Raw genomic sequence first — 56412 nt, forward strand, 5'->3', positions numbered from 1 at the left:
TAGACAGCAGAGATTTCTTTTCCGCAAAAAAAGCCCCGATCGCGAAAATGACGATCGGGGCTTTTTTGCGGAAAAGCGCATCTAGATTGGCACAGACGCTTTTCCGCAAAAAGTGCTTTTCCGGAAAAGCATCCTGCCAATCTAGACGCGCTTTTTCCAAAAATGCTTTTAACGGAAAACTTTTCCGTTATAAGCATTTCCGGAAAATCATGCCAGTGTCGACGTAGCCATACTGTATAGAAATCCATATAGCACAAGCTCATGAAATGTGCCTCTCCTTCATGTGGACGAAGATATACACAGCTTAACCCCCCCCCTTATCCCTCCCCCGTTATGAATTGCACACATTGGGTTTTGATATAAAGAAGTACATTTATTAACTACAAAAGGGAAATGTTAAGTAATTTTAAGGGATAGCAAACAGGAGAAAGCAGATTACTGAGCAAATAAAACACACAAACTAAGCTTCACACACCAAGAAATGGGATAACCATTTATCCTAAATGTTGTTTTAGACAGTGTGACCTTACTCCAGTGGGTCCCATGCTTACTGGTGGGTCCCAGAGGCTCACTGTGACCCTCAGCTTCAGAGGGATAGCCGTATTAGTCTGTAATTGAAGAAACTTTAAAAACAATGAATAGTCCTGCAGCACCTTAGAGATTAACAAAAATGTAGATGTGTAGTCTTTCCCTCTCTAGAGTCATTTCCATCACAGGGTAACAAGGGGCTTAGTTGGAGAATTCAGTCTCTGTTGCCCCCTCAGGTTTAATAAGACCAATCTGGCCTCCTTTCTTAACACTGGCTCCCCTCTCCGGAGGTATCACAGTATTGGATCAGGGTAGGGATGTAATCGTGTAGTCGATTAACCGATAAGCAGAAGCTTATAGGTTAATACTACAGACTACTTGCATTCCCCCGCCCCTCCGCATTGCCAATAAAATTTTTAGTAGACTGCCCAGCAGCCCGGTACAGTCCTGGCTTGCGATGGCGCTGGGACTTACCCCGCTGCGGCTCTGCATTTAAAGTGTATTAAGAGCTGGGCAGCCTGACTCAGTTCCGGCTCGCACCGGCTCCGGGAGCTCAGACGCCCCCTGAAAAAGGGTTGCTGCCACCCCGTGCTGCTGCTTCTTTATCAGAGGCAGCAGCAGCACAGGGCAAAAGGCAGCCGGTCTGCGAGGGGAGCTGGTTTTTAAACTGGCTCCTCTCACAGACCAGCTCCCTCCTGGCACCCTGTGCTGCTGCCTCTGATACAGAGGCAGCAGCACGGAGTAGCAGGGGCCTCCTTGGGAGTGTGGCCAGATCACACAGGCTGCCGGCCCCGCCCCCAGGGACAACAGAATTGTCGACTAACCAATAAGAATTCATGAGGTTACAAGGCTATTCAATTAACCGATATCCCTGGATCAGGGATGGTTGGGGGAGGGGATTCAGGCCCGCCTTCTACTCCAGGTTCCAAATCAAGGATCCTGGTGGTGGCAGCTACTGGCAGCTTCAGTTCCGCCACTGCTGGCAGCTAGGTTTTTTGGTTTCCACTGGGCCACGGCCACTTCCCCTGGGCTGCCCTCTCCCTCAATGCTGCCTTCACTCTTACCTCAGGGCTCCCTGCCCTGTGGCTGTTTGGCGTTTGATGCGCCAAAGCCCCAGGGAATTCGGGGAGGAGAGGAGTTAGCAGCCCCATGTTAGTGGGGAAGCCCTGCCTCTCATCTCCACAGCAGGGGGATCCTGGCTGAGAAAGGAGATGCGGGGGAACCTCAGCCAGGCAGAGGGAGAGTCTGGAGGAGTTTCTCTCTCCCCTCCCCGGCCGGTGGCCCATCAGCTCAGCAGTCAGGGAAGAAGGGCTGATGGAGGCTTCTTCTCCTCGGCCTGGTGTTTGCTGTTCGGCTGCTGCTGAATCCTCACCTCAGCCACGGACACCAGGAGCCAAAAGCCCCAGCTGGGGGTGGGAATGAAGGGGTGGGCTTGTCGCCCTAGTCACAGCCCTGAGAGAGTTTCCCTGCTGTGGGGAGGAGTCCAACATGGTGTGAGCTCCCCTTGGAACATTTTCCACACTGAAAACATCACAGAGATCACCTCCCTGTGTGGATTTGCAGATGCCTGATACTCTGGGAGTATTAAATGATACTCCCCACCTCTATTCTATGTCTCTCTGTTGCAATGTTCCTTCCAATCTTTTCTAGCCACGTGCGGACTAACTTTATGTGCACCAAGGCATTTGTGTGTGTGCACCATAAGTGGAAAGAAAAAACCTAGCCATGGGCCCTCTGCGAATCAGCTGGGCAGCTTTTGCATCTCTTGTGCATGTGTGTGGCCACTCACAACTTATAGACACTTTGTTGTGTGAATCACGGATGTGTGAAGTCAGATTGAATCTTTTCGTAGACAGACTATTCCTAGTGTCTCTCACCCTTGCGGATGTTTTGCAGCATGGAAAGCTCAGATCTCTTACTGAAGCTTCTTTCACTCTAGGCATTTAAAAGGCCTCTTCCCCATGTGGATTTTCCCATGTTTTGTAAGGTGTGAGCGCTGACTGAATTTTTTCCCACACTCAAGACATCCATAGGGCCTTTCTCCTGCATGGGTTCGCTGATGTTTAGCAAGACTGGAGCTCTCACTAAAGCTTTTCCCACACTCATGGCATTTATAAGGTCTCTCTCCTGTGTGGGTTCTCTGATGACGAGTAAGATATGTTCTGTCAAAGAAACTTTTCCCACAGTCAAGGCACTGGTAGGGTTTGTAGCCTGTGTGGATCTTCTCGTGGTTAATAAGGTGTGAGTGCTGAACGAAATCTTTCCCGCACTGAAGGCATTTATAGGGTCTTTCTCCTGTGTGGATTCGCTCATGTTTAGTAAGGGCTGAATTTTGTATAAAACATTTCCCACAGTCGAGACACTGATATGGTCTCTCGGCTGTGTGGATTCTCCCATGTTGAGTAAAGGCTTTTCTTTCCATAAAACTTTTCCCACACTCATGGCATTTAAAGGGTCTCTCTCCTGCATGCATTCTCTGGTGCACCATAAGTCGTGACTTTTGTATGAAGCTTGTCCCACAGTTTAAACATTTATAGGTCTTCTCTCCTGTGGGGGTTATCCAGTTTGTAATAAGGTTTGCACTGAAACGGAATATTTTCCCACAGTCCAGGCATTTGAGGGATTTCTCTTCCTTATGACTTGTCTGCTGGACTGCGCTTTCCTGGAGATTCCGGCATCCTCCGGCACACTGAATTGATCCATCCAGATTTCTCCTACTATAGTTTGCCAGCTGCCTCTCTGACCTGTGTCCATCTCCCCCGGCATTTTGCTGTTCCAAGCACTGGGAAAAATTCCCTTCAGCTCCTCTCAAAAACATCTCCCGAGGGTCCACTTTCCCAGAACCTTTCTGCTGCTGATTCTCCTCCACTGTTGTGTCACCTGCTGGGAGAGAGAACCAGGCAGGAGTCATTCTTTGTGCTGGGGAGAAAGGACTGAAAAGAGACACAACTCAGGCTACATCTATACTGCTTCCTTCTTGCGCAAAAGCCTATGCAAATGGAGTGCAGATTAGCATATTGCCATACTTCATTTGCATAATTAATTAAGGTCCGTTTTTTCACGACAGGCTTTTGTGCAAAAAGAAGTTGGGGGAGGGGGAGGAATAGTTCAGTGGTTTGAGCACTCACCCGCTAAACCCAAAGTTGTGAGTTCAAACCTTGAAGGGGCCATTTAGGGAGCTGGGCCAAATCTGTCAAGGATAGCACTTGGTCCTGCCATGAGGGCAGAAGACTGGACTCAATGCCCTCCCAAGGTTCCTTCCACCTCCATGAGATAGGTATATCTCCACTGCATCAGACAGCTCCTTTTTGTGCAAGAGCCGTTCTTCCTCATTTTTTCAGGAAGAATGGCTCTCGCATAAGAGGAAGTTTTTGTGCAAAAAAGAACTGTCTACACAACTCCTTTCTGCGTAAAAGCCTCTTGCGCAAAAACAGACCCTAATTAATTATGCAAATGATGCATGGCAATATGCTAAACTGCACTTCATTTGCATAGGCTTTTGTGCAAGAAAGAAACAGTATAGACATAGCCAAAGAGAGAAAATACCGCACAGTAAGGCTGTGTCTAGACTGGCCAGTTTTTCCGGAAAATCAGCCACTTTTCCGGAAAAACTTGCCAGCTGTCTACACCGGCTGCTTGAATTTCCGCAAAAGCACTGGTGATCTCATGTAAGATTGTCAGTGTTCTTGCAGAAATACTATGCTGCTCCTGTTCAGGCAAAAGTCCTTTTGCGCAAAACTTTTGCACAAACGGGCCAGTGTAGACAGCTCAGATTTGTTTTCCGCAAAAAAGCCCCGATCGCGAAAATGGCGATTTGGGCTTTTTTGCGGAAAAGCGCGTCTAGATTGGCACGGACACTTTTCTGCAAAAAGTGCTTTTGTGGAAAAGCGTCCATGCCAATCTAGACGCTCTGTTCCGAAAATGCTTTTAACGGAAAACTTTTCCGTTAAAAGCATTTCCGGAAAATCATGCCAGTCTAGACATAGCCTAACTGTTGGAGCTGGAGAACTTGGATTCTGCCCCCACATCCCACCCAAACACTCCCAGGGAAGTGAAGACAGGGAGGAAATTCCCAACCACTAACAGGCTGGGTGGGAAGCTGGGACTGATCTTTTCCTTTCTCATATGAAGCTTGCTGGCTGAAGCCCTGATGTGGGCGAGATGGGGCAGAACGGAGGCGTGTTGCTCACAGCACATTTTGGGAGTCCTAGCTTTTTCCTTCAGTCGCCAAATGGTCCTTTCTGTTTCTTTGCCCCCCTCACCTGCCTGGGTGCCCCTTGGACTCTCCCTTTTCCGGGCAACCTGGAGATTCAGCACCCACGGCTCCTCCCCTCGCTCCAGCCGGGTGATCAACTCAGGTTTGGGAACGGGGAATCCTGTGAAGAGGGTGAAATCAGGCAAGGTGAAGGTACACGGAGTCTGGGTAGAGTATGTGTCACAAGGAATATTTCGGCTACGTCTACACTGGCCCCTTTTCCGGAAGGGGCATGTAAATTTCACCAGTCGTAGTAGGGAAATGCGCGGGGGATTTAAATATCCCCCGCGGCATTTAAATAAAAATGTCCGCCGCTTTTTTCCGGCTTTTAAAAAAGCCGGAAAAGAGCGTCTACACTGGCCCCGATCCTCTGGAAAAAGCGCCCTTTTCCGGAGGCTCTTATTCCTACTTTGAAGTAGGAATAAGAGCCTCCGGAAAAGGGCACTTTTTCCGGAGGATCGGGGCCAGTGTAGACGCTCTTTTCCGGCTTTTTTAAAAGCCGGAAAAAAGCGGCGGACATTTTTATTTAAATGCCGCGGGGGATATTTAAATCCCCCGCGCATTTCCCTACTACGACTGGTGAAATTTACATGCCCCTTCCGGAAAAGGGGCCAGTGTAGACGTAGCCTTCCTGAGTTTAGCCTGAGCCTGGGAAGCAGCAGACGGGGGAGCAGTTGTTCTCCAACCTCACTAGGAAGGCTCAGGGTAGATGGCTCTGGAGACTTGCTGACACACACACACAGCCAGGCTATGGCTACACTGCAGTCTTCTTGCACAAGAACACCTGTTCTTGCACAAAAACTAGCCGAGCATCTACACTGCACACACGTTCTTGCGGAAGTAAATTGACAGTAAAGCATCAGAACAGAAGGTTTCTTGCACAAGAGTTATTCCTCTCCCCACAAGGAATAAGCCCTCCTGTGCAAGAGCTCTTGCGCAAGATGGCAGTGTGGACAGGCAACCAGGGTTTCTTGTGCACGAAACCCCTATGGCTAAAATGGCCATCAGAGCTTTCTTGCACAAGAGAGTGTTCACACCGCCATGGATGCCCTTGTGCAAAAGCACATGGCAGTGTGGACGCACTCTTGTGCAAGACCTTTTGCACAAGAACTCTTGTGCAAAACAGTTCTTGCGTAAGAAGCCTGCAGTGTAGACGTAGCCCAAGTGTTAAACTCCTGCTTATTTTCCAGGCTGTAGAACCCAGAACCCAGGGATGAAGCTGTTCCCGGAAGGAAGGTGAACAGTGTGAAGGAGAAATTATACAGGCAGGGCCGTACCCTGCCTGTGGCCCCGAGGGCAGGAGAGAACGGGGATGAATTAGCATGTCCCTGAGGTTTCTGACTCCCCTGGAGATTAAAGTCTGTCTCACACAGGAGCTGTCGGCTAGGTATCCCAGCCCTGCTAATCCACCTGAGCAGGGAAGAACCTGACTGGGACTCACAGACCCCACAACTCCTAATAGCTGAAGATGCAGGACTCCCTTACCTAGTGAGGCCACAGTCTCGTAGTTCTCCAGCATGACCTCCCTGTAGAGGGCTCTCTGAGCGGGGTCCAGCAGCACCCCCTGCCCCGCAGTGAAATACACAGCTACCTCCTCGAAGGTCACCGGCATCTGAAACAACAGGGCCCCCCCACACTCAGCGCCTGCCACCTCAGCCACAACCCCACTAGTCACAACGGAGGAGGTTTCAGGAGCAGAATCCCACCCCGCCCTGCCCAAAGAAGCCAGAAGGCTGTAGGGGGAGGGAAAAGGGGAGAGCACTTTGTCCCACAACAGACAAGAGCAGGGCAAGGTCTCCTCATTCCCCACACGCCTGCCTGCCACAGGCTGACGTGGGAAGCACAGCTCTGGGCCAGGGACAGAGGGGAGAGGTAGCTATGCTGGAAGGCAGGGATAGGGTCCAGAGTGACCTAGACAGACTAGAGGATTGGGCCAAAAGAAATCTCATGAGGTTCAACAAGGACCTGTACAGAGTCTACACTTGGGACTGAAGAATCCCAAACATTGTTACAGGCTGGGGACTGACTGGCTGGGTAGCAGTTCAGCAGAAAAGGACCTGGGGATAACGGGATGAGAAGCTGGATAGGAGTCAACAGGGCACCCTTGTGGCCAAGCAGGCTAATGGCATATTAAATAGTAATAGAGATGTAGCCGTGTTAGTCTGGTCTTGCTGAAACAAAAGACAGGACTATGCAGCGCTTTAAAGACTAACAAGATGGTTTATTAGGTGATGAGTGGGGTCTGGCCCACGAAAGCTCATCACCTAATAAACCATCTTGTTAGTCTTTAAAGTGCTGCATAGTCCTGTCTTTTGTAATGGCATATTAGGGTGCATTAGGAGGGGCATTGCCAGCAGATCTAGAGAAAGATTATTCCCCTTTAGTCAGCACTGGTGAGGCCTCATCTGGAGTGTTGCGTCCAGTTCTGGGCCCCCCACGACAGAAAGGATGTGGACTCACTGGAGAGGGTCCAGCGGAGGGCAACCCAAATGATGAGGGGGCTGGAGCACATGGCCTACGAGGAGAGGCTGAGGGATTTGGGCTTATTTAGTCTGCAGAAGAGAAGAGTGAGGGGGTATTTGATAGCAGCCCTCAAGTTCCTGATGGGAGGTTCCAAAGAGGATGGAGAGAGGCTGTTCTCAGTGGTGACAGATGGCAGAACAAGGAGCAATGGTCTCAAGTTTCAGTGGGGGAGGTCTAGGTTGTATATTAGGAAAAACTATTTCCCTAGGAGGGTGGTGAAGCACTGGGATCCCTAGGGCTACGTCCATCCCTAGGGCTACGTCTACACTGGCATGATTTTCCGAAAATGCTTTTAACAGAAAACTTTTCCATTAAAAGCATTTTCGGAAAAGCGTGTCTAGATTGGCAGGATGCTTTTCCGCAAAAGCACTAGATTGGCAGGATGCTTTTCCACAAAAAAGCCCCGATGGCCATTTTCACAATCGAGGATTTTTTTGTGGAAAACACTACTGTGCTGTCTACACTGGCCCTTTCGTGCAAAAGTCTTTCGGAAAAAGACTTTTGCCCGAACGGGAGCAGCATAATATTTCCGCAAAAGCACTGACGATCTTACATGACAGCTGGCAAGTTTTTCCGGAAAAGCGGCTGATTTTCCGGAAAAACTGGCCAGTCTAGACACAGAATAGAAGTTTTTAAGTTCTTGCTTGACAAAGCCCTGGCTGGGATGATTGAGTGGGGGTTGGTCCTGCTTTGGGCAGGGGGCTGGACTCGATGACTCCTGAGGTCTCTTCTATGATCCAGACGGCCTCCCTTCGTATTTCACAGCAGCCTCTGCCCCGTGGGGTCAGGATCTGGGCCTGGGAGTCCGGGAAGTTTTCCCACCCTGCCTGAGGGGTGGGAGCGGGGGTTGTTCCTGGTTCAGAAATAGGAGAATGTCCCCACCTCTGCCGATGGGCCTGTCCCAACTGGGTTGTCCCACCCTGTCCCCTCCCTGCCTCCTCTTGTGTGTTTCCGGCTCTGCCCCCTCCATAGCCAATCCCCTCAGCAGCTCCCTGGAAATCCCCTACCTGAGCGGGCTCCATCACAGCCGTTTCTCTGCCTGGTCTCCTAGAAGCAGGGCCAGTCTGGAGCGACTCATGGAGGTGATTTCTCAGCCTGTCAGGGAGGGGGAACAGAAGTGGGGGTCTCCCCGGTCAATCGTCTGCATGAGAGAGGCCCCTTCCTATCCATCCCCACCCCGCAGGGGCAGCTCCTGCCTCCAACTGCCCCACCTGAGATGGTTCCCACGCCCCCACATTCAGTTCTGCACCGAAGCCAGTCTCCCGGCTCGCTCCCAACCCCCGGCCCTTTTTGGCCGGGCCTGGTGACCGGCTCATTGTGAGGCATCTCCGAGCAGAGCCGAAGACAGTGATGGCCACTGGACGGAATCCAGCCTCGGCGCCGCCCCTCGCGGCCGGGCGGTGACTCCTGCGCAGACATCAGAGCAGCCCCTGGTCCCGCCTGGCAGCCCAGGAGCCAGGCCCCAAACTCTGAGATGCATTCAGCACCAGTGGGAAATGGGGAGCAAGGAGCGGGGGCAGTGGGGCTCTGAGAGGACACTTGCAGCGCTTTGGGGAAAGTCTCCTGGCTGGTGCCTTACCCCCTGGAGTGACCACCTTTTGAAAGGACCCATGCAGGAGCCTCACCCGCTGACCTGCCCCCTGCTCCTCCTCTCCCCCTGAAGCCCTGCCCAGGCTGCAGTAAGAGCTGCCCAAGGAAGCCTGGTCACTGCAGGGGGTCCCAGACCCTGCACCTGCCCTAGGAAGCGGGCTGGAGAGGAGCCACAGGCCCCTGCGTGCGCGGTGTTCTCATCCTGCTCTTACTACGGCCCAGATCGCGCTCCTGGCCTGGTGGTGAGACCACCGTGCAAAAAGGGCTAAGGCCTCCTCAGCCCTGCCCACCGGGACAGGCTGGCGCAGCCCCTGAGCCTTAGGCAGGTGCAGGGCCCAGCCACAGGGAGCCGGGGACAAGCGCTGTCCTGGCGTCACCGGGCCCGGGACATGGACTCTGCATTTCAGGATGGTCAGGAGGGATCCGCCCATCCCCCACTGCTGCTGGGACCATCGCTAGGGGAACAAATACCCGCAGGTGGCGGGGCAGGGCAGCGCCTAACCCCCTGGGGTGGGAGAACTGCCTTGTGTCTCCCCAGCCCCCTGCTCCCTCCCTGCCCCGGTCTCCCTTCCCCTGCCAGCTCTGGCTCTCACAATCGCCCCCGTCCTCCCCCGACCATTCCCCTTCTCCCTCCCCGGGACCCCCGCATCTTCCCTCCAGTCCAGCCTCATTCCCTCAGCCCCATCCTCCCCCTGCATCGCCCCATCTTCCTTCTTCCCCCTGCATCGCCCCCCCTCCCCTGGATCACCCCACCCACCCCTTTCCCCCTGCATCGCCCCACCCTCCCCTGGATCGCCCCACCCACCCCTTTCCCCCTGCATCGCCCCACCCTCCCCTTGCATCGCCCCATCCTTCGTGGCTTCCCCACATCGCCCCATCCTCCCCCTCCCCCTGCATCGCCCCATCCTTCCCGGCTTCCCCACATCGCCCCATCCTCTCCCTCCCCTTACATCGCCCCATCTTCCTTCTTCCCCCTGCATCGCCCCCCCCGCCCTGGATCACCCCACCCATCCCTTTCCCCCTGCATCGCCCCACCCTCCCCTTGCATCGCCCCATCCTTCCCAGCTTCCCCACATCGCCCCATCCTCCCCCTCCCCTTGCATCGCCCCATCCTTCCCGGCTTCCCCACATCGCCCCATCCTCTCCCTCCCCCTGCATCGCCCCATCTTCCTTCTTCCCCCTGCATCGCCCCCCCTGTCCCGGATCGCCCCACCCACCCCTTTCCCCCTGCATCGCCCCCCCTCCCCTGCATCGCCCCATCCTTCCCGGCTTCCCCACATCGCCCCATCCTCTCCCTCCCTCTGCATCGCCCCATCCTTCCCGGCTTCCCCACATCGCCCCATCCTCCCCCTCCCTCTGCATCGCCCCATCCTTCCCGGATTCCCCACATCGCCCCATCCTCTCCCTCCCCTTGCATCGCCCCATCTTCCTTCTTCCCCCTGCATCGCCCCCCCTGCCCCGGATCACCCCACCCACCCCTTTCCCCCTGCATCGCCCCACCCTCCCCTTGCATCGCCCCATCTTCCTTCTTCCCCACATCGCCCCCCCTGCCCCGGATCGCCCCACCCACCCCTTTCCCCCTGCATCACCCCCCCTCCCCTTGCATCGCCCCATCCTTCCCGGCTTCCCCACATCGCCCCATCCTCTCCCTCCCCCTGCATCGCCCCATCTTCCTTCTTCCCCCTGCATCGCCCCCCCCCCCCCCGCCCCGGATCATCCCACCCATCCCTTTCCCCCTGCATCGCCCCACCCTCCCTTTCCATCGCCCCACCCTTCCCGGCTTCCCCACATCGCCCCACCCTCCCCCTCCCCCTGCATCGCCCCATCCTTCCCCCTCTGCCCCACATCTTCCCCTCCTCTCCCCAGTGCAATCCCCGGCCCCATCCCCTCCCCTCCCCCCGCTCCTGGCCTCACAGCTCCCTGCTCCCCTCCATCCAGACCCGCCCCCGCACACGCTGGGAGCAGCCCGGGGGCACCGGGGCGCCGCTCCCGGGGGGTCTCTCTTACCTGCCCCCCAAGCGCTGCCCGCCCTGGGGCAGGGGCTGGGCCGGGCTGGGGGCGCTGCCCGGGGAGAGGCTCCTGGGGAGGGAGCAGCGGGACTGGCCCGGCCGGAGATTCCCCCTCCCGGCTGCAGCCCGGGCTCCGGGGCCCCGCAGCAGCCCCCGCCGGGGCTCGGGGATCCGGCCCGGAGCCTGGCCCCAGAGTCCCCGCGAGCAGCGATCGCTCCCCCCGCGCCTGCTGCTGCTGCTGCTGGGTCCTAGCGAGACACCCGCCGCGCTGCGGATTAAACCCCCCTCCCCCCAGCCCCCAGCATCCTCCAGCACATGGAGGGGCCAGAGCCGGAGCAGCCGGGGACCAATTCCCTGGGGACAGGGACTGCACGAGACACCTCCTCCCGACAAAGGCTTTGTCCTGTTTCCAGAGCTTCATTTGTGCCACCAGGCCGTCTGGGGGGGGGGGGGGGGGGTGACCCGCGGACACCACCGCTGGGCCTGGCTGCTCAGAGCCCCAGGCCCTCTCTTATGGTTGTGAAAAATTGCTGGAGCCCCAGGCAGTGCTGGGGACAGACCCAGACCTCACCTTGGGCCCCCAGAAGAGAAGGGGGGGGGGGCTCTGGAGGAAGGGGCAGGGATGGGGCCAGGCTCCCCCCAGACAGCCCCTCAGCACCACTGGGGACTGTGGTGGTTACTGAAATCAGAGCTTCCCAACTGCGGACGGGCAAATCCAGTCCCAAACTTTTGGCGGAACCCGTAGCATTATATTTGCATATTCATTATGCAGATAATATGGAAATATGGAAACAAAATGTTACCTGTCTGCCAACCCAGTCACCCGCTGACCCCGTCTGGTCACGGCACACCCCACTACTAGATCCAACCCCAGAACCTTCTGGCCCTCTCCAGCCAGCCCTGGTACTCTGCGGCTACGTCTACACTGGCCCCTTTTCCGGAAGGGGCATGTAAATTTCAGCAGTCGTCGTAGGGAAATCCGCGGGGGATTTAAATATCCCCCGCAGCATTTAAATAAAAATGTCCGCCGCTTTTTTCCAGCTTTTAAAAAAGTAGGCACTTTTTCCGGAGGATCGGGGCCAGTCTAGACGCTCTTTTCCGGCTTTTTTAAAAGCCGGAAAAAAGCGGCGGACATTTTTATTTAAATGCCGCGGGGGATATTTAAATCCCCCGCGGATTTCCCTACGACGACTGCTGAAATTTACATGCCCCTTCCGGAAAAGGGGCCAGTGTAGACGTAGCCTGGGACTCTGAGTAGCACGGACCAGGGACAGAGACTTTTGGGGTGTCGGACTTTTTGGACTTGGGCGATTCTTGGCTGGGGGGGGGCTTGGCTCATGTTTGGGGTTATGAACTCTGTTGTGGTGTTTTCCCCAAGTTAATGCCATATGACTTCTCTCTCTGTTTCATTAAGGCTGTGTCTACACTGGCCACTTATTCCAGAAAATCAGCCGCTTTTCCGGAATAACTTGCCAGCTGTCTACACTGGCCCCTTGAATTTCCGGAAAAGCACTGATGATCTGCTGTAAGGCTGTGTCTACATCCGGAATAAGAGCCTCCGGAAAAGGGCACTTTTTCCGGAGGATCGGGGCCAGTCTCGACGCTCTTTTCCGGCTTTTTTAAAAGCCGGAAAAAAGCGGCGGACATTTTTATTTAAATGCCGCGGGGGATATTTAAATCCCCCGCGGATTTCCCTACGACGACTAGTGAAATTTACATGCCCCTTCCGGAAAAGGGGCCAGTGTAGACGTAGCCCCAATGTTCACCCGCAGGGTTTCACCTCCCAACCTGGGTAGAAATGGGAGTGGCAGGGCTAGACAGGGGGCACTTTATACGAAACTACACCACGCTCCACCAGCTGTCTCGTTCCACGCTTCTGGATGGTCCGCTGGGCACCTGCCGCTGCTCCATGCCACACCTCTGGTAATCACTCCTTGCCTGCCGCCGCTCCACGCCACGGATGGCTGTTTCTCATCCGCCACCGCTCCACGGCTGGTCGCTGCTCCTTGCTTGCCGCTGCTCCATGCCACACCACTGATGACTGCTCCTCATCTGCCACCACTTTACTGGCTGCGATATAGATCTGGTGCTCAGCCAAATCAGTGATTTTAACTCATTAATTTTAATTCTTTAAGCCACCAGTTGGATTGGCAAATTAATCCAACTTTCACTAAGTTAGCAAAAGAAAAGACTCCTCAGGGAGTCTGCTTTAGGTCTGCCTTTAAAACAAAGGAGGAAAGGTGCAGGCTAGGCTATTCTTATAGCTCATACCTGGCAGGTGTGCAGTAGACTGACTCACACCCTTTAACCCTTTCCCCTAGTTCTGTTCACTCAACTCTGGAAGGGGGGAGGCTTGTTCTTCCGAGACCTCTTCCCATGATGGTGGTGTCTCTCCTGCAAGCACTGGTGGCATGTTTGACAGTTCCCACATTTAGGGGTAGCATGATTAGTCACCCCCACAACAGTCCCAAATTATATACAATTCTCCACATTCCATTCCAACACTGACCCTCCATCAGCCCTGGCTGAATGGGATTTACATAGCCACACCTCGGATTCCCTCCTGAGCTGTATTTACATGTCAATAGTTAACAGTTAATTACCTTGCAGAGCTAAACAACTGGGGCTCGTCTACACTGGCCCCTTTTCCGGAAGGGGCATGTAAATTTCAGCAGTCGTCGTAGGGAAATCCGCGGGGGATTTAAATATCCCCCGCGGCATTTAAATAAAAATGTCCGCCGCTTTTTTCCGGCTTTTAAAAAAGCCGGAAAAGAGCGTCTACACTGGCCCTGATCCTCCGGAAAAAGTGCCCTTTTCCGGAGGCTCTTATTCCTACTTCAAAGTAGGAATAAGAGCCTCTGGAAAAGGGCGCTTTTTCCGGAGTATCGGGGCCAGTGTAGACGCTCTTTTCCGGCTTTTTTAAAAGCCGGAAAAAAGCGGCGGACATTTTTATTTAAATGCCGCGGGGATATTTAAATCCCCCGCGGATTTCCCTACGACGACTGGTGAAATTTACATGCCCCTTCCGGAAAAGGGGCCAGTGTAGACGTAGCCCTGTAGTGGGCACACCCACCCCTCCTTTTAGCTGGCTGACAACAAGCAGCAGTTCAGCCCCTGCTTACACCAGGAAAAGCTATTTCACTGGGAGGGTGGGGTGTAAACTAGTTCATCCCTCGGAGTCCACTAACTGCTGATCTGACCACAGAAGGCTAAGCCTGGGTAGCCGCCATCTAGGCCGATGGCCCTTTTTATTACGCGAGATCGCGTTTACACCCGAGCCGGATCGGCCTGCCGGCGGAGTAGGGGGGTTCGGGCCCGCCCCCTCTCCGAACCCCGGCCCAGGGCCCTAAAGGCAGGGACCCGCGGTCCCTCCCTAGCGGATGGGGGAATGCCCCAAAACACACCCGCTCACGGGCTCCACGACCCTGCCCTGGGCCGCTTCCTACTCCACCAGGCCTCCCGGCCCACTTCTCTTGACCTCTCCTGCCTCACCTCTCCCTCCGTTTCTCCTCCCCTTGCTCCATCCACCGTCCTCCCCCGTGCCGTGCCAGCCCCGAGTTTAAATCTCCCGCCGGCTCCTTTCCCCGTCTCCTGCGTCACTTCCTGGGCGACTCCCCCTGGCCACCCTTCCCCCGCGACGTCATCCCCCTGCGCCTCCCCGGCCCCTCCTTCTAGGGCCCTGCTGGGCGGCGCCTGCTGCCTCCCGACGCTCCCCGCGCCGGCTGCCGGCGCGTTCCGGGAGTCCACCGCGGCGGGCTGGGCCGTGTTCTCCGCCCCCCTGTGTGGCTGTTCGGCGCCTCCCGGCGCGTTCTCCGTGCGGGGCGCGAGTGCTCCGTCACCCCGCCCGGCGCCTCCCGGCAGGCTCCCAGTGCGGGGCCCGCGTGCCCCGTCACACCACTCCCCCCTCAGCTCCTTGCTTATACTCGCCCCCTCCCCTGCGGCTCCCTCCGACCTTCTCGATAGGCAGTCCGCGTTCTGATGGGCACTCCCCGGTCGATGCACGATTTTGAACTTGTATGGCTGCAGACTCAGGTACCACCGAAGTATTCTTGGGTTGGTGTCCTTCATGGTATTGAGCCATTTCAGAGGAGCGTGGTCCGTTACCAGGGTAAAGCAGGCCCCTGCAAGAAAATATCGTAGAGCATCTACCGCCCACTTAATAGCTAGTGCCTCTTTCTCGATAGTGGCGTATCCCTTCTCTCTGTCGAACAGTTTCCGGCTTAGATACAGTATCGGGTGCTCGGCCCCCCCTATCTCCTGCGTTAACACGGCCCCTAACCCCGTTTCCGACGCGTCAGTTTGGAGGGTAAAGGGTTTTGCAAAGTCAGGCTGGGCGAGCACCGGCGCCTGAGTCAGTCTCTCTTTTAGGGCCTGAAAAGCCCTCTGACATTGCTCTGTCCATTGGACTCTCTGAGGCTTCCCCTTGCGGGTCACGTCCGTTAGCGGGGTGGCTAACGATGCGAAGTGTGCCACGAATCGGCGATAATACCCCGCCAACCCCAGAAACTGTCTTACTTGTCTTTTTGTGGTGGGGATAGGGTAGTCCCGTACTGCTTGAATTTTATCTACCAGGGGTCTCACCGTCCCCCGACCCACCGTGTACCCCAGATACGTCACCTCCTTCTTCCCAAACTGGCATTTCTTGGGATTGGCCGTGAGGCCAGCTTGTCTCAGGGCCTCCAGGACTGCTGCCACGTGTCCTAGATGTTGCTCCCACGTCTCGCTGAATACTATGATGTCATCAATATACGCGGCCGCGTAGGGCTGGTGTTCTCTCAAGACCCGGTTCATGAGGCGTTGGAAGGTCGCGGCTGCCCCATGCAGGCCGAACGGCATGGTCCGGAACTGGTAAAGGCCGAAGGGGGTCGAGAAGGCCGTCTTTTCTCGGGCCGCTGGCGACAGCGGGATCTGCCAGTAGCCTTTCGTTAAGTCGATCGTGGAGAGATACCGGGCCTTCCCCAACTGGTCCAGCAGCTCATCGATGCGAGGCATCGGGTATGCATCGAACTGGGAGATCGCATTCACCTTCCGGAAGTCAATACAAAACCGGAGGGCCCCCTCTGCCTTGGGGACCAGCACAATCGAGCTCCGCCACCCGCTGTGCGACTCCTCGATCACCCCCCAGTCCAGCATGTCCCCCAGTTCCTTTTTTACGACGTCCCACATCTTACGAGGGAGGGGTCTCACCTGGTCCAATACTCGCTTCCCTGGTTCGGTGACGATCTCATGCTGGGCCAGATGCGTCCGTCCCGGTCTGTTCGTCAGCACCTCCCGATGTCTCTCTAGTAAGTCCCGGAGCTCCTGTCGTTGTTGTTCCGTGAGTTCGGCCCCAAGCGTGGCTTCCTTGACCGTCACCTCCGGGTCTCCCCATGGTCCGAATTCCACATCCTTCATCTGTGTCTCTACCAGGAAAGCTTCCCGGGGCACCCACCGCTTCAACAGGTTAATGTGGTAGATCTGGGTAGCCCGCCGCGGCCCATCCAGCTGGATCTCATAGTCCACCTCCCCAACCTTCCTTAACACCCTGAAGGGCCCCTGCCAGCGTGCCAGTAACTTGGACTCTCTGTCTGGTAAGAGGAGCAACACCTGGTCCCCTGGCGCGAACTCTCGGACCTGGGCTCTTTGGTTATATTGCTGGCACTGCCCTTCCTGGGCTTTCTGTAAGTTCTCCCGTGCCCAGCCGGCCAGGGAGCCTAGTCTCTGCTGGAGCTGTGTTACGTAGTGGACCACCCCCAGGGCCGGGGTAACCTGAGCTTCCCATCCTTCCCTCACTAAGTCGAGGACCCCCCGGGGCTTCCGCCCATAAAGCAGTTCAAAAGGCGAGTAACCCACCGAGGCCTGTGGCACCTCCCGGATGGCGAACATCAGAGCAGGGAGCAGCTTATCCCACCCCCGGGGTTCCTCCTGTACAAATTTCCTAAGCATACCTTTCAATGTCCTATTGAACCTCTCCACAAGGCCATCAGTTTGGGGGTGGTAGACAGAGGTGCGGATCTTGCGGATTCGTAGAAACTTACACAACTCGGTCATCACCCTCGCCGTCAGGTTAGTGCCTTGGTCTGTCAGTAGCTCTTTCGGCAGGCCTACCCTTGAAAACACCTTGACCAGTTCCTCCGCTATCACGTTAGCGGTGGCCTTCCGCAGCGGGATAGCCTCGGGGTAGCGGGTCGCGTAATCCACGATTACCAAGATGTAGACATGCCCTCTCCCCGACTTATCCAAGGGCCCCACCAAATCCATGGCTATCCGTTCGAATGGGACGCCCACGATGGGTAGGGGAACCAGCGGGGCGGGGGCCACTTTCTTGCTAGAGGTCCTTTGGCATTGGGGACAAGACATGCAGAAATTCTTGACCTCTTGGTATACCCCGGGCCAGTAAAACCGCTGCAGGATTCGCTGCTGGGTCTTCTCGCTGCCCAGGTGTCCCGCCCAAGGGTGATTGTGCGCTAGCTCCAGTACCTTCCATCGGTATGGGCGTGGCACTAGTAATTGGGGGTTTTCCTGTCCGTCCGCCCCCACCGCCACTCGGTAGAGTCGCTCTCCCCGTACCTCAAACCGCGGTCCCAGCTGCTGCCGTCCTTCTCCCTCTGGCACTTCCTCTGCTTCCGCCCGCACCTGGGTCCACGCTGTCTGGAGCGTCGGGTCCTCCCTCTGGTGTGTCAGGAAGTCCCCCTCTTCCACTTCCAGGCGTAGCGGGGGGTTCGGCCCCCCGGCCGCAGATTCTCCTGAGGTGGGGACCTCTTCCCCTTGGGCTGCCAGAACGGGTTTCTCTTGTCCCGGCCCCGGGCCCTCGTGACCCGTCCCCCATTCCTTTAGCAGGGCGGCCAGCCCGGGCCAGTTTCTCCCTAGCAGCGCTGGGTAGGGGAGTTTGGGGGATATAGCTGCCTGGCAGCGCGCCCGGATCTGCCCATCATCGATCCATACGTGGGCGGTAAGGTACGGATGTACGTCCCCGTGCACGCACCTCATCCAGATCTGGGGCCCCCGGGCCTGGGAACCGGGGACTAGGTCCTCCCGCACCATGGTTTGACCGCATCCCGAGTCTACCACCGCCCTTACCCGCTTCCCGTTCAGGCTTATCCACCTGGTTACCTGGGCTCTTGACGAAGTGGTCCCGGCCGCCCCGTCCCGCCGTCTCTGCCCGAAGGTGCAATCCATCAAGGGGCAATCTTTTTTGAAGTGCCCCTCCTCACCACACTGGAAGCAGGCTCCCCTCGGGCTAGGGTCTGCCCTGGGGCTGGGTGTCCCGGGATCCCCGCTCGCTCCGGGTTGGTTCTCGCTCCTCCTCGGCGGGTTCCAGACTGGGGCCAGTTTTCGCTCTGCCCCCGGGCCCCACGATGGTCTGCGGGCCGGTGGGTCTGCCCGGTGTGAGGTGTCCGCTCCTCCGCTACTGGCCGGGCTGCGTCGCGGCCCCGAGGGAGTGGGGGGGGGGTGCCTTCCCCCCGTTTCCTCCGCTGCCGAAAAGCGCTCCATGAGCGTGACCGCTTCTTCCAGCGACTCCGGCCAGTGCCGGCGAACCCATTTTTGCCCCTCGGCGGGCAGGATCCGGAGGTACTGTTCCAACACCACCTGTTCCGCTACCTGCAGCCCGGACTTGTTGGCGGGTTCCAGCCATCGCATGCCCGCTTCCCTAACCCGCTGCCCCAGCGCCCGCGGTCGCTCCTTCGGGTCATAGCGGGTATCTCGGAATCGCTGTCGATACGTCTCCGGGGATATGCCTAGCTGGTCCAACACGGCCTCCTTAACCTTGTAGTAACACAAAGCGTCCTTGTCGGCCATACTTCTATAGGCCAACTGGGCCGGACCTGTTAGGAAGGGGGCTAGCAAGGTGGCCCAGTGTTCCTGCGGCCACTTCGCGGCGGTAGCCACCCGCTCAAAGGTGACCAAAAATGCTTCTGGATCATCTTCGGGTCCCAGCTTTGTCAATCGCAGCGGCAGCTGGGCGCCCGGGATGGCGCCGCCTTCCCCGTCTCCTGGGGGGCCTGGCTCTGCTCCAGGCGCGGTTCCTCGGGCCGTCACCCCTTCTCTGATTTCTTTCAGCATTTGCCGCTGCTGGTCCTGGAATTGGGTCATCATATCCCGCAACACTTGATTCTGGTGCTGCTGTTGCTGCTTCTGGTTGTCCACCAGCCATTCTATAATCTTGTTAACCTCCATCCTGCGTTCGGGGGGGGGTCAATTGTAATACGCGGGCGGTCAACCCCTGCCCCTCTCCCTACCAACACCCCAAACGGACCAGTAGTCCTACTTCCCTTATTTTATGCCCACCACCTTTTTTTTTTTTTTTTTTTTTTTTTTTGTGGGTTACCCTACTTCCTAGAGCCCCTTCTCACTCCCGGGGCCCAGGGACCCTACCCACATTCTCCACCACGTGTAAACTTGTTCATCCCTCGGAGTCCACTAACTGCTGATCTGACCACAGAAGGCTAAGCCTGGGTAGCCGCCATCTAGGCCGATGGCCCTTTTTATTACGCGAGATCGCGTTTACACCCGAGCCGGATCGGCCTGCCGGCGGAGTAGGGGGGTTCGGGCCCGCCCCCTCTCCGAACCCCGGCCCAGGGCCCTAAAGGCAGGGACCCGCGGTCCCTCCCTAGCGGATGGGGGAATGCCCCAAAACACACCCGCTCACGGGCTCCACGACCCTGCCCTGGGCCGCTTCCTACTCCACCAGGCCTCCCGGCCCACTTCTCTTGACCTCTCCTGCCTCACCTCTCCCTCCGTTTCTCCTCCCCTTGCTCCATCCACCGTCCTCCCCCGTGCCGTGCCAGCCCCGAGTTTAAATCTCCCGCCGGCTCCTTTCCCCGTCTCCTGCGTCACTTCCTGGGCGACTCCCCCTGGCCACCCTTCCCCCGCGACGTCATCCCCCTGCGCCTCCCCGGCCCCTCCTTCTAGGGCCCTGCTGGGCGGCGCCTGCTGCCTCCCGACGCTCCCCGCGCCGGCTGCCGGCGCGTTCCGGGAGTCCACCGCGGCGGGCTGGGCCGTGTTCTCCGCCCCCCTGTGTGGCTGTTCGGCGCCTCCCGGCGCGTTCTCCGTGCGGGGCGCGAGTGCTCCGTCACCCCGCCCGGCGCCTCCCGGCAGGCTCCCAGTGCGGGGCCCGCGTGCCCCGTCACATGGGGAAGCACTGGAATGGGTTCCCTAGGGCAGTGAGAAGCAAGTGGGTTGTGGGAGGGGACAGCCCTGCCACCAGCTGAGAGCAGCTCCTCACATACACAGCACACACGGCTGCATAGGGACCCCAACTCCCTAGGCCAAGAAGAAGGACAAAGAGTCCTTCCCTGGCTTGGTCTGGTCAGCACATGTCTCTGGATCTGGGACATGAAAGCCCACTAGTATAACGAAGGATTCAGAGGTCCTAATGGATGGTGGGGGTGGTAGCTACCTGTAATTTGTGCCCACCTGTAATTTCTCCCCCAAACCCTCTTTTAGAGGATCTTGAAGGGAGTGGCAGGGGAATAACCCGTCCTCTCCTTATTTTGTTCACTAGCTTGGCCTAATTTCAGACACTCCCACTGGGGCCCATTGATTTCCCATCCCCACACTTCATGGCTGTGTCTAGACTGGCAAGTTTTTCCGCAAAATCATCTGCTTTTGTGGAAAAACTTGCCAGCTGTCTACACTGGCCGCTTGAATTTCCGCAAAAGCACTGACGATCTCATGTAAGATTGTCAGTGCTTTTGCGGAAAAACTATGCTGCTCCCGTTCGGGCAAAAGTCTTTTCCTGAAAGACTTTTGCGCGAAAGGGCCAGTGTAGACAGCAGAGATTTCTTTTCCGCAAAAAAGCCCCGATCGCGAAAATGGCGATCGGGGCTTTTTTGCGCAAAACCGCGTCTAGATTGGCCACAGACGCTTTTCCGCAAAAAGTGCTTTTGCGGAAAAGCATCCTGCCAATCTAGACGTGATTTTCCGAAACTGCTTTTAACGGAAAACGTTTCCATTAAAAGCATTTCCGGAAAATCATGCTAGTGTAGACATAGCCCATTTGGTTACTACGCATGATCGTAAAACAAGTTCTGGAATTAAGCTGGGAGTCTGCCTGTTGGGACTGATTTAGTCCGCCTGACTCCCACTAGGGCCAGGGCCAGGTATAAGCAGTTACATAAGTACTGGAGCAGCAGAGGGGCCCCCAGTTTGTGGAAACAATGCAGCTGGATTTCTCGGGTTGGTAAGAGCCATCTTCACCTCTCTTGCTTAGGGCCCCCAATGGGCTAATATTGGCTCTTTTTGCCGTTTTTCTATCCTCATTTATTGCTATACACCATTGTGAGGTTTTATCGACTTTCCCTCATGCCTCACAGCCCCTCTCACAAGTCGGATAGATTTGTAGCCAACACTACACCGTGAGAGAATTTATTATTTTCCAAGACCCCACGGAATTCAGTAGGTTTCTAGCATGCAGCTAGGCACCATCTTAGGCTACGTCTAGACTACAAAGAAAAGTCGGAAAAAGATACGCAAATTGCGAACCGTATCTTTTTCCAATTTTCTTTCGAAAGAGGCTTTTCCGGAAATTTGGCATGTCTACACAGTGCCAAATTTTGGAAAAACCTGCTCTTTTGAGCCATCCCTTCTTTCTCGATGAAACGAGGTTTACAGCAATGGCGAAAGAATGCCTCTGCTTTTCCGAATTTTTTTTTGAAAAGCAGATGCATTCCTTAGATTGCTTTTCCAGATTTCCTTTGGGTATTCCGGAAAAGCGCTTCAGTTTAGACGGAGCCTTATTTTTGTCCCCCTGCTCTGCTAGGACCTGTTTCAAGGAGAAAAGCTCAACATTCAGGAAAGAGAATCTGGGCCAGGCTGTCTCCACACCATGTCGGGCCTGTGGGGTTGCCAAGTGTCCGGTATTGAACCAGACAGCCTGGTATTTGGGCCTTCTGTCTGGTAAAAAAAATTCAGAAAATACCGGACATGTGAAATGTCTGGTATTTTCTGTTTTTCCCGGCTCGGGCGTCTGCCGGAACATGCACAGCTTGGCTGGCTGAGGCGTGGGGTGGCTGGAGCATCCTGGGCAGATTTAAAATGGCACCTTAAAAGGCAATGTCTGCTCTGCTCTTAAAAGAGCAAACTGGGTGGGGTGGGGGTGTTTTTGGTCAACAACTTTTCCCGTGGGCCGCGTCTAGATTGGCATGATTTTCCGGAAATGCTTTTAACGGAAAAGTTTTCCGTTAAAAGCATTTTCGGAACAGAGCGTCTAGATTGGCATGGACGCTTTTCCGCAAAAGCACTTTTTTGCGGAAAAGTGTCCAAGCCAATCTAGACGCACTTTTCCGCAAAAAAGCCCCGATCACCATTTTCGCGATCGGGGCTTTTTTGCGGAAAACAAATCTGAGCTGTCTACACTGGCCCTTTTGTGCAAAAGCTTTGCGCAGAAGGGACTTTTGCCTGAACGGGAGCAGAATAGTATTTCCGCAAGAAACACTGATTTCTTACAGTAGGAAGTCAGTGCTTTTGCGGAAATTCAAGCAGCCAGTGTAGACAGCTGGCAAGTTTTTCCGGAAAAGCGGCTGATTTTCCGGAAAAACTGGCCAGTCTAGACACAGCTCTGGAGTACTGGCTCCGGTCAGTTCCTTTTTCTTTTCTCAACAGAATTTTTCTGGTTGTGTTTTTTTTTTTTGTGGGGGGAGGGGTGTTCGGTATTTTTTGTTAAACCATCTGGCAACCCTACGGCCTCGGAGGCCCAGGGAGCAGGGCTCAGACACTGGAGAGCACAGACCAAAACCCCCACCCCCAACCTAAACACTGGTTAATGTTACCTCAGGGAAGTGAAGTGAATTAACCTGGCCACTGAGGCTAGCAGCTGATGCAGGAGGATTTGGTCCCATTCTTACACAGGATTCGCTGTGTCACCTGTGGAACTGAAACCCGAGTCTGCTGCCCTCCCAGCTTCCGTCTCACGGCACCGTGGGTGTGTCACAGGAATTTGATCATTGTGCCTCACAATCACATTCCAGCCCCTTGTCTACTTTCAGTTTTGAAGCCGGAGGGATGTGTCCTGAGAGGACGGCCCTGCCACTTAGCTCAGCAGCAGGCTGGAGTGGCCCCTGCCCCCGTGGCTCTCTGACCCCTGCAGCGGGATGGATGTGACAGCCTGGGATAGGGAAGCCGTGCCTGGGAGCCGGAGCTCTGCCTAAGGCGAATGGCTCTGGGTGCCAGGCAAGCAGGGAGCCCTCGGGAGAGACTGGAACGGTGCAGACATCACGCCGTAGGACACCGCAGGTAGGAGTCACTCACGGCAAGCCCCCGGCCCTGGGAGGTGGGGATACAGTGTCACTGTCCCACTGGGATCTCAGTGGTGGCTGTGGAAATGCTCTCACGGATTCAGACCTGCCTGGTCCCGTCTCTCCTGCCTGGTTCCCCTTTGCTGCTCTGCCCCTAGTCACTGGCAGGCGGGGGGGCCAAGTGCCAGTTGCACTGCACCTGTGGGGCACTTTTGGGAGGGTGAGGGTCTGTTCCTCGTCCGCTCACGGCCGTGACAGTGCAGAGCGAGAGGGTAAAAGATGGAAGGGAAACACCAGGGACCAGCTCAGGTGCCACAGAGGCACGGAGGGGGAGATTTTCTAAAGCGCCTAAGGGATTCAGGAGCACAAGCCCATTTGACCCTGACTCCCCTGGGTTTGTGAAAATCTACCCCTCCGCGTGTAAATTATCCTTGTCTGTGCCCATGAGGCCCTCGGCATCCCAGGGAAGGCAGGGGAGGCTGCTGCTGGCCTCCAGGGGTTTTTGGAAGGGCAGGGATAGCTTTTCCTCTCACTGGAATGCTGTCTGTGGCCACCACTGCATGCAGGTGCTCAACAAGCCACTCGCTTGCCTACTCCATCCCCAGCACGGCAGCTTTCCTGGATCTAGGCTGGTTCCTGCCACTGCACCCTGACACCACCCAGACCCAGCCAGAGCGTCCATCAGTGTAACAGGGCATGAGCCGGGAGTTATATCCGCCCTTCTCAAACCCCCGCTGCCCTTTCCAGCCTCACGGCCCCGGGCTACGTTTCCAAAAGAGCTCAGCTCCGACCGGCCCCCAGCAGGCACCTGTGTGAAATGGGCAGGTTTCCGGGGCCTCGGAGCTGCTCCCCTTGTTCTAAAAGGGAGAGGCAGGAGCAGGGGGGAGTCTCCGCTGGTTTCAGCTGCTGCGCTCCCAATGCCACCTGCAGCCGAATCCATCGCTGACGTCACGCTGAGCCTAGCGACGCTGAGGCTGGGCCTCAGGCACAGAAAGGGAGTTCATGGAGAGGGGGAGCCGTGGAGAACCCTCCCCTGCGATCAGCACACCTGGGCCATGGGTCACCATCTCCGACCAATGCTTATGTTGTTGCTAGGGATGCTAACGGGTAACTGGTTAACTGATACCTGGGAGCAGCTCCCCGCCTGTGGTCTGCTGCAGGCAACGGGCTGCGCCAGCCCACGTGGGCTGCTGATTCCCGGCCCATGCGGGCTGCTGGACAAGGGTTGGAAGGGTTGGAAGGGGAAGGGCTATTCCCAGCCTACTCCCGGCCTGCTGCCACACCAGCCTTTGCTGGCAGAGGGTCTGGACCACACTAGCCGTGCTGTGCTCACCGAGCCTGGGCAGGGCTCCCAGCGGACTCTTCCAGGGGCTAGGCAGGGCTAGGCAGGGTTTTGAAGCCTGTCGATACCCAGAGCTGTCCCAATCATGGGACGATTCAGAGAAGCCACCCTAAGCCCCAAGCTTGGGGGAGCCCCGCGGGAGCTTCTTCCTCCAGGCTGTGGACGGGAGGCATCTGGAGGATGACGGGGGCCTAGCAGGGGGCAGCAGCAGAGGTCTCCCCCTCCGCCCCCCGTGCTGCCCCACACTCAGCATGGTGGGGAGACCCAGAGGGGGCCAGGCAGCCTGCTCTGCTCTGCTTCAGCACGGCCGCAGGAAGGAGAATGCCCCGGCTGCGGCCCCAGGCTACTCCGCTTCCCGCCACCGCAGAGACTCTGAGGACAGCAGCCCAGGAAAGGGGGCGCAGTGGAATGGAGCTGGCTGCCTGGCCACTCCGGATCCTCCTGCACGGCTCAAACCCTGCTGCCTCCCTGTGCCAGGCCCCCAGAAATGCCCCGGCTTGTGTTGTTTGGAGGAGAGGGGGAAAGAGTGGAGCAGAGGCAGGGAATGGGCAGAACAGGGGCTGGGGTCTTGGGAAAGGGTTGGAGTAGGGGCAGGGTGGGGCAGAGCAGAGGCTGGGTGGGGGCGGGAAATGCACCACTCCCCTTCCAGACAAATCCCTGAACCCAAACAAATGATATTTGGAAGAAAACCTTGACTTTTCTGCCATTTCGTTCTCAACAAAATGGAGCATGTTTTCACCTGTGTGCCTGACAGTCTTTGGGAGGACTGACAAGCAGAAGTTACCTTTTACATGCATCTGACGAAGTGGGTCTTTGCCCACGAAAGCTGATGCTCCTACACTTCAGTTAGTCTATAAGGTGCCACAGGACTCCTTGTCGCTTTTGCAGATTCAGACTAACACGGCGACCCCTCTGATATTTAATATAGCCTGTTAGCTAACATGGAGGCAGCCTGCAAGTGCCCGGAGCCCCTTCTCACTGATCCTGGGGAACACAGAATGGCAAGCCCCTGCTGAGGCTAGTTGAGACATCGCCGTCCTTCCTTCACACTAGCAAACAAGGTGTCAGGCAGGAATCAGAGGGCTAAATGTGCCACCTCATCTTCACACAAACACACTCGAGGGCTCCCTGTGCCGATTGTTTTAACAGCAGGAACCACCTCAGCCATAGCATAAAAACGGCCCAGAGGACATGAATCCTGGCGGTAAAACACAGGCTGGCTGCTGTTTAGACACAATGCCACTTGCTCAGCTCACAGGACCAAGCAAGCCAATCATCCCACTGAGGCAGCATGGTGCTGCCACTGCCAGCTATATGTGAAACTCTTTTGCCAGGTAGCGCCAGCAGCAGCCAGGGCCAGGTTCAATATCCAGGGGTTCCTCTCCATCCATCCCACCCAGAACCAGCCTGGCTAGACCAGCTCCTGTCTGCGGCCCCCCGGGCCCACCACGGACTGGGGCTGCTCCAGACGCCCAGATCTGTCCCCACCTGCGACATGCCAGGGCCTGCTGCTGGGCTGGAGCAGACCCCTGCCAGCAGCTTCAGCACCCACTGGTGGACTGCTTAACCTTTCACATCCTAATCCCGTCCTCAAGGGTGTGACATGTCCGGTGCAGGAACTGGGGGAGCTGTGAAAAATAACAAGGAGTTGCTGGTCTGAATTGGTCCCCAAAGCACCCTTGCCTTGAGCATGGCGAGGTTGGGGTGGGGTGGGGGAAACAGTTGGTCATTTCCTGCGAGCCCAGGTGTACCAAACCTTGCTTTAAACCCAGGGTGCCCCACGGAGGCCGCCCTGAGATGGGAGCCCTGCGCCCGGCTGCTCGGAGCCTGCGCCTGGCCCCGGGGCGCTGGGAGCTCTGCGTGGGCAGCCCTGAGGCGCGGCCCTTTCCTGGAGGGAGGCATGGGGTGTCCATGGCCGGTGAGGCTGAACCCACCAGCCTCTTCTTCACCTACATGAGTGCGCCCCCCCGCCTAGCAACCCCCCCTCCCATGCACCCTCCTCACAGCTCCCCCAGCCCCCCTCTGCCTGTGTTCTCTCCCCCGCAACTCCCCTGCCTGTGAACCCCCCTTGCCCAGCTTTCCCCCCCCAGCCTGTGTGCCCCTGCACACCATTCCGTGACCCCCCCCCCCCCCCCCGCTACCTCCCTCCTCTCTTCTCCTCCCCTGGCTTGGCCTCAGCCCAGCAACCTCACTCCTGGCCCACTGCAACCTTGCTGGGACCCTGTCTCCTCTTCTCCCCCCCCCCCCCTCCCATCCCTATCTCCTGTCTGGCTCTCTAAACAATCCTCCCTCCCCTTACTCTCTGGGCCCTGAACCCTCCCCCCCCCCCCCCCCCCCCACACACCAGCCCCCTTGTGCTGTGTCTTGACAACCTCACCCCTGCCTGGGACCCAGGTGAGTCTCCCTCCCCCGTTGTCTAAGGAAGAGGAATTCTGGTGTTCCCAGTGCCCGTGTCCCCAGGTCCCTTCCTGTCTGGAGCAGGAGATATTTATTAAAATTGGAATTGAGATCCCATTTAAATAGGCTTTGTTTTAAATAATATACCTTTAAAATTAAATTAAAAATTGTTATGGCCTAAATTTATCATCACCTATTTAAATAACGTATGAATTAAATTTAAAAATTAAATAGAACATGTCTCCTGTCAACTTTTTGAAGAAATTCTACCAGTTCACTAGTGTAAGTATCCAGAATGAGTGTTTATATCAGCAGTAGCTTCTTCTGCAGGTGAAGAGAGAATGTTTTTATCACTTTGGTTTATTCAGCTAGTTCAATTCAATGATTAGTTCATTCACCTTTGCAAAACTGAGAGTTGACGAACCAGAAAAACTTGTTTTCCTCTTCTCTCAGTAAAAAACAGGTTATGAGAGCGTTCTAACATCTTGAAGAACATGATAACTAGAGTCGATCTGCTAAATTCACTATGGATATTTCCTTTGTTTATTAAATGAATTTTAGATGCAAAATGTGTTTGGATACTTTTCTGTTATGTGTCCTTCACATTTAAGGTAGTTTTATTTCATACAAAAATTAAATGCTGGTTTTGTTTATTTTAAATAGAATTTCCGTCCAGACGGAAGTAGATGCAAATTATATGTTTTTAAAAAAGTAGGCACCACTTAGCAAATAATAAATGGGGTAAAACCTGTCTCTTAAGTGTTCCTATTAAAAATTAAGAATCTGCTTACATGTAAGTTACACAATTATTTGGGCATTTATTTAGTTGGTAGCTGTACTGATTGTATTCTCCTGGGGGTATGTCTACACTACAACGTTAATTCGAACTAACTTAGTTTGAATTAGTTAATTCGAACTAAGCTAATTCGAACTAACGGATCCAGACTAAAAAACTAGTTCGAATTAGCGTTTTGCTAATTCGAACTAGCATGTCCACATTAAGTGGACCCTGAACCGGGGTTAAGGATGGCCGGAAGCAGTGCCGGCAGGGCATCAGAGGAGGACTTAGAGCGTGGAGCTGCTGTCTCAGGCTAGCCGAGGGCTGTGCTTAAAGCGACCCGACCCCCACCCCGGACAGACAGTTCTCAGGGGTGCCCCGCTTGCAAAGCAGTCCTGGCTTGGATTGCCCGGAGTACCCACACTGGGCACATCACAGCACGCGGCCATCAGCCCGGCTGCACTTGCTGCAGGCTGCCATCTGGGGAGAGAGGGCAATTGGGGGGCTGCAGGAGAGCTTCCACCCCAAAAGCCCACAGAGCCAGCCCAGTCCTGCCCATCGGGGGCTCGTACCCCATTCCTCCCTCACCTCCTTCCACTTACCCTTCCCTAGCCCCTCTTCTTGATGTACAAAATAAAGGACAATTGTGTTCAAAAATAGAATCTCTCTTTATTGAACAAAACTGGGGGAGACTGGGAAAAGGAGGTGGGAGAGGGGAAGAGAGAGGCTGGGAGAGGGAAGGGCAACTAAAATGATCAGAGGTTTGGAACAGGTCCATATGAAGAGAGGCTAAAGAGACTGGGACTTTTCAGTTTAGAAAAGAGGAGACTGAGGGGAGATAGGATAGAGGTCTATAAAAGCAAGAGTGGGGTGGAGAGGGTGCATCAAGAAAAGTTCTCCATTAGTTCCCATAATAGAAGGACTAGAGGACACCAAAGGAAAGGAATGGGTAGCAGGCTTCAAACTACTAACAGAAAGTTGTTCTTCACAAAGCAAATAGTCAACCTGTGGAACTCCTTGCTGCAGGAGGCTGTGAAGGCTACAACTAGAACAGAGTTTAAAGAGAAGTGAGATCAATTCATGGAGGCTGGGTCCATGGAGTGGTGGTATTAGCCAGGGGGTAGGAGTGGTGTCCCTGCCCAAAGTTTGTGGAAGGCTGGAGAGGGATGGCACGAGACAAATGTCTTGGTCATTGTCTTCGCTCCATCCCCTCCAGGGTCCCTAGGGTTGGCCGCTGTCGGCAGACAGGCTACTGGGCTAGATGGACCTTTGGTCTGACCCAGGACGGCCATTGTAAGCTCAGGGCTCAGGGTCGGGGGTCTCAGTGGACCCCCCTGATTTTCATGCACACCTGCTCCTGGGTGGCCAGGCTGGCAGCTCTCCTGCCCAAGCCGGCCACTTTCCTGTGCCTAGTGCGGAGATCGTGGACGAGGTCCACGATGTCCGCACTAGCCCAGGCGGGTGCCCGCCTCTTGCGGTCCTGGGCAAGCTCCCGGGAGCTGCCAGCTTGGTCCCGGGAAGAGGGGGAGGGCTGGGGGGCATCGGGTGGGTGGCTCGATCCGTGCCAGGTGCAGGGTCTGCTGGCTGGGTGCTGGCAGGCTTGCACCTGGCACAGGCATCGTAGCCAGCCCGTGCCCCTTTAAGGGGTCCGGGGCCGGGAGGGGGGCAGACGAGTTTCCCTGGTGTTGGTCAGAGTGGCCACCAGGGAAACCTGGGGAGGGCTAGCCTCCCACTAGTTCGAATTAAGGGGCTACACACCCCTTAATTCGAACTAGCTAGTTCGAACTAGGCTTAATCCTCGTAAAATGAGGTTTTCCTAATTCGAACTAAGCTCTCCGCTAGTTCAAATTAAATTCGAACTAGCGGAGCACTAGTGTAGCGCCTATGAAAATTAGTTCGAACTAACATCCGTTAGTTCGAACTAACTTTGTAGTGTAGACATACCCCTGGTTAGTTAATAGAAGCACCAGATTTTGCATAAAGGTTATATTTAGTTGCAAATCAACATGTTTTAAAGGTTGCTAATAAATAAGACTCAATCATTTTTTAGGAAAATATTTTAAAAGTATAATTTAAATTATTAATTGCTCATTTAAACCAAGGTTTTCTGCTTGCCAGTTTAAATCATGATTAAAATTAGAGATTTAAATCAAAGCTATTTAAATCAATCCACCCTGCTTCAGAGGCTGTTTGGTCCATCCCTGAAGGAAAAAGCAGAGGGCTGTGCTCATGGAATAGGTCTTAGGCTAGTTGGGTTTTGTAGTCTGTTGCCTGTCTTGTTCTAGACAGTTGAGCTGGAGAGTTGAAACAAAAGTTCTCTTAATCCCTTTGAACTATCTCATTGTATAGTGAGGCTGATTCTTGTCCATGGACACCAAGAGTTGGACAGCTTATGTGTTGGGGTTAGAGTCTGAGGGTATGTCTACACTACCCTCCTAGTTCGAACTAGGAGGGTAATGTAGGCATACTGCACTTGCAAATGAAGCCCGGGATTTGAATTTCCCGGGCTTCATTTGCATAAACTGGGCGCCGCCATTTTTAAATCCCTGCTCGTTCGAACCCCCTGCCGTGTGGCTACACGCGGCACGAACTAGGTAGTTCGGACTAGGCTTCCTAGTCCGAACTACCGTTACTCCTCGTGGAATGAGCTCTGCAGCTCATTAAGTTGCCCTTACTCTGGATGACGTCAGGGTGATGCCCTGGAGAGTTTCTAACAGTCTAATTAGACCAGACAGCTCCACATACACCGGCGGCTCTGGGGTGTTACCACGGTGACCGCTAACCCTGCTCAGAGCCAGGGCAGACCAGGGCTGCTGGGGGATCCCTTCCCTTTGGGGTAGGCCAGGCAGCAACAAAGGTTGTTAGCTCCTGCGGGGCCATTACTGCCTGCCACTCCCTCGCCCTCCGGCTCCTTCTTTCTCCTGTTCCCAGGCCCAGCGACAATGACGGGGAAGGTTCCCTCGTGCTCCCGCCGCTCCTCGGTGAGCCCCGCTCTGCCCGGCTACCTCGTGCTCTGCCTCGCTCTGCAGGCTCCCAGGCTGGGGTCAGGTAGGTGCTCCGGCCTCCTTGATGGGTGGACGCTGCCTCTGTCCTGCAGCCCTGACTGGTCCCCAGCAGCTTCCAAAACACACAATACAGCAAGGGCCATGGCAGGGCTCTCAAGCCATTTAAAGCGACACGACCCAGCTCCGGGTCATTGCGCCAACAGCCCGTACGTGACACCCACTGGCCTCGTCAGCCGTGAAAGATCCCTGAATCCTGGACTCTCTGGTTACAAAGAAATAGCCCACTTAGTCGCCCAGGCTGCACTTGGGACCGTGCTGATTCGGGCTCAGAGCCGGGTCTCAGCCAGTTTCCTCATTCCTCAGGGAAGGGGTGGAGAACCTTTTCTCTGTCAGGGGCCATTGACCCATAGCGGGGCTCAGAGGCTCAGGGCTTCCCCCTTCAGTGGTGTGAGCTGGAGGAGAGGGTTGCCAGGTGAGAGGGGGCTCCGGTTTGTGCGGTGCTTATCTCAGGGGGCTGTCAGGCAGGGTTGCAGAAGGTCTATGTCAGGCTCCCTGCCTGCCCTGCCTCCATGTTGCTCCCAAAACCAGCTGGAAAGTCTGGCCTGTAGGCGGAGTTGCCTGGCAGCTCTGCATGGTGCACGCTTCCGGCTCCCATGGGTGCCCCAGTCCCCCACCTCCCATTGGCTGGGGTTCCCAGGCAACAGGAGCTGCAAAGGTGGTGCTGGAGGTTCCTTGGTCTGCCTAGGGTCCCCAGGAGCATGCTGGTGAGCCAAGCTAGGCGGGAGTAAGCTCAGGGGGGGAGGGGAGAGGTTGCCATGACTCTTGGTTTCTGGTCTGCAGAAGGGAGGCTTGCCATGGGCTGGATGAAATGAGACCGTGGGCTGGATCTGTAGGTTCCCCACTTCCCCACCACTGCCCTTTCATGTCCTGCTCCTCTCCCCTTCCCCTGCCTCCCCAGGACTGGCTTCACAGCGACTCAGACATTTCCATTCCCTCCTATTGTGGTTTTCATCCTGTTAATTTAACCAGCCCTCTCTTAATACTGAATCTTTGCATTGAGACCCCTCCCATCCCCATGCTGTGCAATTCAGTGACCGGTTCTCTGTTTACTTCATTTTTCTAGCTGCTTCCTTCTCTCTCTCTCTCTCTTTCTCTATCTCATCTGACCTCTGACTTTAGCTTTAAAGCCATCACCTGCATGGTGGTGATCTGCTTTCATCTCTTTACACCCTGTCAGCTTTACACAGGGGTGAGCGACCTTCCTAGGGTTAGGGGCCACTCACACGCAATAAAAATCAGTCACAGGTCACACACAAGGGAGAAGAAAAAAAACCACATCCCTGACCTGGCCCCCAGCTGAAACGCAGTAAAAAAGAGACACTCGCCTCGTTCATGCCGCTCAGGGTGCCAGAATTCCTCTCGCACTCCAGCCCCATGAGCGGGGAGGCTTTGGGATTTCTCCCCTGGGCCAGATTAAGTCTTCTGGGGGTCTGGAGCTAGTAAATTTATTGGGCCCTCCCTAGGCTCTGGGGTGGAGTCAAAAATGAGGTGGGGAGGCAGGCTCTGAGTGGGAGGTAGGGTGCAGGAGCAGGCTTGAGGTGGGGGTCGGGCAGGAGGGAGGGTGCAGGAGCAGGATGAGGGTGGGAGTGTGGGGTTTGGGAGGGAGAGAGGTGCAGGAGGACACACACTGACTTTCACATGCACATATGTGCCCCCAATGCATATTTTGTAACCCTCTCTAACACACAAACACACACACACACACACACACACACACACACAAACACACACCTCAATGCATATGTGTATTGCATCCAATTTTGGGACCCCCATTACATTGGGATGTGGATGCACTGGAGAAAGTCCAACGGAGGGCAACAACAATGATGAGGGGGCTGGAACACATGGGATTTGGGTGGAGAGATTTGGGTCTATTTAGTCTGCAGAAGAGTAGAGTGAGGGTAGATTTCATAGCAGCCTTCAACTTCCTGAAGGGAGGTTCCAAAGAGGATGGAGAGAGGCTGTTCTCAGTAGTGACGGATGGTCGAACAAGGAGCCATGATCTCAAGTTGCAGTGGGGGAGGTCTAGGTTGTATATTAGGAAAAACTATTTCCCTAGGAGGGTGAGGAAGCACTGGGATGGGTTCCCTAAGGAGGAGGTGGAATCTCCATCCCTAGAGGTTTTGAAGCCAAAGCCCTGGCTGGGATGATTTATTGGGATTGGTCCTGCTTTGGGCAGGGGCTGGACTCGATGACTCCTGAGGTCTCTTCCAGCCCTGGGATTCTATGATTCTATGACTTGGGGCCCTACCACCAGTGAGTCACGTGTGCCAGAGGAGAATCCTTTGGATAATGTGTAACGTCTTCAGACCTCTTATTGGTTTATGGTAACTGTTCTCTGCCAGGCTTTTGTCCTTCAGTGTTCTCTGCTTTGGAAGAGCCTGTTGGTCACCGGTAGCTGCTGGCACAGCCTGCTCATAGTGCTGGGAAGGAAAGCAAAGTACAGGTGCTGGTTTTTGCTTGGGCCTCCTGGGGGAACTCCAATGAACTGCATTGAGGCTGCAAGCCTGAAATCCCAGTGTGGAGGGCCATGGATCCCTGCCCAGAGAGAGGGGATGGCTGGAGGCCTGAGATCAAAGGGAGCGTTCCTTGAGCAGACCACAGAGGAGGTCCAAGGCTCCCCTCCCCCAAGTCTGTGACTCTCTGCACTCCTAGACTTGTCCAGGGCACTGCATGGGGCTGGGGTGTTCAGTTCTCACACAGGGCTCTCTCTTGCTGGGTGTCCAACTGCTGAGTTAATGCTGCCGTCCAGCCCCTCACCGATTTCACTTTCGGTTTGCATTGTACATTTCACAGCACAGTTCAGAGTGACGGGACCTGACCGCCCAGTCACTGCCCCCCTAGGTGGGGAGGCCGTCCTGCCCTGCCACCTCTCCCCCCGGATGAGCGCTGAGAACATGGAGGTGAGATGGTCCCGGTCCCAGTTCTCTGCAGTCGTGCACCTGTACCGCGACGGGCAGGATCAGTACGGGGATCAGATCCCGGAATATCGGGGAAGGACTGAGCTCTTGAAAGACGACATGGCCAGTGGGAGAGTTTCCCTCAGGATACGCGACATCCGACCCTCCAACGATGGGAAGTACAATTGTCTTTTTGAGTCCCAGGTCTTTTTTGAGGAAGCTTTATTGGAACTACAGGTGGCAGGTCAGTAACGTGTTCTGATGCTTTGATGCCTTCAATGGGATAATTGGAGTGAGATGCCAACCCACAGGAGGTAACTATTGTCTAGCCACATTGCCAGCATCGCTGCTTAATGAGCTCTTTGGGTATGTCTACACAGCAAAGTTATTTTGAAATAACAGCCATTATTTCGAAATAACTTTACACAAGCCAACTGCTATTTCAAAATTAATTCAAAATAGTGGAGGGCTTATTTCAAAATTGGTGATCCTCATTCCATGAGGAATAGTGCCAATTTTGAAATTCCTATTTCGAAATAAACACTGTGTAGACACTTATTTTGAAATAAGGGGTCTCCAGCCCTTTCCAGGGTGTTCTGGTGGCCGCCCTGGCCACAAGGTAACTTCTGACCCGATGCCCTGCCGGAACCTGTTCTGGCTGGCCTTAAATGCTATTCAGTGGCCAATCAGTGGGGGAGGGATAGCTCAGTGGTTTGAGTATTGGCCTGCTAAACCCAGGGTTGTGAGTTCAATCCTTATGGAGGCCATTTAGGGATTTGGGGCAAAAATTCATCAGGGAGGGTCCTGTTGTGAAGGCAGGGGACTGGACTCCTGATCTTTCAAGGTCCCTTCCAGTTCTAGGAGATAGGCAATCTCCAATATAAACATAAACAGTGTGGATGTGCTATTTGAAATACCAATAAGCTATTTCAAAATGCATTTTGTGTGTAGACACATTATTTTGAAATAAGATATTTCGAAATAACTATTTCTAAATTAGATATTTCAGAATAATGCTGTAGTGTAGACATACCCTTAGAGACATTTAGGGGCAAATTAGAGCTAAGTAACAGCACAGAACCCTGAGAGTTGGACTGGTGGCTGCAAACAAACTTTATGGGACCATGGGAAACTTGGCCACACCCATGATAAGTGGGCATCTGACTAACTGAAATCATGACGGACCATGGACGTTGCCACACTAAAGCGTGCCAGACTGGAGAGGTTCAACCCTATAGTAATTTATTCAGAAATGGCTTTTGCTGACAGTGTAATAAAGACTTTGGCTCATCACTGGGCACTGTAGGATTTTCACACGTTCATTTATTTCATCTGTAGGTCTGGGCTCTGCTCCTGACATCTCTGTGGAGGGACGTCAGGACGGAGGGATCCGGGTGGTGTGTCGATCATCCGGATGGTACCCAGAGCCCCAGGTGCTGTGGAGAGATCTCCAGGGACAGCCCTTACCCACGGCCTCTGAAAAAATAACTCCGGAGGCCGGCGGCCTGTTTCGAGCAGAGATTGCCATGGTTATAACAGAAGAGTCCAACCAGAAAGTGTCCTGCTGTGTTAGGAACCCCCGAGTCAACCAGGAGAGAGAGTCGGCGATTTTCATAACAGGTCAGTGCCCGTCTATGCCACGTGTGGGCAGCCTGAGATGCTGCTGACATGGGCGGAGAGTATTTATCAGTGTGTCTCCTGTTCATTGGCCTGCGCCTTCCAAGAGCTGAGCAGGTCTTGGAAAGTCCCGAGTAGCTTTGGAGAGGTCTACACTATAATTCAAAGCCCTCTGGTGGTGGCCACTGCTGTTAAATTGTGGTGTACCCTTGACTTGGGCTGGAGACCAGGATCTAGGTCCCTCTGAAGTGGGAGGTCTATACCAGGGCAACGCATAAGAGGGCACAAGGAGGCACATGACCCCAAATGCTGAGGGCAGGAGGACCAATGGGCCAGTGCCTCTGCGTGGCCTGAGGGACTAGCAGGAATGTCTGCCACTCACTGGCAGCAGCAGGGGGGATCTGAGCACCATGGTACTATCCCGCTCTGCTCCCGTGGCACCTGGCCGTATTGCTTGGGGGCAGAGGGAAGAACTCTCTTGTGGGAGAGCAGAGCAGGCTGGGATAGTGTCGCTCTACTCCCCCCACCCCATCGCTGCTGGGAGTGCAGGGGTGGGGTGATCCCTGCTGCTGCTGCCAGACCCCAGACCCTGCTAAGTCCCTGGACTGAATTGCTGAGGGGGTGTGACTTGGGGGAAGAGGCAGTGCAGGGAAGAGATGGGGCAGGAGTTGAGCAGGGGCAGAGCAGGGGTGGGGTGGGGCCTGGGACAGAGGAGAGATTGGCTCCGGCTCTCGCCTAAGCTCAGGATAATGTGGGGAGGAGCACATGGGGGGTGGACACATGGCTGGTGCCCCCCTCCCATGTACCTTCTCTACAGTTGTCCCTAATCTACACTGCTCTGAGCCCAGAGATCCCAAGTCAGTTGGCATGAGCCAGGCGCAGCTGTCTGATTGCAAGTAACACGATTAAGTCCTTTGCAGTCGGAATCGCCATTAACTGGATTTTCAGAAGAGCTCCATCCCCAGCAGTCACTGGGCTTTTCAGTGGGTGCAGGGTGGGAATTCTCCTTTGTTCCTGTACTGGAGGGAAGATGCTGTGTTGGAATGGCAAGCTATTGCTTTAAGAGTGGGAGGGGATGGGGATTTCCAGGTCAAGACTGCAGTGAGGAGGCCTCTGTCGCAGAGCTTGTGAGCAGAATTGGGGCTTGTCTCTGAGGGTACGTCTAGACTACAGGGTTTTGTCGACGGAAGTTTTGTCGACAGATACTGTCGACAAAACTTCTGTCGACATAGAGCGTCTAGACACATTCAGTTTTGTCGACAAAGCAAGCTGCTTTGTCGACAAAACCCTGTAGTCTAGACGCAACCCTACAGGCAGTAACACCTTCTGTCTACAGAACTCTGTTGACAGAAGGCGTTATGCCTCGTAGAATGAGGTTTACCAGCGTCGACAAAACTGCTGAGTTCTGTCGATGTTATGTCGACAGAACTCAGCAGTATTGTAGACGCAGGTATAGTTTTGTCGACAAAAGTCCACTTTTGTCGACAAAACTCAGTAATCTAGACACACCCTGAGACCAGTTACCCTGTGGCATACCCAGGGAAGTGTGTGGGGGAAGAGGCAACATGGTTCCAGTAAAGGGAAATCATGCGCCATCAATCTAGTAGAATTATTTGAGAGGGTCACAGAAAGCCTTTGCCAAAGTTCTTCGCCAAAGGCTGTGTCTAGACTGGCCAGTTTTTCCACAAAATCATCTGCTTTTGCGGAAAAACTTGCCAGCTGTCTACACTGGCCGCTTGAATTTCCGCAAGAACACTGACGATCTCATGTAAGATTGTTAGTGTTCTTGCGGAAATACCATGCTGCTCCCGTTCGGGCAAAAGCCCTCTTGCGCAAATCATTTGCGCAAGAGGGCCAGTGTAGACAGCACAGTACTGTTTTGCGCAAAAAATCCCCGAGGGCTAAAATGGCCATCGGTGCTTTTTTGCGCAAAACCGCGTCTAGATTAGCAGTGTCCGTGCCAATCTAGATGCTCTTTTCCGAAAATGTTTTTAACGGAAAACTTTTCCGTTAAAAGCATTTCCGGAAAATCATGCCAGTGTAGACGTAGCCCAAAGGTTCTACGGCAGGGGTGGGGAACCGCAGGCCTGGGGCTCAGATGCGGCCACTGGCTTCCCTGGATCCAGCCCTCGAGGTTCAGGGCTCCCCTGCAACATTGTGAAGCCTGCACTGGTACTCCAGCATGCCCTCACCCCACTGCGGGGCTAGACCACACAAATCTACTAGCCTGGGCCACCCAGGCTCTGATGCGCAAGGGGAATGTACAAAGTGTCTTTTGCCTTCTCAGCTGGGGGCCACAACAGCGAAGCTACGTCTATACAGCTTCTCTCTTCTGCAAAAGCCTATGCAAATGAAGCGTGGATTAGCATATCGCCGTGCTTCATTTGCATCATTAATTAGGAGCCGTTTTTGCACAAGAGGTTTTTGCACAAAAAGGCGCCATCTACCCAGTGACTTTTTGTGCAAACCCCCCTCTCTTGTGCAAGAGCCGTTCTTCCTCATTTTTTCAGGACGAATGGCTCTTGTGCAAGAGGGGGGGTTTGCGCAAAAAGGTGCTGTGTAGACAGTCCCTTTTTGCGTAAAAACGGTTTTCTTTCTCGCTTGTGTGTGGCCCCCAACAGATTTTTCTGTGGGTCAGTGGCCCCCAACCCAAAAAAGTTTCCCCACCCCTGCTCTACAGCAAAGGAAGCTGTCATAGGATTAGAGGGAAGGTCCTTCCATGGATCAGGAACTGATAAAGACAGGAAAGAAAGGGTAGGAATGAATGGTCTGTTTTCAGAATGGAGAGAGGTAGCTAGTGATGTCCTGCAGGGGTCCATACCTGGCCAATCCTTTTCAACCTATTCATAAATGATCTGGAAAAGGGGTAAACACAGAGACCTGGCCCATGGCTGGATCTGGCCGGGGGGCTGTAGATTCCCCACTTCACCCACAGCCTTTCCGTGTGCCGCTTCACTCCCAGGGCTGGTTTCACAGCTACTCAGACATTTTGGTTTCCTTATTGTGTGGGAAGCCTCAGGCCTGGAGGCAGAATCCGGCCCCTGAAGCTCAGGATCCCCGCACACTGGCACTCCATTCTCCTCCCCCCCCCCCACACACACACCTCCTGCAGGGCTGAAACACACAAAATGTTGGTTCTGGTGCGGGAAGGGAATGTGGGGAGAGTCTTTTTCCTTCTCAGTCAGGGGCCACATCAGCGAGGGTTCGTGTTTTGTTTGTTTTTTGCTTCTCACTTGCGTGCGGCCTCTGACTGATTTTTTTTTTCCTGTGGGTCAGTGGCCCCCAACTCAAAAAAGGTTCCCCACCCCTGATTTAAATCCATTGCAGATTGTGAAGAGTTATAAAGGGCTCTCACAAAACTGGCAACAAAATATCAGATGAAATTCAATGTTGCTGCATGTAAGGTAATGCACATTGGAAACCATAATCCCAGCAAAAGCAAGCTATTCCGATGTGTGGGAAAGATAGAAAATATGGCAAAAGACCAGCTTGGCTTAACCACGAGATCTTGCATGATCTAAAAATGAAAAAGGAGTCATATAAAAAATGGAAAATAGGACAAATTACAAAGGATGAATATAGGCAAACAGCACAGGAATGCCGGGACAAGATTAGAAAGGCAAAGGCACAGAATGAGCTCAAACTAGCTATGGGAATAAAGGGAAACAAGAAGACATTTTATAAATACATTAGAAGCAAGAGGAAGACCAAGGAGAGTATAGGCCCACTGGTCAGTGAGGAGGGAGAAACAGTAACAGGAAACTTGGAAATGGCAGAGATGCTCAATGACTTCTTTGTTTTGGTCTTCACCGAGAAGTCTGTAGGAATGCCTAACATAGGGAATGCTAGTGGGAAGGGGGTAGTTTTAGAAGGTAAAATAAAAAAAGAACAAGTTAAAACTCACCTAGAAAAGTTAGATGCCTGCAAGTCACCAGGGCCTGATGAAATGCATCCTAGAATACTCAAGAAGCTGATAGAGGAGGTATCTGAGCCTCTAGCTATCATCTTTGGATAATCATGGGAGACAGGAGAGATTCCAGAAGACTGGAAAAGGGCAAATATAGTGCCCATTTATAAAAAGGGAGATAAGAACAACCCAGGAAACTACAGACCAGTTAGTTTAACTTCTGTGCCAGGGAAGATAATGGAGCAGGTAATTAAGGAAATCATTTGTAAACACGTGGAAAGCGGCAAGGTGATAGGGAACAGCCAGCATGGATTTGTAAAGAACAAATCCTGTGAAACCAATCTAATAGCTTTCTTTGATAGGATAAGGAGTCTTGTGGATAAGGGAGAAGCGGTGGATGTGGTATACCTAGACTTTAGTAAGGCGTTTGATACGGTCTCACATGATATTCTTATCAATAAACTAGACCAGGGGTCTCCAAACTACGGCCCGCGGGCCGGATGCGGCCCGTGAGGCCCTCTCATCCGGCCCGTGGAGACCTTTTTGTCTGGCCCCGCCTTCTTCCGCGTGCCGGCGAGATTATCCCTGAGGCGCTTGAGTCCGAGCATTGGTGTCAGCGGGAGAAACGGATTCGCAGGCGGCTGCGTGAGGCCCCAGCGCGCGCACGGGACAGCAGGAAGCCCAGGTCAGGGACGGCTCCGCGTGCCGCTTGGCCGGGCGGGCGAAAAAGGGGGGTCTCGAAGGCGGGCTCCGGATCAGACCCGGCGGCAGAGGATCGCGGGAGGCTGGACGGAGGGGAGGAAACCCGACGGTGGTTTCTCAGGGGCTAGGAGCGAGGGGCTACTTCTCCGGGGGCGGGGCTGAGGAGCTGGTGCCCATTGCAGGAGGCGGTCTGGTTGCTGTGGCACAGTGATAACGTGTCTGCTTTCAAACCAGCTTTTCCCATTAAAATGCATGCCCCTTGTTCCATGAGGCTATGTTACAAATTGTCACCTCATTCCCTGCATGATAGGAGAGCGATCACATCTCTTCAAGTGTGAGTGTCTTAGGCTGAACATATTAAACCACCCCCAATTTCAAACAGTGATTTCTAAAGCCAGAAATGTCTGCTATTTTGGCATCCAGGAAACAATTTCACCATTCACACTAATACAGGTGTTCATGTGTAGTGTATCAATGTGTTATTAAATAATAACTGAATAAAATAATATTAAATAAATAATTAAAAACAACATCCATTTTTTGATTGGTTTTTATTTGGACCTCAAGTGTGTAGTCGGCCCCCGAACTGCTGTTTGATAGTTAATGAGGCCCTCGGGCTGAAAAGTTTGGAGACCCCTGAACTAGACAAATACAACTTAGATGGGGCTACTATAAGGTGGGTGCATAACTGGCTGGATAACCGTACTCAGAGAGTAGTTATTAACGGTTCACAATCATGCTGGAAAGGCATAACAAGTGAGGTTCCGCAGGGGTCTGTTTTGAGACTGGCTCTGTTCAATATCTTCATCAATGATTTAGATATTGGCATGGAAAGTACGCTTATTAAGTTTGCAGGTGATACCAAGCTGGGAGGGGTTGCGACTAATCTGGAGGATAGGGTCAAATTCAAAATGACCTGGACAAATTGGAGAAATGATCTGAGGTAAATAGGTTGAAGTTTAATAAAGACAAATGCAAAGTGCTCCACTTAGGAAGGAACAATCAGCTTCGTACATACAGAATGGGAAGCGACTGTCTGGGAAGGAGTATGGCAGAAAGCGATCTAGGGGTTATAGTGGACCACAAGTTGAATATGAGTCAGCAGTGTGATGCTGTTGCTAAGAAAGCAAACATGATTCTGGGATGCATTAACAGTTGTGTTTTAAGCAAGACCCGAGAAGTCATTCTTCCACTCTACTCTGCGCTGGTTAGGCCTCAGTTGGAGTATTGTGTCCAGTTCTGGGCACCGCATTTCAAGAAAGATGTGGAGAAATTGGGGAGGGTCCAGAGAAGAGCAACGAGAATGATTAAAGGTCTAGCGAATATGACCTATGAGGGAAGGCTGAAGGAATTGGGTTTGTTTAGTTTAGAGAAGAGAAGATTGAAAGGGGACATGATAGCAGTTTTCAGATATCTAAAAGGGTGTTCATCTTGGCCTCTGAGGATAGAACAAGAAGCAATGGGCTTAAACTGCAGCAAGGGAGGTTTAGGGTGGACATTAGGGAAAAGTTCCTAACTGTCAGGGCAGTCAAACACTGGAATAAATTGCCCAGGGAGGTTGTGGAATCCCCATCTGTGGAGATATCTAAGAGTAGGTTAGATAAAAGTCTATCAGGGATGATCTAGACAGTACTGGGTCCTGCCATGAGGGCAGGGGACTGGACTCGATGACCTTTCGAGGGTCACCTGGTATTGGCCACTGTCGGCAGAGAAGACACTGGGCTGGAAGGACCTTTGGCCTGATCCAGACTGGCTATTCTTAGGTTAGTTGCTGTGGATGAGCCAATGGAAAGCAAGGTGCGGGAAGGTCAGCCCTCTCACTTAGGAAGCAACCCCTTTCCCCAACATGTGGTTCTTATGCGTTAAGGTTCTGGATTCGGAGACATAAAGTCATCTTAAGCTGCCATCTTCTTGCCAGAGCATTTATGTTTGTATCTACTCCGTGCGCTGTAACAATCACAATGTATGGTGGAGTGTGTGTGGGGGGCGAATTCTCTTTCTTCTCACTGAGGGTTGCTGGGGGCTGAGTGTTTATGAAAATCTGGGTAAGAAAGCCTATTTTACCCCCAATAGCACAAGAGAGCCCTGGTCTGAGTGTCTAGACTTACAGGCTACATCTACACTGGCATGATTTTCGGGAAATGCTTTTAACGGAAAAAATTTCTGTTAAAAGCATTTTTGGAAAAAGCACGTCTAGATTGGCAGGATGCTTTTCCGCAAAAGCGTCCGTGCCAATCTAGACGCGGTTTTCCGCAAAAAAGCCCCGATTGCCATTTTCGCGATCAGGGCTTTTTTGCGGAAAACAGTACTGTGCTGTCTACACTGGCCCTTTTGTGCAAAAGTCTTTCGGAAAAAGACTTTTGCCCGAACGGGAGCAGCACAGTATTTCCGCAAGAACACTGACGATCTTACATGAGATCATCAGCGTTCTTGCGGAAATTCAAACGGCCAGTATAGACAGCTGGCAAGTTTTTCCGCCAAATCAGATGATTTTCCGGAAAAACTTGCCAGTCTAGACACAGCCACAGAGTTTTGTGCTGTCAATTTCACGGGTGAACCTGTGAAGAGAAGTGCTAGTTTCTGTCTTCACTTACTTCCCCAGGGCTCAGGGAGCGAGTACATTTGAAATGCTTCCCTCTCTGACGAGAGCAGCACCCTCAGGACAGCTATCCCACCGAGCGGCTCTCCCCATTTTGAGAATACATCTTGTGGGGACTGGAAGGTGGAGGAGGGATCAGGGCGGGGATCTGGGAGGGTCCGCAGCAGCAAGGAGGTCACTGTAGCGACCTGGGTGGAAGGTGGGGCTGTGGTTCCTAGCCCCAGCTGCTGGCTCCTTGGGGAGAGGGGCAGGGCTCCTCTCAGGTTTGGGGGGGCCCAGAGTTCTGGGCTGTTCAGCCCGGGCCCAGCTCCCAATGGTGCTGTTCTGGGGCAGTGGGCTGCTAGCTGGCAGCCTCCTTCCTCCTCCCACATGAGGTACTTTGGCTGAAGGCTGAGGGAGAGTAGTTTGGGGCAGAGGGGCTGCTTCCTAGGGCTGTCTCCTGTAATAATGACTTTGCAGTGTGGCAAAGTAGAGAGAGAGCAAAACCTTTCACCTCCCACTACTCACAGCCCTATTGTGATATCTACCGAGCTCTGGTAAATAGTGTTATCCAAACTCACAGCTTCTTTTCAAAACCTCAGCATGTGACAAATACAGAAACAAACTCATTGGCTACGTCTAGACTGGCATGATTTTCCGCAAATGCTTTTAACGGAAAAGTTTTTCTGTTAAAAGCATTTACGGAAAAGAGCGTCTAGATTGGCACCGACACTTTTGTGCAAAAGCATCCGGTGCCAATCTAGACGCGGTTTTGAGCAAAAAAGCCCCGATCGCCATTTTCACCATCGGCGCTTTTTTGCGCAAAACAATTCTGAGTTGTCTACACTGGCCCTCTTGCGCAAAAGCATTTGCACAAGAGGGCTTTTTCCCGAGCGGGAGAGTGATTGTATTTGCGCAAGAACACTGACGATCATACATGAGATCGTCAGTGTTCTCACGCAAATTCAAGCAGCCAGTCTAGACAACTGGCAAGTTTTTGCGCAAAAGCAGTTGCTTTTGCGCAAAGCTTGCCAGTCTAGACGCAGCCTTTTGGGTTTATTATTAATTTACTTATAGAATCATAGGATCATAGAACACTAGAACGGGAAGGGCCCTCGAGAGGTCATTAAGTCCAGTCCACTGCCCTCATGGCAGGACTAAGCACCATCTCTAGACCATCCCTGACAGGTGTCTGTTGAACCTGCTCTTAAATATCCTCACGGATGGAGATTCCACAACCTCCCTGGGCAATTTATTCCAGCGTTTAACCACCCTGATCGTTAGAAAGTTTTTCCTAATGTCCAATTTAAATCTCCCTTGCTGTAGTTCAAGCCCATTGCTTCTTGTCCTATCCTCAGAGGCCAAGGAGAACTCCTCCCTGTGACACCCTTTTAGATACCTGAAAACCGCTATCACGTCCTCTCTCAGTCTTCTCCTTTCCAAACTAAACAAGCCCAGTTCTTTCAGTCTTCCCTCATAGCTCATGTTCTCTAGACCTTTTACCATTCTTCAAGTATCAGAGGGGTAGCCGTGTTAGTCTGAATCTGCAAAAGCGACGAGGAGTCCTGTGGCACCTTATAGACTAACTGAAGTGTAGGAGCATAAGCTTTCGTGGGCAAAGACCCACTTCGTCAGATGCATGTGACGAAGTGGGTCTTTGCCCACGAAAGCTTATGCTCCTACACTTCAGTTAGTCTATAAGGTGCCACAGGACTCCTCGTCGCTTTTACCATTCTTGTTGCTCTTCTCTGGACTTTCTCCACATCTTTCTTGAAATGTGGTGCCCAGAACTGGACACAATACTCCAGTTGAGGCCTAATCAGCACAGAATTAGAGCGGACAGATGACTTCTCATGTCTTGCTCACAACACTCCTGTTAATGCTAATTTATTCTAAGCTCTAAGTAGGCCTGTGCTACAGAATTAATAACTACACTTCACTTCTGTAGCCTAAATATTCCTGATAGCTTTTAGCATAGGAGGATAGACTAAGCATAGTTCAGCTCCACCTTATGCCCTCCCTCCCTCTATTTAGTCATGCTGAGTAACCAGGCTCAAACCTGGACTTTCATTGGCTTCATAAGAAACAGATAAGCCACAGTTCCCTGTGGCTATGTCTACACTGCACATTGTTGCACAAGAAGATGTGAATATCACCGCGCCTCAGTTGCAAACTTGATGGGTCGCCATTTTTGCTGACGGGGCTTTTGTGCAAGAAGGATTTGTCTACACTGCTCCTTCTTACACAAACCCCCCCCTCTTGCGCAGGTGCCGTTCTGCCTCTTATTTTCAGGAAGCACGACTCCTGCGCGAGAGGGGTTTTTTGCGCAAGAAGGAGCAGTGTAGACAGCTTCTTCTCGTACAAAAGCCCCTTGCGCAAAAATGGCAGCTCATTAGGTATGCAAATGAGGCATGGCGATATTCACCGCTGCGCCTCATTTCCATATCCTTCTTGCGCAACAATGCGTAGTGTAGACGTAGCCTGTGTGTTTCCCCATGAGTCAGTGTCCTGCCTGTAGTCTGCACGGTTGCTCCCAAATCATTAAATTAATAGGCAGCAGGTTTAAAACAAACAAAAGGAAGATTTTCTTCACTCAGCGCACAACCTGTGGAACTCCTTGCCAGAGGTCCATCAATGGCGATTAGCCAGGGTGGGTAGAGATAGTGTCCCTAGCCTCTGTTTGTCTGGAAATGGATTATAGGGGAGGCATCACATGGGGATTACCTGTTGTGTTCCCGCCCTTTAGGGCATCTGGCATAGGCCACTGTGGGCAGACAGGACACTGGACTAGATGGACCTTTGGTCTGACCCCGTATGTTCTCACGTTCAAGCCAATGACGCTTTTCCTTGCAGATCTCTTTTACCCGTGGTTCTCCCCCTGGATGCTGGCTCTGGGCGGGATCCTGGGTGTGATGCTGGGTGTTCTCATGGCCTTGGCCTTCTGCTCCAGGAGGCAATACAGGCTGAAAGGTAAAGTAACCAGAAGGGAGGATGCTGCCGACCGGGGGCGGGGGAGCAGATTTTACTACGAAATGGAGGCGTAGGGCTTGAGGGGCTTGGGTGTCATGGCGGGCAGGGTTTGGAACGGTGGCGACGGGTGAAGAGGGAGCTGAGTGAATTGTGGCTTCATGCTTGAACTGAGAATTGTCCGATGGTTGCCGCCCTTCCAGTCTCATTGGGGAGCCCAGCGGAGTGCTCCTTGAGGATCAGCCCGGCCCCGTGTGAAGGGCTGCGTGCGGCTCAGGCAGCAGGGCCAGGCCATGCGCTGTCCTATGTCCCGTGGCTGCAAGCACCAAAAAACAGAACATGAAGTTGGGGGCGGGTAGAGCCACATTCTGGCCTCCAGTCGGTGCATCTGCCCCTCCTCCCCTCGTGGTACATAGGAGCTGCGGACGGGCGAAGCAGTGACTGCTCAGATGCAAAGAGGAGCCGTTCCTGTGTCTACCCTAGAGTTAGGTCCACAGCGCAACGAGAAACTTGCAGGTGGCCCTGCCGGTGTATAGGCAAAAAGTGAAACCTCTCCGTTTTTGTGACTGTCACACCGGCTCCCTTCAGGCGACGACAGATTTCCCGTTTTCACCCAGAGCAGGAGGTTGCTACCCATTGGTGCCTAGAACGTGCCCTGAAACGGTGTAATTCGTAGTTTTCAAAAGTTATCCCATTGCAGACAGGCAGACACACCATTAAGTAGGGGGGGGAAGGGGCTTGCTTGTCTAAGCCAAAAGGGAAAGAGCCATTTACTCAGCATTTTACCTGCACTGGGCATTGTGTCTTGGTACAGTGTTGGCAGTGGGAGTGGCGAGGCAGGGCCACCAATAGAAATCTTGCCCTGTGTTTGCAATAGTGAAGTCTGCTGCCTTGTAACCCCCTTCTCCTGTTGTTCACTTCCAGCGGCACATCAGGCAGAGAAAGGTGAGGTCCCTTTGTTCCTTGCAAAGGGCTGTGTGGGGTAAGGGGGTGGGGAGTGTCCTAAACTTTACAGCCAGCCTCACAGACCTCTCGGGGGCAGGTATCGAGAGCTCTCCCTCGGAACAGTCTGCCTGGCGCAGTGCACTCAGAAACGCGGCACCTTCCCCCTCGCCCTCAGGACACGGAATGAACAGACACGACTCCGCTCCGCGCACGGGGGGCTTGTTGCTCCCACACGACCAGGGAGGGAGCAGGTTTGGGCTCACTCTGCCGCCGGTGTGGCCAGCACTGGGACCCTGCAGTGAGCTGGCTGCAGGACTTGTCACCCCTCCCAGCGCAACCCTGCCAGGCAGAGGGTGGTCAGGGATCCGGAGAGCGGCCGACTATCCTCATGTTGCTTGCGACAGTGTCATTGTGCCCTGTTTGTGCCGGCTCCAACCTCCTCCCAGTGTCCCCAACTTATCTCGCTCCCCTCCTCCTCCCTGCTCCCCGCCCTTCCATGCAGCTCATCCCCTCCCCCCGCACAGCACAGGGTGACTGTTCAGTGGTGGCACTGACCTGCCATTTGCACCATCCCTTCACCAGCTCCGCTTGTGCGTCCTACCCCAGTGCCTGTCTTGTCTGGTCAGACTGGGAGCTCTTTGGGCAGAGTCTGGCAGCTCCTCTGTGTCTGTGCGATGCCCTCACGGCACTGCCAGAACACAGCAGGGGCAGGTGCAGGGTGCCAGAGCACCCCCCATATTCGCCCATGCTCTGGCCGGTTGGGGCAAGACTGGGGCTGATTTCCCCACTTACTTGAGGGACCATGGGGGGTGCATTAAGACCCTTGTGGTCCACATTTACAAAAAAAAGTATCCCCCACACCCCCGCACAGAAATCCCTGCGCACGGGCCTGCACAGAGAAGGGGACACGCTTGGTTACTCCTCTAGGTGGAGCTCTACCCCCCAAATGAACCCCGAGCCCCACTGCAGTCAGGACCCTCCTTCGCCCCATCCCACCCTCCATTCCGGGCAGGTCCATGTTCAGTCGGGTGAAAACTGGAAAACCACATTCCTCTAAAACCTGCCATTTCCATGCTTCTGATTTTCACCCTGATCAACGGGGCTCTGACCCTGGGGTGTGTAGAGGCTGAAGGGTGGTAGGGTTGGAATGAGCACCCCACTAATCTAACCCTGCCCGAACCCATGAGATCACCGCCCCCCCCCTTCTCTCCGGTATCCGGTAGGATCGTTACCCTGTGATTTGACTGGAAATCGAGGGTTTAAAGTTTTCCAGTTTTCACCAAAATCAGGAGGCTTCTGTTCTGCCCGCCGATGCCTAGAGCATGACCCTGAAACGGGAGCTGCAGGGGACGTGGTTTTCAGAAATGCCCCCCTTGCAGAAAGGCAGGAATCCCACCAAGTGCAGTGTGCAGCCTTGCTCCCCTCAAGCAAGAATCACACTCGGTTTTCATAAACGCTTTAAAATAGCCGTGTTCCAATGCCACTACTCCTTTGCTCCCCGCCCCCATCAGCGGCCTGTATGCTCCTTTCTCCTGGCTCCATCAAGTTAGTATTTTCCATTTGCTGAAGGGTACCTGTTTGGCTCTAATAAACCCTTGCACCAGGCCAAGTGGGGGAGAGGATTCCTGTGTTTCTTCTTTTGCTAGGTCTACACTGCACGGTTAGTTCGAAATAAGCTGTTTCGGAATTTTTTTGGCGAAATAGCTTATTTCGAAATAGCACATCTACACTGCAGGGAAGCCTCAAAATGAGTCCGAGGCAGGTTTCCCTAATGTAGACGCGCTATCTCGATTCAGATCCCCGGGAGCGCTGGGGAGGAGCTATTTCGGCATAGCCGCAGTGGAGCGTCCACACGACCTACCGCTATTTCAAAATAGCTATTTCAGAAGAGGCGTTATCCTTGTGGAGCGAGGCTTACAGAAGTCGGAATAAGCCCCCCGTTATTTCGATTGTATTTTGAGGTAACCGAATGCTTGTGCAGACGCTCGTGTTATTTTGGAATAACGGCCGTTATTCTGAAATAAGGCTGCTGCCTGTAGACGCACCCTTGCTGATTCCAGGTTGTGGCTGCCGACATAGCCACCAGGGCCAGGCTGAGTCTCAAGATTTTACATTTCCTTGATTTACGATCTTTCTGATTCACTCCTCTTCTGCAGGACAGTCATAGAATTGCAGGGCTGGAAGGGACCTTGAGAGGACATTGAGTCCAGAATCTGCTCTCCTGGCAGGACCATGTTTTCTCTAGACCCTCCCTGACAGGTGCCTGCCCAACCTGCTTTTAAATCTTTAACCTGACTGTGATTAGCGCCCATGGCTTCCTATCCTCGCCTCAGAGCTTAACGAGACTCCTCCTTACAATAACCTTACAATGGCCTGAGGCCACAGACAGGGATTCTAGGCCCCAGGACAGTACAATCTATAGGGGAACAGGGGGAAGGATACCTCAGTGTTTTGAGCATTGGCTTGCTAAACCCAGGGTTGTGAGTTCAATATTTGAGAGTGTCACTTAGGCTACGTCTACACTGGCCACAATTTCCAGAAAAGCCATGCAAATCAGGTAAGTCAGGATAGGGAAATCCAGGGGGGATTTAAATATCCCCCGTGGATTTAAATAAAGATGTCCGCCGCTTTTTTTCCGGCTTGGAAAGTAGGAATAAGAGATCCTCCGGAAAAGGGCTTTATTCCGGAGGATCGTGCCAGTCTAAACGCTTTTTTTCCGGCTTTTCCCCAAGCTGGAAAAAAAGCGGCGGACATCTTTATTTAAATCCGCGGGGGATATTTAAATCCCCCCTGGATTTCCCTATCCTGACTTACCTGATTTGCATGGCTTTTCCGGAAATTGTGGCCAGTGTAGACGTAGCCATTGGGATTGGGGATCTGTGATGTGATACTATCCGAGCCTGGCCCCCTCCCTCATACAGAGCCACAAGCCCCTCCCCCACTGAGAGGAACCCCAAGCATCACCAGCCAACCACCTGGATGGCCATAGCCCCATCCCCCACATGTAACAGGGTGCCCCTCTGATGCCCCTGGCCCAGCTTGGCAGTCCTGTCCCCTCCCTTGGTTCCTTTTCCATCTGTCTCTCAGCTCTCTGCCCCCAGTGGTCCTGTGTCCCCACCCCTTCCTTGGTTCCTCTCCTCTGCCACCCCTCCCCCCAGCTCTTTTCCCTTCCCAGCCTGCTTCCTCTGCCCCCCCTGAGCCCTTACTCCCTGCAGTCCTGTTCCTGGTGCTCTGTAGTGAGGTGCTCCCCAGCAGTCCCTCCTTCTCCTCCCCGCCTGGCTCCCGCTCCATTCCCTGCTGGCTCTCCCCTCCCCATTCACCTACATGCTGGCTGGCTCCTCCCACCCCCTGCCCCAGCTCTGCCTCCCCCGCTGCTGGCTTGACTCCCCGTGGGGCTGCCTCCTGCCCCAGCCTGTCTGGTGGGGTGCACGGCCCACCCGGTGGAGCTGCTCAGCAGTGCCTGATGAGCGCTGGGACTCAGGAGGAGCCCTGCAGCCCGCCCGGAGAATTTAAAAGGGCCCAGGTCTCCCAGCCGGTGCTACTGCGGCAGTGGCAGGAAAACACCAGGCCCTTTTAAATCGCCCTGGCCAACTGCCCTCTTTGCCACCCCCCTGTCGGCGGGGGCGTGTGGGCTGGTGGCACTGACTCCTGTCTCTGTGCTTTGCTTTCAGACAAACTCCAGGCGGAGCTCAGTAAGTTCCTTCCTCCCCCCGCACCCTTGTGTGACCCTGTCTCCTGCTCAGCGTGCCTGTGCTCAGGGGAGTCTCACCCCTCTCTGTGTTTGGTTGCAGGGTGGAGACGCGCCCAGCTCTGTGCAGGTACTGTACACCCCGCCGGTATCTTAGCCCTCCCCGGGAGCTCGGCTCCCTTCCCTGCATGGAGCACTCTCCTGTGACAGCCAACAGGCTGGAAACAGCAGTGCCCTGCGGGGAGCGATGGAAAGCGACTGGCGACACCCCAGGTGTGCTGCAGTGCAGGGACCTGTCCCCGCTGGGAAAGGGAGGATGGATGAGGAAATGCTGCCCCCGATGGCACCTTCACCAGATGATTATTCTCCTCTATCCATCACTGGCGGTGGGCAGGTCAACTTGCTCACCCCCGTGGCAGCACCAGGCTCCGGTTGACGTTTTCCCTCTCGTACCTCGTGCCCAGAGATGTGCTGCTCAGGGCCCCAGCTCTGGGGGAGGCGGGCCCTGTCCCCACTGACAGGCAGACAGGCTTTAGCACCAGCTTGGGATGCTCCCCGGAGCTGGGAGGACAGACGGCACCCACAGGGCAGCCGCGTCCCTGCCTCACGGGGCTGGCTGAGCCGTGTGCGCCTTCGCTCCCCGCCTGCTGCCTGGCTGTGGGTGTGCTGGACTGTGCTGGGAGGGGCTGGGCAGCTCTGGGGCAGCGTGCACCCCAGCCCAGGCACGCTGCAGTGTCCGAGGGGGCCTGTTAGGACTGCCACCCTGCTCCACATACACCGTGCGACCCCGCACCCAGGCCACGGTGTCCCCATCCCGCCCCAGGAGAGGCCACCAACCACCACGGGCTCCTACTCCAGAACAAGCAGGACGTCTCACCAAAGCTCCCCCAGCGCTTAGCCCACAGCCGGTCCCGGTGCAGTGTGACTGGGCCCTGCCCTGACTGCGGGGCTCCCAGGCACACTGGAGCCAGAGCTCCCTCGGTCCAGGCACCGCTCTCTCCCTCCCCCCCCCATCCCAGCTCGCCTGCTGCAGCCTCCAACCCACCCGGGGCTTGTCGTGTGCTGGGCAGACTCGCAGATTTCCCGGGCGAGCGACCTGAGCGAAGGGGCCACCCTGGGAAACGTGGGCCAACCCAGATCCTGCCCGCACAGCCCCGTAGCGCCCTGCTCCGCTGGGCACAGGCAGCCGCCTGCCAGCCCGGGCCCTGGCAGGGATGCTGAGCCGCCAGTGTCACTAACAGCTCAGCCCAGCTCTGTGCCAAACACTGCCAAGGCAAAAGCCTCTCAGTGGATCTGGACGCGGCCCGCCGAGGGCTTTGATCCGGCCTGTGAGGCTGTTCCAGGCAGCCCGGGGGAAGGCACGAGCCCTTTCAATAGGAGCAGTTGAAAGGGGCTCGCACCCCAGACAACTCTGGGAAGAGGCTGGCCCCCAGCACCCTCCGCTCTGCTCCAGGTCTCTTCCATTGGCCAGAAGTCAAGGGGCAGGGATCCCCAAGCAAAATTCCCGGTAGGGTAGCTCTGAACCCCGCCCCTTTCCGCCCAAAGCCCCGCCCCTTCCAGGTCAGCCCTCGTTCACTTCTGAAATTTGTGAATTGAACCCCCTTCAAAATCTATTGCCCACCCCTGGCCTAGATCCGCCATGGCCTATGTCCAGCCCCGGAACAGCTGTGACCTAGACTCACTGCAGTGCAGGGCTGGAAGGGACTGGTGTTCCCTGTAAGCTGGGGGCTTGTGCGGCCTCGCAGGACAGATTCCACGGCTGCCCGTTGACTAGCAGGGTGCCCAGAGCTAGGTTAGAATTTGGGGGGTGACAGCCTGTCCCCACGTACATGATGGCTGCTGCATTCTGTAACCTGCACCTGGGAGGGGGTGGGACACCAGGAAGCGGGGCACGGCCGGAGGAGGGGCTGGCTGCAGTGCAGGCGGGGGAGGAGGGGCGGTTTGCAGTGTCTGGATGAGTCTCGCTGGCTTGGGGGGGAGGCACAGATGGGCTATAGGGGCCCATGACTCTGGGCCCCCCTCTCCCCGCGATAAATGGTACTGACCCTTCTCCTGGCTTCTGTGCTGACAAGTCTGTTCTATGCTGTGTTCCAGTTGGCTAATAAACCTCCTCTGCTGCCTGAGTCACCTCTAGATGCAGATGGGGGTACAAGGCCCGGTGGCTCCCCATGCCTTGGTGACCCTTCAGCAGACCCTCTGCCACCCCCCTCCATCCCTGCACCCCACCCCCATTTCTCCCTGTGACTCCCACCCCGGTCACCTACCCCTCCCCCATTTCGTGCACCCTCTACTCCCTGGTGTCCTGCCCCATCCCCCGGCACTCTCCTTTTCTTCCCCCTCTGATTCCTTGGTGATTGCCTCACCCCTCCTGCTGCTGCTGCCTGGACCTCTCCCTTTTTCCTTCCTTTCCACTCCCTCGCCGCACTCTTCCCTTCACCTGACCCTCCCCCAGCCCAGCCCGGCCCCCCAGCATTAGCTGAGCTCCTGACTCCCTTTGGAAGGCAAAGAACATCAAGTCACAGTGATACCTGGTCATGTGAGTTCATTTCCCGTTGGTCCCAGGCTCCTACCCCCGGCCCTGACTCTGTGCCTCTCTCCCCAGCGGACGTGACTCTGGACCCAGACACGGCTCACGCCAACCTCGTCCTGTCTGCAGATGGGAAAACGGTGACCTACGAGGACCGACAACAGGATCGACCCGACAATCCCGAGAGATTCTGTACCTATCCCGTCGTCCTGGGCGCAAGCGTCTTCACAGGCGGGAGGTTCTACTGGGAGGTGGAGATGGGAGACAAAACAAATTGGACCGTGGGGGTTTGCAGAGAACCTGTGATCAGGACGGGGAAGGTCAAACTCACCCCTGGGAATGGATACTGGACAGTGTGGCTGAGGAATGGGAAATATGAGGCCTGCACCTTTCCCCCGACCCCTTTGGACCTGGGTGTCAGGCCCAGGCGGGTGGGGATTTTCCTGGACTACGAGGCGGGCGAGGTCTCATTTTACAGTGTGACTGGCGGGTCCCATCTCTTCACTTTCACTGACACCTTCTCCGGGACGCTCCGCCCTTATTTCTATATTGGTTACAAAGAGGAGGGTAAAAACGCAGCTCCCCTCGTAATCTGTCCGGTCCCAGGTCAGGCTGGAGAGCATCACGGTCCCTGACAGTGACACCTGCATTAGAGACGGTCCCGTCCCAGTGCAGGCCTGTTCCCATGGGGATGGTACAAAGGGTGTCACCGGCCTGCTCCCCTTCAGTTCCCCCAACACCAGGCCTGTGGGCTGGGGCAGAGAAGGGGCTGGAGCAGGAGGCTGTTGGGCTTTGGGGTGAGCAAGGGGAAGGAGGGGTGTGAGTGACTGAACTCTCAGGCCTAGCTCCCATAGAGGAGGGCTAAGTGGGGAGGGGGGTGCAGAAGCCCAGCTCGCAAGAGAATGACTTTGAAGAGGGAGTTGGGGGAATGTAATGCGGTGGGGAGGGAGACCACAAGGAGAAAGCGTCAGGGGCAGAATGACACGGGGGAGGAGACCTCAGTGTGAGGAGGAGCTGGGGGAAAGGAGGGCAACAGGAAGGTAGGAACCGGCAGAAGGGGGGGGGGATCCAAGAGCAGGGAAGTTTGGAGGCTAAGGAGGAAGAGGTTTGAGGGGAGGGATGGGCCTTGCTAACCCTCTGACTCAGGCCCTGCCAGCACTGTTCCTGCAGGAACCATGGCGTGTACGGGGCTGCCAACACCCTCAGAGCACACCTGGGGGCAGCTCGGTCTCACCTGTGCCCTGAGCCAGGCTGCAGAAAGGAACAGAGCTCGGAACCATGTTGTATTGCAAACCCCACCCAGCATTAGCCAGGAGGGTGCAGTGACTAGATTCCAAGACGGGTGGTTTGGTGATGGAGAGGACAGGCCCATGGGGCAGGAGGGTGGATGATGGGACGTTGGAGGGAAAACAGTTGCTGACAGCGGTGGTGAAAAGGCAGCTGCCAGTGGGGTGCGGGGTGGGAAAGAGAGAAGGTGGTGTTGGGGGGTGAGGAATGGTGTTGTACAGAAACACCAGGGGCCAAAATATTCCCAAAGTGTCCCATGAGCCCTTCAATACCAACTGCCAAAGCCATTGTACTATAACTCATCAGGTCTGACACATGCACTACAGTGTCATATGTGAAGTGGTGACATGCTGGTCCCCAAAATCATTGTGTGATCTGTGTGTCAGCTGTGTACAAAGAGTAACACATGAATGCTGGAAATAAATTCTTAAGATGCATGTGAGAGGCAGTGCGCAAACCCAGCCAGCCCTAGCCAAAGGAAAGTCTGACTGGCTTGAACACAGTCAGGGGACAGCAAAAGTACATTTACATATAAGGTAAATAAAGCAATCAAGCCAGCAAACTACAGAGGAAAGAGCTCAGGCTATGTCTAAACTAGCTGGTTATTTCAAAATAAATTATTTCTATATAATAACTCCCCAAATCACTATTTCTAAATAAGCTTATTCCTCTTCGCAAGCAGGCGTTATAATTTCCAAAAAACAGGCTGGGCAGCGTGGATGCTTGTTATGCCAAAATAAGGGGAGCCATTAAAAAAAAACTCCTTAGTGTAGACATGTCCTTAGCGAACATTCTGGGGAACAAAGTCTGCACCCAGAAGAAGTCTTCCTGGCTCTTGAGAAAATCCAATACACTTCCAGGACGCACCCATCATCACTGAGCCCTGATCTACACTAGAGAGTTATTTCAAAATAACCCCCATAATTTCGAATGTATACGCAGAGTGTCCACACGACGATTCTTGTTATTTCAAAATAAGGGGCTGCTTGGTTTGAAATCTGTACCCTTGTTTCCTCGGGGAGGAAAGCTAATTTGAAAATAGTAATTTTGATAAAACAAAGACAATAAGGAAATAGATAACAAAGAGATGAAGAGATAAGGAAATAGGAAAGTAGATCAGTGTAGATGGGTTCAAACTAGAGAATGTAGAGAAGTTCACGTACTTGGGGAACAACAGGATGTATGATCTAGACGGAAATAGCGACTAGAATAGCAAAAGCAAGAGTGAGTTTGAAGGCGATAGATAAGAGCTGGAAAAGTAAAGTGATTAGCTTAGGAATGAAGCTGAGCATCTTGAAAACGTATTTATTTAGCAGCATGTTGTACGGATGAGAGACATGGGCGATAACAAAAGATTTGAAGAGAAGGATATTGGCATTCGAGAGGAGCTGTTATAGGAAGATCCTGAGAATAGGATGGATGCAGAAAGGGACCAGTGAGGAATTATATAGGAAGATACAGCCAAAGAAAACCTAGTGCAGAAGCGGCGAGGAGTCCTGTGGCACCTTATAGACTAACTGAAGTGTGGGAGCATAAGCTTTCGTGGGCAAAGACCCACTTCATCAGATGCATGTAGTCATCTAAGTGCATCTGACGAAGTGGGTCTTTGCCCACGAAAGCTTATGCTCCAACACTTCGGTTGGTCTATAAGGTGCCACAGGACTCCTCGCCGCTTTTGCAGATTCAGACTAACACGGCTACCCCTCTGATACTAGTGCAGAAGGTTATACAATGGGGCTGTGTCTACACTGGGCCACTTATTCCGGAAAAGCATCCTGCCAATGTAGACGCGCTTTTTCCGGAAATGCTTATAACGGAAAACTGTTCCGTTTTAAGCATTTCCGGAAAAGGGTGCCAGTGTAGACGTAGCCTGGAAGTTACAGCTATTGGGAATAGCTGCAGAATGAATGATGAGGGAAAAGTTAAGACCCTGGTATTTGGCATAATGGATGGTCCGAATAGAAGAGGCAGACCCCACTGAGAATGGGGAGACGCTATAGTAGATTGGTGCGGAGCTAGTCTACAGAAATTAGCCACTCCGCACTGAACACATAACTGGTGCTGGTTCCCCCCAGCCCTGCCACGGACATGAGCAGCCCTGGGTGACTCTGCATTGATGGGGCAAAGAGGCAGATGGGGCCGGAGAGTCCCTTGGTGGCTGGAGGGAGCAGCAGTGGGTAAGGGGTGGGTGGCCGGCAGCTCACGAGGGGACCAGGGAGGTTGGGGGGCAGTAACGGGGACTCAGTGGGAGCTGGGCAGTCTCCATGGCAAATGTGGCTTTTCCATTCACCTCCTGTGCCCTAGCTCTGCCCTGTCTGGCACAGAACAGCCACCATGTTCCCCACCCCCTGCCCCCGGGTATGGCTGTGTCTGAGCACTGGGAGAAATGACCCTTCCAGGGGCCATTTGGCCTGAGCTGCTGGTGACGGTGGGGAGGGGAAAGTGAGGGGCTGGGGCAGCTGTTTGTGCCCACTTTGGGACCTGCCAATAGGAGCAGGGCCAGAAAGCAAGAGCAGCCCTTGAGCATCCCACTTTTCTGCCCCATTTGGGGCAGTGAAACGGCCTGTCAGGGTTTGGCCAGCTCTGTGGTTG

General features: G+C 54.3%; 2 protein-coding genes across 8 annotated transcripts; one reads left to right on the plus strand and one right to left on the minus strand.

The window, feature by feature from the left end:
• Positions 1–352: 352 nt before the first annotated feature.
• On the minus strand, positions 353–9493 carry LOC102457878 (uncharacterized). 6 transcript variants are annotated; one of them, XM_075914075.1, is made up of 5 exons: positions 9368–9493; positions 8314–8401; positions 6269–6395; positions 4791–4904; positions 353–3411 (listed from the first exon to the last, which is right to left on the minus strand). In XM_075914075.1, exons 2-5 carry the CDS (start codon positions 8326–8328, stop codon positions 2459–2461), a joined length of 1209 nt encoding a protein of 402 aa, XP_075770190.1. In that variant the 5' UTR covers positions 8329–8401; positions 9368–9493; the 3' UTR covers positions 353–2458. The 6 variants fall into 6 exon arrangements, with proteins under 6 accessions (XP_075770190.1, XP_075770191.1, XP_075770189.1 ...); XM_075914076.1 differs by lacking the exon at positions 9368–9493 and adding an exon at positions 8932–9335; XM_075914074.1 differs by lacking the exon at positions 9368–9493 and adding an exon at positions 8518–8855 and having other exon boundaries at positions 353–3408.
• A 13372-nt stretch (positions 9494–22865) lies between these two features.
• Positions 22866–54434, plus strand: LOC142823242 (butyrophilin subfamily 1 member A1-like). 2 transcript variants are annotated; one of them, XM_075914026.1, is made up of 9 exons: positions 22866–23118; positions 30569–30685; positions 33499–33846; positions 34941–35222; positions 45260–45376; positions 46298–46318; positions 49990–50010; positions 50110–50136; positions 52609–54434. In XM_075914026.1, exons 2-9 carry the CDS (start codon positions 30580–30582, stop codon positions 53166–53168), a joined length of 1482 nt encoding a protein of 493 aa, XP_075770141.1. In that variant the 5' UTR covers positions 22866–23118; positions 30569–30579; the 3' UTR covers positions 53169–54434. The 2 variants fall into 2 exon arrangements, with proteins under 2 accessions (XP_075770141.1, XP_075770142.1); XM_075914027.1 differs by lacking the exon at positions 30569–30685.
• Positions 54435–56412: the final 1978 nt, after the last annotated feature.

The sequence above is a fragment of the Pelodiscus sinensis genome, chromosome 32 (assembly GCF_049634645.1).
Source record: "Pelodiscus sinensis isolate JC-2024 chromosome 32, ASM4963464v1, whole genome shotgun sequence".
NCBI classification, from domain to species: domain Eukaryota; kingdom Metazoa; phylum Chordata; order Testudines; family Trionychidae; genus Pelodiscus; species Pelodiscus sinensis.

Coding starts and splice junctions, on each gene's coding strand:
- LOC102457878 (XM_075914073.1), bottom strand. CDS start 8,543: ATGTGGGGGCGTGGGAACCATCTCAG. Junction 4,905..6,268: donor CGAGACTGTGGCCTCACTAG/GTAAGGGAGTCC, acceptor CCCTCTTCACAG/GATTCCCCGTTCCCAAACCT. Junction 3,412..4,790: donor TCCAAGGGGCACCCAGGCAG/GTGAGGGGGGCA, acceptor TCTCTCTCCCAG/CAGGTGACACAACAGTGGAG.
- LOC142823242 (XM_075914026.1), top strand. CDS start 30,580: ATGACGGGGAAGGTTCCCTCGTGCTCCCGCCGCTCCTCGGTGAGCCCC. Junction 30,686..33,498: donor GGCTCCCAGGCTGGGGTCAG/GTAGGTGCTCCG, acceptor TACATTTCACAG/CACAGTTCAGAGTGACGGGA. Junction 45,377..46,297: donor GAGGCAATACAGGCTGAAAG/GTAAAGTAACCA, acceptor GTTCACTTCCAG/CGGCACATCAGGCAGAGAAA.